This window comes from Lolium rigidum, chromosome 1, assembly GCF_022539505.1.
Source record: "Lolium rigidum isolate FL_2022 chromosome 1, APGP_CSIRO_Lrig_0.1, whole genome shotgun sequence".
Lineage (NCBI taxonomy): Eukaryota > Viridiplantae > Streptophyta > Magnoliopsida > Poales > Poaceae > Lolium > Lolium rigidum.
In genome coordinates, this window is record NC_061508.1 from 28,441,831 (window position 1) to 28,513,919 (window position 72,089).

The window sequence follows — 72,089 nt, forward strand, 5'->3', positions numbered from 1 at the left end:
GCCCCCCCTCTGGCCGCGCCGGCCTACTGTTTGGTGGGCATGTGGCCCCCCTCTGGCCGCTCTCGGGTGTTCTGGAAACTTCATGCAATTCTAAGATGCTGGGCGTTGATTTCGTCCAATTCGGAGAATATTTCCTTACTAGGATTTCTGAAACCAAAAACAACAGAAAACAACAACTGGCCCTTCAGCATCTCGTTAATAGGTTAGTGCCGGAAAATGCATAAATATGACATAAAGTATGCATAAAACATGTAGATATCATCAATAATGTGGCATGGAACATAAGAAATTATCGATACGTCGGAGACGTATCGGTGACCATCCCGTGGTCACCGTGTGATAGCTCAGGGAAGCAGCACGAGTCTCGCCGGCCGCCACGAACTCCCAGTCGCCGTCGGTGCCCTGTCCCTCGCCGCCACGGCCGGCCAAGAGGACACCAGGGAGAAGGAGTTTTAGCTGCCGGAGCCAACACTTATTGACAGAGCTCACCGCGGCCGATGTGCTCATCGCCCACCACGGACGCGAGCGAAAAGCCACCGTGATTCGCTCCCCGATGTTGCGCCACCACATCGAGAAGCTCGAGCTCCAACCCGCCTTATTTGCCGAGATGCCTGGATTGAGGACGTGCAGCCGCCACCGCCACACCACCGGAGTCGCGCCGCCGCACCACCCAACCACAGGGTGCACCAGATCTGACGGGAAAGAACTGGTGGCCTACTCCAAGACGCCACTACGGGACCACTAAACCTACCTACATCTATTTCGGCGCATTTCCCTCGCCATCTCCGGCCGGCAGCACCGCCGGAGAGGGGTCGGGATCAGCCCGGCTTGCTAGGGATGCCTTTGAAGTTACTGTTCACTCAGGAAAGAGAAAGAGGGGAGGGGGAAATGAGGGCCATGTATCAATTTGTTGATCTCCAGGCCCCGTCAACACTCAACAAGGAACAGCTCCTCGGGAACCAACACCGAAACACCAAGAATCATTACGCTTGTGCTCGTCCACCGGTCACTTCATCTCTTTCCCAGAGTTCCTTATTTCCTCATCTCAAGCAAAAAAAAAAAGATAGAATTCCCCTCTTCCTGTTCCGCGTCCTTGAACATCACTGCCACTCGGGACGGACATTGAGCACCGCGCCCGCCGCACGAGCACCGACGCGCGCGATGCCTTGCTCCTCTTCCTCTTCCTCCTCCTCCTCCTCCTCCTCTGACAACAACGATGACCCTGACTACCGCGTCGACTCCTCCGACGACAACCCAGACTGGTGCGCCACCATCCCCGACAACGACAAGGGAAACTACGCCGCTGACGCCGTCCTCCCTATTCCTGCCGACGCCGAGGGCGTCGTCTCACACCTGCGCACGCAGGACAAGGTCGACGCGGTGTGCAAGAAGTACGGCGTCCCCATGGATCAGTACACAGTGCGCCCCGCCGGCGACCTGCGCGCAAGCTCGCCCCCGCCACCGGGTGCCATCTGCGTGTACACACAGGCGTTGGAGGCCGGGATGCGCGTCCCGCTGCACCCATTCTTCTGTGACGCGCTCGACCACTTCGGCATCGCGCCTACCCAGGTCGTACCCAACGCATGGCGCATCATGGCTGGATTCGTCGTGCTCTGCTACTACGCAGGCGTGCCGCCGTCGCTAGGGGTGTTCCGGCACTTCTTCCTTCTGTCCAACCACAAGAGCAGCTGGTACTTTTTCGATCCAAAGACACCTCCGGCCTGCGCTTTGCGGGGATGCCAGATTCCATCAAGGGTTGGAAGCACGGCTTCTTCTTCCTCTCGTCATCGACGCCGTGGCCTTGCCCAGTGGATTGGGGCAGGCCTTCAAAGAGCTCCTTGGTGGAACCGGTGCTCACCGGCGAGGAGAAGAGGTCGGCAGCTATTCTGCTGCGTACTCACGGCGCCGCCCCCGTTGATCTCAGGACGTATCTTCGCGACAGCAGTCTTGCCACCGCCAAGATATCTCTCGCATCACCGGCACCGGCGACACCTCCGCCGGGGCCTTCTTGTATACGTACTTCCGCTGGTTCCGAAGGGATTGATCCCTACGACTACGACATGATGATGAACATTCGGGAGGAAAAGACGGCGGCAGCGCAAACGTCAGCATCGACGAACAAGGTGAAAAGCAAGCCGGGCACGGGGTCGGCGCCGTTGTGCGGGAAGAAGAGGAGTCTGGACGAAAGAGATGACAGTGAAGGTGAGGGTCGGCCAGCTTCTGTGGTACTAATGAACACGCCTCATTCCGCCCATGGCTGCTCGTTGCCTGCGGCGGAGGAGCCTTCCGACGATCTCAAGGTATGCTAGCAAATGCAGCTTTAAATTGTTCAGGAACAGATCAATGCATGTCAGAAGTCCGATCATATTGTTTGTGTGCAGGCCGCGAAGAACACAATATCCGCATTGGCGGAACTGCTGGAGCAGGAAAAAGCCAAGCACGCCGCGGTGAAGGCCGAGCTTGCGGCGTTGAAGCGGGCAGCAGGGAAGCAGCAGAAGGCGAACATCGAGCTCGCCGCGGCCAAACAGAGAGCTGAAGCGGCATTGGAGAAGATGAGAGCCGAGCTCGCGGCGTTGATAAAATGTGGCGAAGGCGGAGCGGGAGAGCGTTGACGCCGAGAGGGCGACGGTGCGCTGATGGCGTTCAAGTGCTGGAACGTGCGGCACGGTGAACTACCCCGGTGGCTTGGTCCTGCGGTTTGACAATTAACTTACTAATTAGTTGATCTTTTGAACTGGAACAGTTCCGCGCGTTTGAGGTTTCTGTTGCCTTGCTCCAACCAGGTACTAGAATGATCCGATCCGGTTATCCATGTACTACTACTACTAGTAACTAGCTAGTTCCTCAGATTCTACTGTCGCAACTTGTCTAATTTCCATCATGGTGTACTTACTTCCGTGATTAGCACGATAGACTATCTAATATCAAGCAAAGATGTGTCACCAGATACGAATTCAAAGTTCCAAACGATGGCTTAGGACATCTCTCAGCGACACAGCGTAAATGGACGCAGGAAAATGAGAAAAGGACTCCGGGCCATCTACCAGGCGGCTAGGGTTCTCATCCCCTCCGCTGGCGCTGTCGCCGGTCTGCCCACTTCCAATGGCCTCTCACGCCTTGGAGGTAGGGCAGATCCCGGCCTCTCGCGGGTGGGAGGTTTCTGTTTCTTGTTCTAGTTTTTTTTTGTGTGTGTTCTTCGGGGTGGTGAAGCGGCGACATCTTGAAGTCAGAATAAGTTTCTCCTCGCCCTATCCTCGCTCCGGTGGTGTGTCTAGCACCGACGGAGTGTGCCCGGCAAATCTCTTGGTATGGTTTCATATCAGCCTTTTCCGATTTACAGATATCATCATTGGCGATGGTTGCCGCTCTGGTGCGCTTGTCCTTTGGGATCTTAGCACGACGACTTTCTATCTGTCTACTACAACAAGCTCAGAAGCTCTATTACAACAAGCTTTGCCCGACTCCAGTGATGGAGGGGCGAGGATAGCGACGTCTTCGGCTCGCACTTGTGTTTTTAGTCGTTGCTAGGTGATCCAATGACCTATTTGTAATTTTTATTAATTTTAGGATACTTTGTACTACTATGGATGATTATTAATATATCGGGACTTTTCGCAAAAAAAGTAAATGGACACAAAGAGACCTTCACGTAGATAAAAAAATGAGTCAACCCTCGGTCACATGAAGCGTCCGCGCGGAAAAAAAATAGGCATGCACCCTAGCCCAGGGGCCCGATGCAAAATGATCGTTCTGTTCACTGGGACGGAAACGTGGCCCAAAGTTGGAGTCGAAATGTGTTTGCACAGACGTTGTAACAATTCTGCGCGCGTCCTCCCCTTCATGCTTCATCCTACATGCCCCGCTCGCTGGTGGCACATAAGCCACTTCCAGTCCCGCAAATCTCAAAAATCGTATTTTGATGGAGGCAAAAACCTACCTAGCCATGGACACCCTCTCCGCCTTGGAAACTGAGGAACCAACCGCAGTCACCACACTTGCCGTTGACGAGGCAGCCTCCATGGTGGGCTCAAAGCGCATCACCTCCACCGGCGAAGGTGCCAACAAAAAGCTGCTGACCCGGGAGGAGAAGTCAGTCCATGCCAACAAACGACGGGACCGAGCACCAATTTGAAGCTGAAGCAAAGGCAGCAGGCGGCCGAGGAAACCGTGAGGGTGGTCGCCACGCTAGCCTTTCAGATGAAGGTGAACGCCAATGCGCATGTGAGGCTGCCGCCTAGCAAGGCTAAGGTCATGCTCTACATCAAGCAAGAGAGTATCATCGCCAATGCTCCTCCAACTCTGTAGGCCTCGTTGGTGAGCTTACTAAGTTCAGAGGCAGGGCCTCCGATTTTGTCACCCGTAACGCCTTCCGACGATATGCAGGTCCAAACGCCGCCCCGTTTCGCCGCCTCTGGCTTGTTTCATCCCGTGGCTTCCCCCGATCTTCACCTAAACCGCACGTCTGGCAAGGATTCCGGTTCAGCTCCCTTACACAAGACTCGAGCGGTACCGGTGTTGAACATGTCAGTGTCCCGCAACCTGAATGAAGAATTGACACTACCCAGCTAGAAGATGGACGAACCGGTACGCTCCTTCTCTATCTTGCCCTCATGTGTTTTATGCACCGATATAATCTAGCATCTGGTGATCCATAGGCCTTCTAGGAGAAGCGACCCGACGCTGAAATTCAGGAGGTGATCTACGGTGGCGGCTTTGTCGGCTTGTCAGAGACAGAGGATCCCTCCATGGGGATGCAACATCCGTTGATAGAGACGCATCTGTTGTGGACGCATGCAGACATCGAGGGAGCCTCGTTGTTCTATAGCAAACCAATCGGCCGTGTTCCCTAACGATGAGTAGGGATTACAGTAGGGCAAGGATACGTTGGGGCCTGATCAAGCCGTGGCGACCGGTGACGGCGTGTGCATTGGCAAGAAAAAGGGGAGAACCATAGGACCTCCGGCTTCACTGACAAAGAGGACGATGTGTGGTATTATCATCACAAATTGTAAAACATTTAGTGACATGGCATGACAATAAATAAATAAAGAGAATAGAGTGGTAACCAAGGTTTCAATATCAAGATACTAGGTGGTATCGTTTTTTCGTCAACAATATCGTATCGTACAAACAAACATATCGTAGTATCTCGATATTATGGCATATTTTTTTAAAATACAATCAATTTATGTACTAAAGAAAATATTTATCTAGCATATTTTTCTAGAAAACGAAGTGACATGTCATATTGTTCTCATAAGGAAGTGGTATAACATATTCTTGACTTGGAGCATGTTGCCCAACATCATAACAGGAATGGGGAGATGACAAATACTATGCTTAGTGCACAACAAGAAACCAGTAAGGAAGTGATATAAGAGCATCTTCAGTCGCGTCCCCTAAACCGCCCCCAAAGGGATTTGGGGTGCGCCGGACAAAAAAATGTTTCCAGTTACGTCCCCCAAAACTACTTTTTGTCCGGCGCCTCGAGCCCGTCACGGCTACACAGGGGATGCTTAGGGGACGCCGGACACACCGAAAAGCGAGGCGGGGAGTGGCGGGACCGACGCATCAGCGGCACATTGAATTTTAACCTAACTGTCGCCTACCTCGCGACGGAAGTTATTGACGCGCAGTGACGGTGCAGTTCCGGCAGAGGCGCAGCGAAGCGTCTCGTCACGCCTAGCTCTGTGTGACGGCGTTAATGAGCGCCACCGCTCCCCCGCCTCCCTTCGGCCTATAAAAAGGGCCGCCTCTCATTGTCCCTCTCACACACAAGCCCTAGAGCCTCTCTCCCCAACCCTAGCCGCCACCATCTCAAGAGTCGACGCCATGGCTGGTAGAGACACAGGCCGAGCTCGCGACCGTGGTCGTGGCCGTGGCAGAGCTGCACGCTCGTCGTCGCCTGCGACGCCGTCGTCTTCGTCATCGGACATGCAGGACGAGGAGGGACCCGTGTTATTCGAGTTCGTCGTCATCCTCAAGGGCGACCCACACACCACCCATAGGCTGCTGGACACCTTCGCCGAGTTCGTCGCCGGCGACGGGCGCCCGGGCTCGCTGCATCTGCGGGAGGCTGCATGCGGCTACTGCCGGTGGATCGTCGACGTGATCTATGATGCGCGCGGCAAGATGTACCTCCACATCGGGTGGGAGAAGTTCGCGCGCTACCACCGCCTCGACGCCGGCTTCGTGCTCGTGTTCTCCTACTTTGGCGAGAGGGACATGAGCGTCAAGGTGTTCGACGAGACGCGTTGCCACCGGCACTACCACGGCGACAACGCCGAACAGGACAACGACTGACGAGTGTTGTTTCTTCGCAGCAAAAATATGTACGGAGGTTTCTGGTTGTTCTTCCTCGGAAGAACCAACAGGGGCACCGTCAAGCTGGATTTTCCAGTTTGGGTGACTGGTTGTGCCCTCGAGTGTTCTTTCTTGGCAGCGATCACACGAAACCTTCGATGCTCGGTCTAGTTAGGTTTAGTTATTTTGCAATATTTTATATTTGTGTCAACCATGGTTCAAACTATGAAATAGTTTGTGGAAAAACATGTTTCAAATTATGTTTTCGTGTAAACCACGTTTCCAATTATGTATTAGTTTATGGAATGTTTCTTCCTTTTATTGAAATAAAAATGCAGAAAAAGTATTTTAATATTTAGGGACGGGGAACGCGGCTGGAAAGCAACGTTTCCAAACGCGGCACGAACCAAACGCGTCTTCAAATGCTCAATTCGGCATCGTTTGGGGGGGACAGACCCGATTCTTGACTTGGAACATGTTACCCAACACCATAAGAGGAATGGAGAGATGACAAATACTACGGGAAAAGGATGCAATGAAACAAAAGCGGTCACACAAAGATCAACAAAAGCGGCTCTGAGTTCCAAGCTAATCGGTGAGCTAGCTAATTAAGCCGAATGATCAGTCGGGCGGCGTCGAGGCGCGACGAGCTAATCCAGCGGCAACGGCAGGAGCAGCTTGGCGGCGTCTAGACGTGGGTTCAGCCGGAGCGCGACGTTCTTCATGACCTCCGCGCCGCGCTCGTACGCCGCCAGCGCTTGCTCGGCGACCCGCCGCGTGTACTCCTTGGACCCCAGAAACTGCTGCACCGCCGCCGTTTTGGCACTCTCCACCGCCGTCTCTGCCGCCTGCTTCGCCGCGGCCAGCTCGACCTTGGCCTTCTCCCTCTCCGCCTCCATCACCCGCTTCATCTCCTTGAGCTGCTCCCGCAGAGCGGCAGCGTCGTGTTCCGTCGCCGTTTGATTCTCGTCCAGCTCCATCGCATAGCCCAGGGTCTCGCAGTTCGCGACCTGCACGCGCCGGCCGTGGCCGCCACCACACGCACAAACGATGTGAGCAGACGGTTAACGCCTTGTGCAGCGCGTCGATGTAGTCACGTTCTATAGCATACCTGGGGCATTGACAACATCGTCGGAGCAGCAGGTGGCGTGTTCCGCTCGGAAGGGCGAAGTTCGTATTTTGTGCTGGCGACCTCCTCCAATTTCCTCTTCTTACGGGACAACTCCGGTGTGCCCCATTCCGGCTCGGCTTTCACCTTCTCGGCTGGAGCCACAGCCTCGTCCAGGATTAGATCGGACCCTAGCACACATCACGGCAGTAAACTACTCCGTATCTGCTAACTGACGAAGGGGAATCAAACGGGAGCGCTGAAAGCGAGCGCGATTTATTTACCTTCTGAACCAGTAGAAGGAGGAGGGAGCTGGAGTGGCGGTGGTGGTGACGCGCCGGCGAGGTTGGAGGAGAAGGCCGCCGCAAGATTGTTCTCCGAGAGGAATGTGCGGAGATCAACCGCGGCGCTGTGTTTGTGGATCAGCTTTGCCACCGATTTCTTATCATTGCTTGATAGCGCCAGACGTGCGGTGGAGATATTGGACGGCGGCTCGCCCCAGCGCACGGGGCATGCCCATGGCTCCGGCGAGGTCAGGAAGAAGAAGCCCCTCTTCCACTCCTTGTCGGATTTGGGACTGGTCAGGCCAGTAAAGAGCGCTCCGGCGCCTTTCCTGCACTTGAAGCCGTACCAGCCGTTCCTGCTGGACAGAGAGAAAAAATGCCTGAACACGGCGAGCGACGGCGGCACGCCGGCGGAGTGGCAGAGCACGAAGAAGCCCACCAGGACGCGCCAACCGTTGGGAGTGAGCTGGCTGGGCGCGAGGCGGAAGTGGGATAGCGCGTCGGAGAAGAAGGCGTGAAGCGGGAAGCGCAGACCGGCCTCGAGCGCGTGGGCGTACACGCAGATGGCCCCCCGACGCGGCGGCGTGCACGCTCGCCGGTCGACGGCGGGTTGCGCGGCGAACTCCGGAGGGACGCCATGCTTCTTGCAGAGGGCTTCGACCTCGGCCTGTGTGCACAGGGACGACGTGAAGCGCTCGGAGGCGGACCTTGAGAGGGTGGCGGCGTCGTCGTCGCTGTCGGTGTCGCTGAGGATCAGGACGGGCGATGTGGGGCAAATCTCCATGTTGCTGCCTGCGCTCTCGGTGCTCTCTTTGCGGTGCGCGGTTGTCTCTTCCGTCTTGACAATAGAAGAAACAGAGCAGTCGAAGTCGAAGAGGCTGGCGATTATACTACTCCGTAATTAAAGCCTACCATGGAATTTTTTAAAACTGTTAGAAATTAGAAGGCCACTTTAATTTATTGTTCTCACTTTTTCAATAGATCTTCCCTGTTTTCTCCCTTCTCTCGTGATGAAAAAGCTCTTGGTGCCTCTGGTTGTGCGAGTTACAGTACTATACAATGGGGCAATGGGCAATGCAATGTTTTGGGATGTGCGCACACATTCGACATTTCCTCTCCTTCCATTGGAGTATGGATATTCAAGAATCCCTCAATTATTTTAGCACTCCCATTGTCGTAGAATTTGCCCTAGAGGGCTACTCCGGTGCTCCCCCCTAAACAAACTTGAAGGGTGATAGTTGATATTTTTTTTCTATGTTGGATCCGCCGAAATTTATATCTAGCCCATGTATACATGTCTATATTGATACGGTATGTATACGTCGCGCAAGGAAAAAGAAGAGATCACATGAGCAAGATCTTTATAGCATTTTTCTATTTCTGCACCCGCACGTGATCGTAGATACGTATAAAACGAGGTACAACACAACACGGACCATACGAGCCTGTACATGGTTATACGGACGGTGGACCTACACTCAAAATTGCGATCGTGAGCCCTCTTACGAATATCTATGGGAAGATCTCCATCGTTATTGTATTTTACGCGCCCATATTTTTTTCAGGGGAGGAGCACCGGAGTAGAAGTGTTTGCCCTATCGTTACTCCCTCCAATATATAATAATTCGATCTAGAATGAGTATCGTGGTTTTAAACACTTATTACAAACCGAAGACTAAAGTATGACTCCTTTAAAAGTTCTCAAAAATAACATATATTTGCGTTGGACGGGAAAACCCCCTCAAAACCCTCCCATGCCCGGGCGGCGGCAGACGCCCCCATCCGCGCGACCCTAGCGCCCCCTCATCCCCCGCCCCTTAGGATGCCGCTGTTACAGTCTCCGGTGGCGATGGCGGCGCCCCTCCCGTCGAAGGACGAAGGGGTGGAGAGGGCTCCGCGGCGGCGCCTCATGGGAGGCGGTGGGGCGCTTGCTGAGGACGTCGGGCGGCACGGCTACGATGGCCGTGGCCTGATGCACTTCGTCGGTCGTCATGAAGGAGTGGGTAGAGTGTGGCGGCCTTCGCCCCGGCAGTGGTTCGGCGGTGGCGGCGATCTAGGCCTGATTTGGGCCGTCTTGGCCCCAATCAACGCAGGATCCGGCAGGAGTGACTGGCGACGTGGGGGTTGCTGGTCTAACTTTTATCGTGGCGGTGCTCGGGTTTCTCTCATGCGAAGATGAAGACCTGCCGGCGGCCTGTCTGTCATCATCTGGCTAGAGTGATGAGTTACGGAAAGCTCTGCCGACGAATGGAACAGTGCATCTTTTGCCTGGAGTTTGCTTAATCGAGTGGTATTCGGTCACGCGCACCTATGCTTTTATTCCGACTGTTTGGTTCTGCGCAGGAGCGGCGTGAAGCTCTGTTATGTGTTGACATCAAGTGACATTTTAGTCCATGGCGAAGTCAAAAGAAGGGAATATCATGAAGGTCGGATTGGACGACTAGCAAAGGGAGGTTCAAGTCTTCGCGATGTTGCGGGACTTGCTTGGTGTTCTGGGCTCCGTAGAAGTGGTATGAAAGTGGGGGCGATAGCAAAGGTGAAGTTCAGAGTCATATCTTTCAGGGTGAAAATCCAAGGTCTGGCTTTAACTGGTTGTGCCTCGCAATGATCTTGTTGGAGGCATTGTTGTGAGAGTGGGGAATATCTTCGGGTGAAAACCTAAGATCTTTAATCAGACAACAACGGCGCTGGTGCACCGTTCCTTCTTGCCTTCTTGGAGGCGTCACTTTTGGAGAGTATGTATTTCATGTGTTGTCTTGGTGGTGGATGTATTGTTGTTGTTAGACCTGAGATGATGTAGCGGGACTTTTGTTTCTTAGTATTATTTTCCATTTTTTGATGTGTGCATCCGTACTGCCAATAGGGTGTTGCGTTGTTGCAGAGGTTGTGTGTAATTGGTATTTTTTATATTAATATATTTCCTTTATCGAAAAAAAGAATGTAGAATTCTAAACACAATAAGCTATTGGTGTGGTATGGCTAGAGTGGGAGAATGGATCCAAAAAGTGGACATTTCGTTTGAGATATGTGACATCGACCTATCAATATCATACGAGCATTTCAGAGATGGTGGAGAAGATTGATGTGTTGTTGATGCTGCCACTTCATCTACAAGGATGAACATATTAAGGTTGGAAGACTACACTACACATGAGGGTGAGGCCTTAATGATGGCTTGTGAGAGCTCACCCTTGATGAAGTCATAGAAGTTGACCAATTCAACTTCAAGTACTATAATCGATTGAGAAGCACTTGCATCACAAATCCAAAGACATGCCCAATAAAAACTCAAATCATAGATACAATATCCGTACCTGGTTTTGGAGTTTTCTAAACGGCGGGCAGTGCCTACGTGTTCAAGGGGTTGAGCACGGTATGCCAATAGAGGATCATGTGAGTAATATTATCATAGCTCATATCTTGCAATACCTAGTCATTTGACCTTTTACAACCATCTTTGTTCATCAATTGTTTGGTGTCACATGTATACACTATGCTCAACGACGGCACAACAAGATGACCAAGGTGAAAGGTAAGCCATTTGCATTCACCCTTCTTGGGCATTGCTCAAGAGCAATCAAGAGTGGCTCAATATATATTACGAGGCTCCACCAAAGAGACAATAGGGGTGTGCATCCCCGTTTCCAGAATTTAGATGATGGAGTAGAGGGCGATGGTGGATATGATAATCATGGGAGAGCCAGGGGCTCTACTCCAAACTCAAGCAAGGAAAGGCCTGAAGGGAGGAAGAAGGAGAAAGAAAAGATCAAGAAAGAAACATGTGTGGGTTCCGTGAGGGAGAATCTTATAGCGATATTCAATAAGAGGGACTCGTTGCCTCAAGTTATTCAAACAAGGTTGAGAATAGAGGAGAAGAATAAGTACAAGAAGTTAGTGAGGTGGCACAAGGTCAAGAAAGGAGGCAAAGTATGAGATAAAGAGTATTATGAGGCACACAAGGTTGGATTTGAGGAGAGCATGCCTAATCTTGAGAAGTGTTAATCGGCATGGACAGAGAAACCAATTAATAAGTGAAACGACGATGACACAAATAGCATGTTCATAGTTCCAAGTAGGATGGACTAGAAGACATGGGCTAGATCACTTGTGCGGACCATGCGCGAACACACTGGGTGGGCCGTGGCCCACCCAAAATTTCAGAACTTTTTGTACGACCTCGAAAAAAAAGAGTGGCCTTTTCTGGTTCCATCAATAGAATCATCAAACCGAGTCTGGTCGTCCTCGTCGGACTGCTGATACGTCTCCAACGTATCCATAATTTCTGATGTTCCATGCTTGTTTTATGACAATATTTACATGTTTTGCTTGCACTTTATGATGATTTTATGCGTTTTACGGAACTAACCTATTAACAAGATGCCACGAGTGCCGGTTCTCGTTTTCTGCTCGTTTTTGGTTCCGAAAGGCTGTTCGGGCAATATTCTCGGAATTCGACGAAACGAAGACCAAACATCATAATTCACCGAGACGGACCAGGACACCGAAGGGGAGTCAGAGGGGAGGCCTGGGGCCCCCACACCATAGGGCCGCGCGGGCTAGCCCCCGGCCGCGCCGGCCTATGGGGAGGGCACCCTGTTGCCCCTCTCGCGCCGCCTCTTCGCCTATATAAGCCCTTTCGACCTAAAAACTCGATACCAATTGACGAAACTCCGGAAAGACTCCGGGGGCGCCGCCACCATCGCGAAACTCCGTTTCGGGGACAGAAGTCTCTGTTCCGGCACCCTGCCGGGACGGGGAAGTGCCCCCGAAAGCCATCTCCATCGACGCCATCGCCTCCATCATGCTCCGTGAGTAGTTCCCCCATGGACTACGGGTTCTAGCTGTAGCTAGTTGGTATCATCTCTCCCATGTACTTCAATACAATGATCTCATGAGCTGCCTTACATGATTGAGATTCATCCGATGTAATCGGTGTTGTGTTTGTCGGGATCCGATGGATTGTTACGTTATGATTGTCTATCTACAAAGTTTATGAAGTTATTGTTGCTGCAATCTTGTTGTGTTTAATGCTTGTCACTAGGGCCCGAGTGGCATGATCTTAGATTTAAGCTCTATACTTATTGCTTAGATTGTATCTACAAGTTGTATGCACATGTCTATGTCCGGAACCAAAGGCCCCAAAGTGACGGAAATTGGGACAACTAGAGGGAAAGGCTTAGATATGAGGATCACATGTTTTCACCGAGTGTTAATGCTTTGCTCCGGTGCTCTATTAAAAGGAGTGCCTTAATTTCCGAGTAGATTCCCTAGAGGCCCGGCTGCCACCGGCTGGTAGGACAAAAGATGTTGTACAAGTTTCTCATTGCGAGCACGTATGACTATATATGGAAAACATGCCTACATGATTAATGATCTTGATGTTTTGTCTTAATGCTATTTCAATCCTATCAATTGCCCGACTGTAATTTGTTCACCCAACACTTGTTATTGGAGAGTTGCCACTAGTGTAGATAGCTGGGAACCCCGGTCCATCTTTCATCATCATATACTCGTTCTACATGTCATTGGAAGTAGTATCAACTATTTTCTGGTGTCATTGCCTCTGTGTTACTATTATTGCTGCTGTGTTACTATTACTACTGCTCTCATATCACTGTTACTTTCACATCACCCATGTTACTAGTGCTTTTCCAGGTGCAGCTGAATTGACAACTCAGTTGTTAAGGCTTATAAGTATTCTTTACCTCCCCTTGTGTCGAATCAATAAATTTGGGTTTTACTTCCCTCGAAGACTGTTGCGATCCCCTATACTTGTGGGTTATCAACCGCCAGTGGACTCGTTCCCTGCCGGCCTCTGCCTCCCGGTCACCTCTCCTAGCGCCCTCGAGGGCTCGGCATCTCGGCCCCTCCTCTGCCCCTCTAGCCCCCACTGGCCCACCGGACCACCCCCACCCATGCTGCCCCGCCGGCCTCACGTTGTGGCTTTGGTGATCTGGCGAACGGCTCCGCTAGTCAATTCTCAGCAGCGCGGCCCCTCGTTGCTCCGGCCCGGCCGCTGGCCACATCCCCAGTCGACCCTCTGTCTGCCCAGTGCCAAAGTCTCGATCGCCGGTCGTTGCCCATCGCCCTATGTTTGCTTACGGAGGAATCCCGAAACACCTGTTTCTCTGTTTGCTCAATTTTTTGTGCTTAGGACTACTGGATCAGAATCAATTGAAACTTGTGTAGTTGTGTGTAGATTGTATTATTAGAATCAATTGATTGTGTACTTGCCTATTTTTTCTTGCACATTTGATATTATTAGACTTATACTATGTCTTAGCTAGAACTATTTATCAGGTGTTAGACTACTCATAGTGGAAGTAACATAGGTAGTAATATCACATACTTCAAGATATTTTAGTGACATGACGTGACAATAAATGATGAAAGAGAGGTTGCACGCGAATTCGATGTAGACGTACCGTCCTACCCGTAACTTCTTACCGGACCGCGAGCCGCTTGCCTTGTGGTCGTTCTTCGTCTTTCGGTACGACCAACCCTTCTCAATAGCGTCAGTTTGGGTGGATATGCCAGGGCTCTGGCAATGGCGTGGTCGAGAAAATAGTTGTCGCCAGCATACCTTAATAAGGCTCAAACGCTAGCTCACCTTTAATGTCTGCTATTGAAGCTGTTGTGATTTTGTCCAAAGCGCACACGTCCGGAAGCCGAGACACGCCATTAACACGGCGCTGCAACGCACCATCCGTAAGTTATACCACACTGAAAATAAAGCATCTGTGTCAGTGTTAGGCGGGCTCGTGCGAAAAGTGTGGGGACGCCCGCATTGTCCTTGTAGCGTCCACTCAAACACATTCGCTGAATATTTTTGAACCACGGTTGCTTCTGCACGAACTAGTCGAACACTATACGTGACTATACGTGAGCAGCTGAGCTGGTACATACGTATTTTTCAACCGCGCCGTGGCAAATAAACACGAACCGTCCGTCTGGGTTCGCCCCGTTGGAGACAAGCAACGAGAAGGCAAGCAAAAAAAAAAAAGTGGACTGCGACGCAATGAGGATGGTACGCCTTCCAGACTGTGTGTAAGGGCATATCCAGCGGCGCGACATAAACGGACGCTGAGCGACCGTTTGTGCCCGCCGTGACCGGAAATGCGTTTGGGGTCTGCTCCAGCGGGCCGACGCAAAGTGATCGGGCCGTCCGCGAAGACGCAAACCTGGCCCAAATATGCGCTAGGTTTGCGTCTCCGCGGTCGCGCCGAGTATCCCCGAAAAAGACGTAGGACCCGCGTGTCAGTGGCAGGGAGGCCGATATTATTCCTGCCACTGGCCATTCCCCGCGCAAAATACCAAACTAGACCGGCGCAAGCAGTCCAGAAGCGATGGACGTCCTCGCCGCCGCAGCCACCGCCATGGATGCCGCGCAAACCATCGCACCCGCCGCCGCCCCACACTCCCCCGTAGCCACGACCATTGCCACAATAGAGGCTGCAGCTCCGGCGGAAGCAAAGCGGGCCGCTACCGGCGGCGACCGGGAGGCAAAGCCGAAGGCGGCAAAGAAGGTGCTCTCCCCGGAGGAGAAAATCATCGAGGCCGTGAAGCGTCGCGGTCGGCGCAAGAACCAGAAGATCAAGACTGCCGCGGCCACCAACCAACAGGCCTGGAAGATGCTGATCAAAGCCGGCGTCGCGCAAGTAGCCATCCATCCGACCTTAGCGGAGGGCTACATGCTCGTCAAGAGAGAGGGGATCTCCGGCGTCGCTCCTCTGGTCTCGTCGGTGAGCTCGGTAAGTCCCAGCTGCGTCATGGAACTCCCGCTCCCTTGCAGGGCCACCCCGCGTCGCGGTTCGCCTCCGGCCTGCCGCCGGTGAAGTTGACCGGGGCGGCGGAGCAGTTCAACGGGGCGGCGGTTCACGACCTCAACCGGACGCCTAGAAGCGGTGACTCCTGCCCGGGCGCGACACAGAAGACGCGCTAGGTGCCGGAGGAGAGCATGCCACAGCCCCTCATCCTGTTTGACGAAATGGCGCCGCCTGCCCCGACGATGGACGACCCGGTACGTGAGCTCTGTCAATGTATGCGACTGTCGTGTATCATGCATCTGATGTCCGGTCATTCGTAGGACTAATGGAAGGACCGCGATGATTCAGACATCCAGACCATTATCTTCGGCGGCGGCTTCGTTCGCGGTGATCGGGCTGGGACAGGCCCGCATGATGATTGGGAGGCAAAGCAAGATGCGGAGGACATCGAAATCGCACGGCTGTTCGCCACCCTGCAGACGCAACCAACACCCGTGTCCGTCGACGACTTCGACGACGCGCCAACATAGCCTGACATTGCTACGAAGAAGAAGGGGGAGAGCCGCAGGACACAAGGCTTCGTCGACGACGAGGATAAGTGTTTGTGCGAAGCGTGGCTGGCAACGAGCCATGATTGTATTAATGGCGCGCAGCAAAAGGGCAAGGTCTATTGGGCCAAGGTCTTGCAGCACCCTGATACGTCTCCAACGTATCCATAATTTCTGTCGTTCCATGCTTGTTTTATTACAATACCTACATGTTTTGCTTGCACTTTATAATGTTTTTATGCGTTTTCCGGAACTAACCTATTAACAAGATGCCACAGTGCCAGTTCCTGTTTTCTGCTGTTTTTGGTTCCAGAAAGGCTGTTTGGGCAATATTCTCGGAATTGGACGAAATCAACGCCAAACATCCTATTTTTCCCGGGAGGCTCCAGAACACCGAAGAAGAGTCGGAGAGGGGCCAGAGGGCCACCACACCATAAGGCGGCGCGGCCTGGCCTGGGCCCGCGCCAGCCTATGGTGAGGAGCCCCCAGGTGCCCTCCTGCGCCGCCTCTTCGCCTATAAAACCCCTTTCGACCTAAAAACGCAGTACCAATTGACGAAACTCCAAAAAGACTCCAGGGCGCCGCCACCATCGCGAAACTCCAATTCGGGGGACGAAGTCTCGTTCCGGCACCCTGCCGGGACGGGGAAGTGCCCCGGAAGCCATCTCCATCGACGCCATCGCCTCCATCATGCTCCGTGAGTAGTTCCCCCATGGACTACGGGTTCTAGCTGTAGCTAGTTGGTATCATCTCTCCCATGTACTTCAATACAATGATCTCATGAGCTGCCTTACATGATTGAGATTCATCTGATGTAATCGGTGTTGTGTTTGTAGGGATCCGATGGATTGTTACGTTATGATTGTCTATCTACAAAGTTTATGAAGTTATTGTTGCTGCAATCTTGTTGTGTTTAATGCTTGTCACTAGGGCCCGAGTGGCATGATCTTAGATTTAAGCTCTATACTTATTGCTTAGATTGTATCTACAAGTTGTATGCACATGTCGCTGTCCGGAACTAAAGGCCCCGAAGTGACAGAAATCGGGACAACCGGAGGGGATGGCGGTGATGTGAGGATCACATGTTTTCACGGTGTGTTAATGCTTTGCTCCGGTGCTCTATTAAAAGGAGTACCTTAATATCCAGTAGATTCCCTTGAGGCCCGGCTGCCACCGGCTGGTAGGACAAAAGATGTTGTGCAAGTTTCTCATTGCGAGCACGTACGACTATAATTGGAAAACATGCCTACATGATTAATGATCTTGATGTTCTATCTTAATGCTATTTCAATCCTATCAATTGCCCGGCTGTAATTTGTTCACCCAACACTTGTTATTGGAGAGTTGCCACTAGTGTAGATAGCTGGGAACCCCGGTCCATCTTTCATCATCATATACTCGTTCTACATGACATTGGAAGTAGTATCAACTATCTTCTGGTGCCATTGCTCCTGTGTTACTATTACTGCTGCTGTGTTATTCTTGTTACTACTGCTCTCATATCACTGCTACTTTCACATCACCCTCTGTTACTAGTGCTTTTCCGGGTGCAGCTGAATTGACAACTCGGTTGTTAAGGCTTATAAGTATTCTTTACCTCCCCTTGTGTCGAATCAATAAATTTGGGTTTTACTTCCCTCGAAGACTAGCTGCGATCCCCTATACTTGTGGGTTATCAAGACTATTTTCTGGCGCCGTTGCCGGGGAGGCATAGCTCTACTCATAAGTTCACCTGGGGAGTACACTCTACCTCTCTCTCTGTTTTTATTTTATTTTGTTTTATTTTGTTTTGCTTAGTTTACTTTTGTTTAGTTTATTTGTGCTTAGTTTATTTCTGTCTAGTATTATTTTGCGTAGTTTACTTTTGCTTAGTTTCTTTTTGTCTTGTTTTACTTTTCCTATATACCCAAAAATCCATAAAATTTTGAAAAACCTAAAAATTAAAAACTGTTGTTATGGGAGAACCAACAACCTACTTGGAGCTTATAGAATGTTATAATAATTATAGAGAATCAAGAACTGGTAAAATAATGAGTGCTATGATAGAAAAATTGAATACAATGGCTAGAATCTTGCTTAGACGCCATGATATAAACTGTTGCTCTCAACGGGATACTAAACATCTTAAATTTCAATGTGGCTTTAGTGAGGAATTTTTAATTAAGAACTATAATCGGAATTTCTATATTCATTATGGGTTCGAAGAGGTAGAACAATTTGTCTTATTTATGGGAGCCTCCGAGATAGAATCCTTCATGGTTGAGAATTATGAAACTTGTGCTATTTGTAAGGACCTTAAAGATTATGTCTCTACTATCCTTAATTCTTGCATAGAATGCTACGGTGGTAATCCTTATATCATTGATTATAAAGAGAGACTCATTAATGCACAAGAATGCACTCACAATTTGCAGGAACTCGTGGAAGAAGAAACTGATGAACACGAAAGCTCATTGGATGAAAAAAAGGAGGAAATTGATGAACCTGAAAGCTCATTGGATGAAAAAGAAGAGGAGAGCGACGAACAAAAGGAGGAAGAATGGATTAGCTACCCATGCCAACCTTCTAATGAGAGTAACTCTTTATCTCTTACATTATTTGATTGTCCTCCATGCTTACCGAAAGAGGTTGAATGTTATGTTCCTGTGGATTCTCTTGAAATATTACCTATGAGTAAAACTTGTGAGAATAATTATGCTACTGTTATCTATGATAATCCATGCTATTTTGATAAATCTTATGATAATGCTTTGTTTGTGCCTGATGTCGAAATGCATGGTACTAAAGAATTTTGCTTAGCGAATGTTTATGATAAAGTTCTAGATGATGGTCCTATGTTACTTGATAATATTAATTGTACTACTAATGAAAATGTGACTTATTCTATGAGTCCCATATCTCTTGAGATTGATCAACTACCTTGTTATATTATTAATAAAAGTAAGTTTGAAAGTTTTAATTCCACTATTCTTGAACTTGATAAAAATTATGTGTTTGGAAATCATGAAAAGTATGCTCCATGTGATAGTTATATTGTTGAGTTTGTTCATGAAGCTACTGAAAATTATTATGAGAGAGGAAAATATGGTTGTAGAAATTTTCATGGTGCTAAAACACCTCTCTATATGCTTAAATTTTTTAAGTTACTCTTGTTTTGTCTTCTTATGCTTGTCACTTTGTTCTTCATGAATTTATTTGTGTACAAGATTCATTTTCATAGGAAGCATGTTAGGCTTAAATGTGTTTTGAATTTGCTTCTTGATGCTCTCTTTTGCTTCAAATACTATTTCTTGCGAGTGCATCATTAAAGCTGCTTGAGCCCATCTTAATGGCTATAAAGAAAGAACTTCTTGGGAGATAACCCATGTGTTATTTTGCTACAATACTTTGTTTTATATTTGTGTCTTGGAAGTTGTTTACTACTGTAGCAACCTCTCCTTATCTTAGTTTTGTGTTTTGTTGTGCCAAGTGAAGCCTCTAATCGAGGGTTGATACTAGATTTGGATTTCTGCGCAGAAACAGATTTCTATCTGTCACGAATCTGGGCTGTTTTCTCTGTAGGTAACTCAAAAAAATATGCCAATTTACGTGCGTGTTCCTCAGATATGTACGCAACTTTCATTAGTTTTGAGTTTTCTGATTTGAGGCAACGGAAGTATTTATTTAAAATTCGTCTTTACTGGCTGTTCTGTTTTGGCTGATTCTGTCTCTGTTTTTTGCATTGTCTCTTGTGGACTTTAAGCGAGGTTTTCTAGACGTAGAGGGCTGTAGCTAATGTTTTATTGAGTTCTTGCAATGTGTCACTACAGGACCAAGGTGGATTCAAAAAAAATTGAGTACTAACCCCTCTAATGAAGTTTATGAGAAGTTTGGTGTGAAGGAAGTTTTCAAGGGTCAAAAGAGGAGGATGATATATGATCAAGAAGAGTGAAAAGTCTAAGCTTGGGGATGCCCCCGTAGTTCATCCCTGCATATTTCAAGAAGACTCAAGCGTCTAAGCTTGGGGATGCCCAAGGCATCCCCTTCTTCATCAACTTATCAGGTTTCTTCTCTTGAAACTATATTTTATTCGGTCACATCATATGTGCTTTACTTGGAGCGTCTGTATGTTTTATTTTTGTTTGTGTTTGAATAAATTCGGATCCTAGCAATCCTTGTTTGGGAGAGATACACGCTCCGCTATGGAATTGAAAGACCTAACTCTTCTGGTGGTTGACAAACAGCGAGGTATTCCTCGGAGGAAGGGGAGCCCGGGCCAGCGTTGATGGCGTTGAGGCAATAACACACCAGTGGGGCAACCTGTTTCATCAATCTGTTCTCTTTTTAGATTTGCTTTTGGGGGTAGGCATTTCCAGTGATTGACCTCGGTCGGGAAATATACGTACCCATATTTTTCCACCACGACGTGCATATCGTGTTATTGCTCTTCGTCCTGCTTCTATCTGTCTCGCTGTGATCCAAGCAGACTCAAGTGCTTGAAGAGCATATCTACCAAAACAAATACGATTGCCTCGGTAGGATTTTCCTTTCATTCTTCCTCGATGTTGTTTGCGAAATCTGGTTCTTTTCGGGTTATAGTCGATGGTTCTTTCTTAGTTCCATCTCTACTGCAAAACTGGACCTCTCAAGTAGATCATGATTAAGTTTTTTCATGTAGTTTAAACCTATTCGTGGAGAACTACTGTAGAGCTTGTTAAAATTGGTTTGCATGATTGGTCTCTCTTAAGGTCTAGATATTTTCTGGTAAAAGTGTTTGAGCAACAAGGAAGACAATGTAGAGTATTATAATGCTTGCAATATGTTCTTATGTAAGTTTTTTTGTACCGGTTCATACTTGTGTTTGCTTCAAATAGCCTTGCTAGCCTAAACCTTGTATCGAGAGGGAATACTTCTCATGCATCCAAAACCTTGAGCCAAAAAAAAAACTATGCCATTTGTGTCCACCATACCTACCTACTATGTGGTATTTCCTGCCATTCCAAAGTAAATTGCTTGAGTGCTACCTTTAAACCTTCAAAATGCTTCTCAATTTGTGTCAATGTTTTATAGCTCATGAGGAAGTATGTGGTGTTTATCTTTCAATCCTGTTGGGCAACTTTCACCAATGGACTAGTGGCTTCATCCGCTTATCCAATAATTTTGCAAAAAGAGCTGGCAATGGGATTCCCGGTCCCAAATTAATTAACCAAAATAGACACTCCTTCATGGTATGAGATTGTTGGCAGGCACCCGAGGATTCGGTTAGCCATGGTTTGTGAAAGAAAGGTTGGAAGGAGTGCCACCCAAAAATAAAATAAAATGGGAGCCGCTCTTTGAAGGTTTGTCTGGCAAGGGGGTTAGAGTGCCCACTACCATTCGTTGACAACAACAAACACCTCTCAAAATTTTACTTTTATGATCTCTTTATGTTTTCAAAACCAAAGCTCTAGCACAAATATAGCAATCAATGCTTCCCTTTTGCGAAGGGCCATTCTTTTACTTTATGTTGATTCAGTTTACCTACTTCCTTCCATCTTAGAAGCAAACACTTGTGTCAACTGTGCATTGATTCTTACATACTTGCTTATTTGCATTCATCATATTACTTTATGTTGACAATTATCCATGACATATGCATGTTGAAAGTTGAAAGCAACCGCTGAAACTTAATCTTCCTTTGTGTTGTTTCGATGCTTTTACTTTGAACTTATTGCTTTATGAGTTAACTCTTGTGCAAGACTTTTGATGCTTGTCTTGAAAGTACTCTTCATGAAAAGTTTTGCTATATGTTATCTATTTGTTAGCAACTATAGATCATTGCCTTGAGTCACTTCATTCATTTCATATGCTTTGTAATAGTATGATCAAGGTTATGTAAGTAGCATGTCACTACAGAAATTATTCTTTTTATCGTTTACCTGCTCGGGACGAGCGAGAACTAAGCTTGGGGATGCGATACGTCTCCAACGTATCCATAATTTCTGTCGTTCCATGCTTGTTTTATTACAATACCTACATGTTTTGCTTGCACTTTATAATGTTTTTATGCGTTTTCGGAACTAACCTATTAACAAGATGCCACGGTGCCGGTTCTGTTTTCTGCTGTTTTTGGTTCCGGAAAGGCTGTTCGTGCAATATTCTCGGAATTGGACGAAATCAACGCCAAACATCCTATTTTTCCCGGGAGGCTCCGAACACCGAAGAAGAGTCGGAGAGGGGCCGGAAGGGCCACCACACCATAAGGCGGCGCGGCCTGGCCTGGGACCGCGCCAGCCTATGGTGAGGAGCCCCCAGGTGCCCTCCTGCGCCGCCTCTTCGCCTATAAAACCCCTTTCGACCTAAAAACGCAGTACCAATTGACGAAACTCCAAAAAGACTCCAGGGGCGCCGCCACCATCGCGAAACTCCAATTCGGGGGACAGAAGTCTCTGTTCCGGCACCCTGCCGGGACGGGGAAGTGCCCCCGGAAGCCATCTCCATCGACGCCATCGCCTCCATCATGCTCCGTGAGTAGTTCCCCCATGGACTACGGGTTCTAGCTGTAGCTAGTTGGTATCATCTCTCCCATGTACTTCAATACAATGATCTCATGAGCGGCCTTACATGATTGAGATTCATCTGATGTAATCGGTGTTGTGTTTGTAGGGATCCGATGGATTGTTACGTTATGATTGTCTATCTACAAAGTTTATGAAGTTATTGTTGCTGCAATCTTGTTGTGTTTAATGCTTGTCACTAGGGCCCGAGTGGCATGATCTTAGATTTAAGCTCTATACTTATTGCTTAGATTGTATCTACAAGTTGTATGCACATGTCGCTGTCCGGAACCAAAGGCCCCGAAGTGACGAAATCGGGACAACCGGGGGGATGGCGGTGATGTGAGGATCACATGTTTTCACGGAGTGTTAATGCTTTGCTCCGGTGCTCTATTAAAAGGAGTACCTTAATATCCAGTAGATTCCCTTGAGGCCCGGCTGCCACTGGCTGGTAGGACAAAAGATGTTGTGCAAGTTTCTCATTGCGAGCACGTACGACTATAATTGGAAAACATGCCTACATGATTAATGATCTTAACGTTCTGTCTTAATGCTATTTCAATCCTATCAATTGCCCGGCTGTAATTTGTTCACCCAACACTTGTTATTGGAGAGTTGCCACTAGTGTAGATAGCTGGGAACCCCGGTCCATCTTTCATCATCATATACTCGTTCTACATGACATTGGAAGTAGTATCAACTATCTTCTGGTGCCATTGCTCCTGTGTTACTATTACTGCTGCTGTGTTACTGTTACTACTGCTCTCATATCACTGCTACTTTCACATCACCCCTGTTACTAGTGCTTTTCCAGGTGCAGCTGAATTGACAACTCAGTTGTTAAGGCTTATAAGTATTCTTTACCTCCCTTGTGTCGAATCAATAAATTTGGGTTTTACTTCCCTCGAAGACTGCTGCGATCCCCTATACTTGTGGGTTATCACACCCGCCCTACCATATCACAAGCCCTCGGACGGAAGAGTCCCTCCGAAAAAGATGGAACTACATCAAACAAAATACAAGCAAGTTCTTCTCGGCGGTCGAACATGCTATTAACAACCCCTTAAGCGGCGCTGGCGTCATGACAGTGGTAAACACGATACAACCATCATCATTTTACACTATTTGCATCATTGTATGTACATCATTGGCGGCTATGATTGCAGGTATCCCGCGCCTTGGAGAAGTTCAGGGCGACGCATAAAAAGGGCTTCCATATGGTCCATTGCTAGGATGTGCTCAAGAACGCCAACAAGTGGATGACAAGCTTTGCGTCATACAACGAAGCTGTGAGGAATGAGACAGCGATCAACCTCGACGGCGAAGACGACGATCAAGGCCGTCCAACCCTTCCACCTCGTCCCGAGGCTATAAGGCTACCAAGGCCGATCTAGTCCGGGAGGCGCAGGCTATTCCGTTCACCCAGAGCATGGAGAAGATAATGGCCGGGAATCTTGCCGCCTTGGTTGCTAGGAACGAGAAGAGGCGTCTGGAAAAAAGAGGTCGCAACTACCATCTACCACAACCTCGCGAAGGAGGCCATTGAGGTCCAAAGGCTGGACGTCGAGGCCAAAAAGGCATATGCCGAGGCCAAATTGTGTGCAGAAGACACAAGGATCATGCTTGCCAACTTGAGCAGCATCGACGACGACACCAGGGCATGGTTCATGAAGAGGCGTGCCGAAATCCGCGCGCGAGACGCCTGATCACCATCGTCATGCGCCAGCACCTTTGCCTCCTTTTGGACTTTTTTTTATTGCTGTTCAGGCCTTGTTGTGCCTTTTGCTCCACTTTGCGCCCTACCTTGTGCAAAGTGTGATGAACATATTGCGGACCTTAATTTGCGGCTGTAATTTCGTGCAAAGTTAATGCTAGTTCATCTTTTTTTGAAATCTGACCTGCGCCGAAAATGCGTCGCCCCGCTAGAGCCAACCCTAGACGCAACGAACGCGCGACCATTTCCGCATCCGTCAGGCGACGAATGAACGCTCGCCGACATTTTATGTGTCCGAAATGCGTCCCGCCGGAGATACCCTAAACAGGAGAGAGCTGATGTGCCAGTGCAGAGGAGCCGCCAGGATGCAAAATACTTCACGAGGGGTAGCGCAGCTCTGCGACCTCAAGTGCGTGTCAGTCTTGAGAGGTGCCTTCGAGACGAAGCTAGCAGAGGCTGATACCCACTGTTTTTATTTCTTCTTTGAACGGCCTGATATCAGTTGTCGACGCCAACGCCAAGTACTACAAAGAGCACTGCCAAGACTGGACGTTGTCACGTCATTCGGTCGATGTGACGTGATGCGCGTCAGGCCAGGAAACCTGCTGGACAGTTTAATGACTTTCCTTTGGACTGCACGTCTCCAGTGCAAAATCAGTACCACTATGTTTGGATATGTATAATTGAAAATGAAATTGAACTAGACTAGAATTCCAAATTTAAGATGGCGAGCAAGGGGTCATGAACCGGCTCGTGAGGGAGCTCGCGGCCGCCGGTGGAGTGCGGGAAGGGATGGTCACCTCCCGCCGCGGCCCACACCGCCACTGTTCCGCCCTCCAGCCAAGTCGCATCTAGGGTTAGGGCAAGCTAACAGGAGGGACGACGACAAGGGTTGGGAGGGGCTTACCAGAGCATGGCAGGAGGGCGGGGATGGAGAGAGGAGGTGAGGGATGGGGTGAGAAAGACAAGGGTGGGAAGGGGCTTACCGGAGCCGCCGCCGTCGGGTACCACCAAGAAGAAGGGAGGAGGACTCGTGAGCGATGTGCTCGCTCTCTCGCGGCGAAGCGGTACGCGGAAACATTTCCACGCGTTTCCGATCCTTCGACCTCGGAACTCGGAGGTGGAACGGAGGGGGCTCAGAATTCGGTTGAGTTTCCAAGCTCTAATTGTTAGGCCATTCCAAATGGTGAAAATGAACTCCAAATTCCATATTCTATGATTCTGAGGTTAATTTTATGGATCCAAACACAATGTAATAGCATCTCCACTAGTCGCATGCGCCTTCGAGGCCTGTGTAGATGTGCCTGCTGCGCTATAGCGCTGTTGGAACCTTCTAAGCCTGGTGCCAATGCCTCACTTCACTATAGCCTGCCACGTTAGCTTTTTTCCTCACTCTCACCCCACTCTCACCCCACTCTCACCCCACGGTGCCAGTGCACAGGCTATAGTGCCAGCTCTCACTTCTCTCTCCTCCACATCACCATTTCTTTTTCAGATTAAGTTATTTCACTCGAATTTTTGTAGACATTCAAAATAATGCAAGAAAATTATTTTATTCAACTAAAATGTTACCGATTACATAATAATTAATAAAATTGCATAATAAATTTTAAAAATTACATAATAAATAAAAATTCTACTCCTTCCTCTTCTTCCTGCTCCTCCCCCTCGTCGTCATCATCTTCCAGACCAAGCTCTTTTTCCACCATCTTGATGGCCTTCGCATGTTTGCGCTTTTCTGCTTCGTTCATGTCGTCGGTTGATCGGTCTTTCATTTTGTTCCATTGCTTGAATAGCTTAGCTTTCACTAAACCCTTCATCATGTTCCTCATCGCGAAGGATTTACTTCCTACCTCACTGCTTGATGAGGATTCCTTCACTAAACCCTTACGTGTCGCGGCATTGGCCCTATCGCGGCCCGGTGGACGCTCCTCCTCCGTCGTCGCCTCGCTAGAGCTGTACCCACCAGAAACTCCTAGACGGCTTCTCTTGGAAGTGGACTCGGTTCCACTACCAGGACCATGTTGTCCTATCCACTTCGCTTCATTGCGAACAGCTTGCCACCAGTGGTGCTGAAAGATCGAGATGTCGCCTAGAGGGGGGGGTGAATAGGCAATTAAAAACTCTTACGGATTTGTCTTGTAATAATGCGGAATTAAACTATCGTTTAGTTCACAAGCACAAACCCTAAATATGCTATGTTCAACTAAGTGTAACAATAGCAACTAGAGCTAAGCAAGATAGGCACAAGATATATGTAGCACAAGTGATAGCAAGATATATGTACTTCAAGCACGATGGCTATCACAAGGAAAGAGAGCTCGGGTATAGAAATAACCGAGGCACGCGGAGACGAGGATGTATTCCCGTGTTCCCTTGCTTTGCAACAAGGTACGTCACGTTTGGAGGGGTGGAGGTCCCACGAAGGATTCCCCACGCCACGAAGGCTCACCCTATTCTCCGAACCATACCCACGAAGGATAATGGCCCTTTCCTTATGGTTAGCTTTTCCTCCGCTCCGGAGATGGCAAGCTCCACAACCACTTCACAAGCTCCACGAAGGAGAAGCCCGGGCCCCTTCACAATCTTCCACGAAGAGATCACCGGGACACCAACCAAGCCAACTAGGAGGCCACCCTCCAAGAGTAACAAGCTCACGGTCTCTCACTCGAACAAATCGTGGTGGAGAGCTCAACACTATGCAATGATGCAAAGCAAGAACACCGGAGGTGTTGAAGTCCTTCACACTCAAATCCCACCAAAGCAACGAATGCTAGGATGAGATTGGAGAGGAAGAACAAGGGGGAAAGTCAACCAAAGACTCCAAGATCTAGATCCCAAGAGATTCCCTCACTTAGAGAAGAAACGGTTTGGTGGAAGAGTAGATCTAGATCTCCTCTCTCAAATCCTCAAATATGAGCAAGAATGGTTGGAGGAATCAAGAGAGAGAGAGCAACTTCTTCAAATGCAACAATGGAGGTGAGAGAAAGGGGAAGAAGTTGTTGCTCAAGGTGGAAGAGGGGCTATTTATAGTCTAAGGAGAAAAATAACCGTTGGGGAGAAAACCGGGTGAAAATCGGATAAAAACGAGCTGAAAAAGAGCCCAGCCGGTTGCCAGGCCGGCCGACCGGCCTGGGCGCTGAGGAGCCCGGTCGGCAGCCTGGTCCGACCGGCCCAGCAACCGGGTGCGGCCGGTGGCGCGCTGGGCGGCGGGAAGTCCTCAGGCCGCGCGGGGGAGCGGCCCAGGCCGCGTGGGCGGCCCAGGCCGCGTGGGCGGCGGCGGCCCAGCAGCGCCGGGCGGCGCGGAGTGCAGGCCGCGCGGGGCGCGACGGGGGCGCAGGCCGCGTGGGCCTCCGGACGGAGTGGCGGCCCGGTCAAAATCCGGTCGGACCGGAGGGGGCGCCGGGTGGGCCGGTCGGCCACCGGGCCTGCGGCCGGTCACGGGCCCAAAGGCCACTGGACACAGCCCGGATGGCACCAGTGCCAAGTCCGGTCGCGGACCGGGTGGGCCGGTGGCCGGTCCGGTCAGACCGGCCGGTCGGCTGGCCCCTTCTTTTTCTTTTTCCTTTTATTCTTTTCTCCTTTTCCTTTTTCTTTAATAACTAATGCTCCCGAAATCCGATTGACTTGAAACCAATTTTGTTGGAAAGGTAACGACGAATAGAATCCCAACAAAAACTGGAAATATGAAGACTCCTCACAGAACATTTTTAGATGATTTTAGAGAGGGAGTCTCCCACCGTCAAGAAACGGTGAAGACGTCCAAACTCGAAAACGCAATAGAAGATGCATGCGGATTCCGTTTTCGATGAACTTGGGCTTGTTGTAAAGCTAGCAACAAGCTCAAGAACCTCACACGGAGAAACACCAAGAACCAATAAGGATATGCAAAGTATGCAAAGGGTTGAGCTCCCTAAGACGATATGATCAAGTTACCCAACCGAAAGCCCCTCTTGATAGTGCGGCTATCTATCCTATAATCCGGTCTCCCATCAACCACCTCGAGACCGGTAAAAGGAAAACCTATCAAGTTCATACCTTTGCCTTGCGCATCCCGCTTGATCTTGATGATAACTCTTCAAGCTTCACTCAAGCCGGAATGCCTCACTTGATCAATGTTGCTTCGTGAATACTCACAAATGCTCCCCCATACACCATGATGGGAAAGCTCTATTGATGCACATCTTCACATGTCCATTATCACCAAATGGACGGCAAGCTTCAAGCATGTGATCCACTTGAGATGCTCATCTTGAACTTGCCCGACTTAACCTTGTACCTTCTCATACTCTCATAAGATAGAGCATGGCTAGTATTGAGTTCCACATAAGAACTCCATCTTCATTTCTTCTTCTTGATCATATCACATATGTATCTTCAAACCGATGATCTTGATGCCAATACACAAGGTATACCTTTATCTTCATGGCATCCATACTTGAATCCAACACATGGAGAACAAGTAGTACCTATGGAATATTCCTTCATATAAACTCAATGAAAACATTAGTCCATAGGGGTTGTCATTAATTACCAAAACCACACATAGGGGCAATGTACCCTTACAGGTGCCGTCTAAACGGCTGAGTCACTCTTTTGTCATTCGCATACCTCTCCATTGCCGCCTTCATGACCATATCATCGTCTGCTCCACTCTGACGTAACGCTGATTCTTGGATGTGGTATGCATTGAACAGGGACACCTCCTTGTTGTAGGCGTTCCAATGATCCTTCAGCTGCTTCGAGGTCCGACGACGGGCAGGATCCGAGGTAGAGTTGAAGGTTGCAGCTATCTGACCCCAAAAACTAGTGCCGGTCTTGCAATTACCGGCAACAGAGTCCTTGGAGTTAAAAAGCCAAGCACTAACCTACCCCGAAATAGATATTGTTAGTGAAAAATCCAAGCAAGAACCAACCCCGAAATAAATATGTGATGGGTAAGTAAAGTACCCGTTTTTCCTCTTCCGCAGTTGTCCAGTCAAGCCTCTTTGCACGCGGTGGTACGATTGTTTCCGCGGCATTGGACTCGGAGCTTGGTGCACTTGCTTCAGAAGGTGGTGGGGGGTACGGACCATATGGCGCGTATGGATATGGAGGTGGAGGGTATGAACCGTACGAAGGTGGTGGGTAAGGAGGTATAGTGCCACTCCCGCTACCTGTAGGTGGAGCATTTGGAGGTGGTTGGGGGTATGGATACGGAGGCGGAGGGTATGAACCATATGGTGCCGGAGGTGGAGCGTATGGGCCATATGGCCCCGGAGGTGGTGTGCCGGAGGAGTATAAAACTCGGGAAGCGGCGAAGAACCGACATTGGTGCGACGATGTGTCGGAGAGACATCATCTAGGTGTATTGGTGACCCATCGGGCTGCAACAGATCCGTGAACGTGGTCAAATCTGGTGGAGTCCAACCGGACATGGTGGAGAAGATTTGAGAGAGTGAAGATGATGAATGAGATGAAATGGGTGTGGAGTGAGTGAAACCATATGGGGGGTATTTATAGGGGGTGGGGATGAAATTTTAGGGTTTTTTGGCTTTTTTTCGGATTTTTTGAACCAGCAACGGCTACCCCAACGGCTAGCTGACGTGGACGAATCAGATCGCGCCACGTCAGCTAGCCGTTACGCCCTCTCGCCCGCCTGTCGCCCGCCTATCGCCCCTCTCTCGCCCCCACTCTCGCCTCCCTCTCGCTGCCTGATACGTCTCCGACGTATCGATAATTTCTTATGTTCTATGCCATATTATTGATGATACCTACATGTTTTATGCACACTTTATGTCATATTCGTGCATTTTCTGAAACTAACCTATTAACAAGATACCGAAGTGCCGCTTGTCGTTTTCTGCTGTTTTTGGTTTCGAAATCCTAGTAACGAAATATTCTCGGAATTGGACGAAACAAAGACCCGGGGGCCTATTTCGCCACGAACCTTCCGGAAGACCGAAGAGCATACGAAGTGGGGCCACGAGGTGGCCGGACCACATGGCGGCGCGGCCAAGGGGGCCCGCGCCGCCCTGTGGTGTGGGCCCCTCGTTAGCCCCCGACTCTGCCCTTCCGCCTACTTAAAGCCTCCGTCGCGAAACCCCGATGCGAAAAACCACGATACGGAAAACCTTGCGAGACGCCGCCGCCGCCGATCCCATCTCGGGGGATTCGGGAGAGCTCCTCCGGCACCCTTCCGGAGAGGGGATTCATCTCCCGGAGGACTCTACACCGCCATGGTCGCCTCCGGAGTGATGAGTGAGTAGTTCACCCTCGGACTATGGGTCCATAGCAGTAGCTAGATGGTTGTCTTCTCCTCATTGTGCTTCATTGTTGGATCTTGTGAGCTGCCTAACATGATCAAGATCATCTATCCGTAATACTCTATGTTGTGTTTGTCGGGATCCGATGGATAGAGAATACCATGTTATGTTAATTATCAAGTTATTACATATGTGTTGTTTATGATCTTGCATGCTCTCCGTTTCTAGTAGAGGCTCTGGCCAAGTTTTTGCTTTTAACTCCAAGAGGGAGTATTTATGCTCGATAGTGGGTTCATGCTCGCATTGACACCTGGGACAAGTGACGAAAGTTCTAAGGTTATGTTGTGCTTGTTGCCACTAGGGATAAAACATTGGCGCTATGTCCGAGGATGTAGTTGTTGATTACATTACGCACCATACTTAATGCAATTGTCTCGTTGCTTTGCAACTTAATACCGGAAGGGGTTAGGATGATAACCTCGAAGGTGGACTTTTTAGGCATAGATGCGAGTTGGATGGCGGTCTATGTACTTTGTCGTAATGCCCAATTAAATCTCACTATACTTATCATGACATGTATGTGCATTGTTATGCTCTCTCTATTTGTCAATTGCCCGACTGTAATTTGTTCACCCAACATGCTTTTATCTTATGGGAGAGACACCTCTAGTGAACTGTGGACCCCGGTCCATTCTTTTAATACCGAAATACAAATTTGCTGCAATACTTGTTTTACTCGTTTTCTCTGCAAACAATCATCTTCCACACAATACGGTTAACCCTTTGTTACGACAAGCCGGTGACATTGACAACCTCACTCGTTTCGTTGGGGCAAAGTACTTTGGTTGTGTTGTGCAGGTTCCACGTTGGCGCCGGAATCTCCGGTGTTGCGCCGCACTACATCCCGCCGCCATCAACCTTCAACGTGCTTCTTGACTCCTACTCGGTTCGATTAAACCTTGGTTTCTTATCGAGGGAAACTTGCCGCTGTGCACATCACACCTTCCTCTTGGGGTTCCCAACGGACGTGTCAACTACACGCATCAAGCAAATTTCTGGCGCCGTTGCCGGGAGATCAAGACACGCTGCAAGGGGAGTCTCCACTTCTCAATCTCTTTACTTTGTTTTTGTCTTGCTTTATTTTATTTACTACTTTGTTTGCTGCACTTATATCAAAACACAAAAAAATTAGTTGCTAGCTTTACTTTATTTACTGTCTTGCACTCTATATCAAAAACACAAAAAAATTAGTTTACTTGCATTTACTTTACTTGATTCATCATGTTTCCTTTTAATTTTACCACAAAAGACATACCGGTGGGACAAGGGTCTATAATTGGAAGAGATAATATAGAAGAATTTTTCACCCATATTAGTATGCATGAAGATCTTAAAGATATACCACTTGCAAAAGCTGTCCCTACTTATGAAGATGCCTCTGTTTGTTTGGTACGCATGATGGAAGCTAGATTTATTAGTCTCAACCCCATGATACAACACGTGTTTCTTACACTTTCTGATATGGAGCGGGGAGAGAAGAGAGATTTTGTTCTAAAAGTCTTGGTGCGAGAATTTGAAGATATAGCTATAGAAGCTAGAAAAGTTTTTATTAAGCATAAGAGGCTTGGCTTTTATACCGACTTTAAAAGAACACTTGAAAAAATGGATATGTATAGACTAAAATACACTAATAATGCTAATGATGATGGGGAGATTAAAGCACCAATACCATGTAAGCTCCTAGCAATACATGAAGCTCTAGAAAATAATTATGCTTGGCTTGTTCCTGAAAATTTGTTTGATGAGAATAGCAAGCCTAAGACTAATGAAAAGGGAGCCTCTGAAACTTACATAGATAATATACAATGCATGGTTGAGAAAACTCCCAACACCCCTGGTTATGATATCAATGCACCACTCTTTGATAACACTTGAGATACACTTTCTGCGCCTAGCTGAAAGGCGTTAAAGAAAAGCGCTTATGGGAGACAACCCATGTTTTTTACTACAGTATTTTTATTTTATATTTGAGTCTTGGAAGTTGTTTACTACTGTAGCAACCTATCCTTATCTTAGTTTTATGTTTTGTTGTGCCAAGTGAAGTCTTTGATAGTAAAGTAAGTACTAGATTTGGATTACTGCGCAGTTCCAGATTTCTTTGCTGTCACGAATCTGGGTCTACCTCCCTGTAGGAAGCTCAGAAAATTAAGCCAATTTACGTGCATGATCCTCAGATATGTACGCAACTTTCATTCAATTTTAGCATTTTCATTTGAGCAAGTCTGGTGGCCTAATAAAATTCATCTTTACGGACTGTTCTGTTTTGACAGATTCTGTCTTTTATTTCGCATTGCCTCTTTTGCTATGTTGGATGAATTTCTTTGATCCATTAATGTACAGTAGCTTTATGCAATGTCCAGAAGTGTTAAGAATGATTGTGTCACCTCTGAACATGTGAATTTTTATTATGCACTAACCCTCTAATGAGTTGTTTCGAGTTTGGTGTGGAGGAAGTTTTCAAGGATCAAGAGAGTAGTATGATGCAATATGATCAAGGAGAGTGAAAGCTCTAAGCTTGGGGATGCCCCGGTGGTTCACCCCTGCATATTATAAGAAGACTCAAGCGTCTAAGCTTGGGGATGCCCAAGGCATCCCCTTCTTCATCGACAACATTATCAGGTTCCTCCCCTGAAACTATATTTTTATTCCGTCACATCTTATGCACTTTGCTTGGAGCGTCGGTTTGTTTTTGCTTTTTGTTTTGTTTGAATAAAATGGATCCTAGCATTCACTTTATGGGAGAGAGACACGCTCCGCTGTAGCATATGGACAAATATGTCCTTAGGCTCTACTCATAGTATTCATGGCGAAGTTTCTTCTTCGTTAAATTGTTATATGGTTGGAATTGGAAAATGCTACATGTAGTAACTCTAAAAAGTCTTGGATAATTTGATACTTGGCAATTGTTGTGCTCATGTTTAAGCTCTTGCATCATATACTTTGCACCCATTAATGAAGAAATACTTAGAGCTTGCTAATTTGGTTTGCATATTTGGTTTCTCTAGAGTCTAGATAACATCTAGTATTGAGTTTTGAACAACAAGGAAGACGGTATGGAGTCTTATAATGTTTACAATATGTCTTTTATGTGAGTTTTGCTGTACCGTTCATCCTTGTGTTTGTTTCAAATAACCTTGCTAGCCTAAACCTTGTATCGAGAGGGAATACTTCTCATGCATCCAAAATACTTGAGCCAACCACTATGCCATTTGTGTCCACCATACCTACTACTACATGGTATTTATCCGCCATTCCAAAGTAAATTGCTTGAGTGCTACCTTTAAAATTCCATCATTCACCTTTGCAATATATAGCTCATGGGACAAATAGCTTAAAAACTATTGTGGTATTGAATATGTACTTATGCACTTTATCTCTTATTAAGTTGCTTGTTGTGCGATAACCATGTTTCGGGGACGCCATCAACTATTCTTTGTTGAATATCATGTGAGTTGCTATGCATGTCCGTCTTGTCTGAAGTAAGAGAGATCTACCACCTTCATGGTTGGAGCATGCATATTGTTAGAGAAGAACTTTGGGCCGCTAACTAAAGCAATGAATCATGGTGGAAGTTTCAGTTTTGGACATATATCCTCAATCTCATATGAGAATAATAATTGTTGCCACATGCTTATGCATTAAAGAGGAGTCCATCATCTGTTGTCCATGTTGTCCCGGTATGGATGTCTAAGTTGAGAATAATCAAAAGCGAGAAATCCAAAATGCGAGCTTTCTCCTTAGACCTTTGTACGAAGCGGCATGGAGGTACCCCATTGTGACACTTGGTTAAAACATGTGCATTGCAAAGATCCGGTAGTCCAAGCTAATTAGGACAAGGTGCGGGCACTATTAGTATACTATGCATGAGGCTTGCAACTTGTAAGATATAATTTTCATAACTCATATGCTTTATTACTACCGTTGACAAAATTGTTTCATGTTTTCAAAATAAAAGCTCTAGCACAAATATAGCAATCGATGCTTTCCTCTTTGAAGGACCATTCTTTTACTTTTATGTTGAGTCAGTTCACCTATCTCTCTCCACCTCAAGAAGCAAACACTTGTGTGAACTTTGCATTGATTCCTACATACTTGCATATTGTACTTGTTATATTACTCTATGTTGACAATTATCCATGAGATATACATGTTACAAGTTGAAAGCAACCGCTGAAACTTTATCTTCCTTTGTGTTGCTTCAATGCCTTTACTTTGATTTATTGCTTTATGAGTTAACTCTTATGCAAGACTTATTAATACTTGTCTTGAAGTACTATTCATGAAAAGTCTTTGCTTTATGATTCAGCTTGTTTACTCATGTCATTACCATTGTTTTGATCGCTGCATCCACTACATATGTTTACAAATAGTATGATCAAGGTTATGATGGCATATCACTTCCGAAATTATCTTTGTTATCGTTTTACCTGCTCGGGACGAGCAGAACTAAGCTTGGGGATGCTTGATACGTCTCCGACGTATCGATAATTTCTTATGTTCTATGCCATATTATTGATGATACCTACATGTTTTATGCACACTTTATGTCATATTCGTGCATTTTCCGGAACTAACCTATTAACAAGATGCCGAAGTGCCAGCTTCGTTGTTCTCGCTGTTTTTGGTTTCGAAATCCTAGTAACGAAATATTCTCGGAATTGGACGAAACAAAGACCCAGGGGCCTATTTCGCCACGAACCTTCCGGAAGACCGAAGAGCATACGAAGTGGGGCCACGAGGTGGCCGGACCACATGGCGGCGCGACCAAAGGGGGCCCGCGCCGCCCGTGGTGTGGGCCCCTCGTTAGCCCCCCGACTCGCCCTTCCGCCTACTTAAAGCCTCCGTCGCGAAACCCCCGATGCGAAAAACCACGATACGGAAAACCTTACCGAGACGCCGCCGCCGCCGATCCCATCTCGGGGGATTCTGGAGATCTCCTCCGGCACCCCGCCGGAGAGGGGATTCATCTCCCGGAGGACTCTACACCGCCATGGTCGCCTCCGGAGTGATGAGTGAGTAGTTCACCCCTGGACTATGGGTCCATAGCAGTAGCTAGATGGTTGTCTTCTCCTCATTGTGCTTCATTGTTGGATCTTGTGAGCTGCCTAACATGATCAAGATCATCTATCTGTAATACTCTATGTTGTGTTTGTCGGGATCCGATGGATAGAGAATACCATGTTATGTTAATTATCAAGTTATTACATATGTGTTGTTTATGATCTTGCATGCTCTCCGTTTCTAGTAGAGGCTCTGGCCAAGTTTTTGCTTTTAACTCCAAGAGGGAGTATTTATGCTCGATAGTGGGTTCATGCCTGCATTGACACCGGGACGATGGACATAAAGTTCTAAGGTTGTGTTGTGCTGTTGCCACTAGGGATAAAACATTGGCGCTATGTCCGAGGATGTAGTTGTTGATTACATTACGCACCATACTTAATGCAATTGTCTGTTGCTTTGCAACTTAATACTGGAAGGGGTTCGGATGATAACCCGAAGGTGGACTTTTTAGGCATAGATGCAGTTGGATGGCGGTCTATGTACTTTGTCGTAATGCCCAATTAAATCTCACTATACTTATCATGACATGTATGTGCATTGTTATGCTCTCTCTATTTGTCAATTGCCCGACTGTAATTTGTTCACCCAACATGCTTTTATCTTATGGGAGAGACACCTCTAGTGAACTGTGGACCCCGGTCCATTCTTTTAATACCGAAATACAAATCTCGCTGCAATACTTGTTTTATCGTTTTCTCTCGCAAACAATCATCTTCCACACAATAACCCTTTGTTACGAGCAAGCCGGTGAGATTGACAACCTCACTCGTTTCGTTGGGGCAAAGTACTTTGGTTGTGTTGTGCAGGTTCCACGTTGGCGCCGAATCTCCGGTGTTGCGCCGCACTACATCCCGCCGCCATCAACCTTCAACGTGCTTCTTGACTCCTACTGGTTCGATTAAACCTTGGTTTCTTACTGAGGGAAACTTGCCGCTGTGCGCATCACACCTTCCTCTTGGGGTTCCCAACGGACGTGTCAACTACACGCATCACTGCCAACGCTACCGCCCCACTCTCGACCGCCTCTCGCCTCCCTCTCGCCCCCAACGCAGGCGCTAGCCGGGCGGGAGCGGGCGATACCGCCGGGCGCCCGCGCCATCGCCTCCCGCTCTCGTCTCGCCCCTCTCTCGCCTCTCTCTCGCCCCGCCTCGGGCGCTACCGCCCCCGCTCTCGCCCGCAATGGCACCAGCCTAAGTTTGGGGATATTTGCATACAATAGTGATCTTGATAAGATTTTTTTTAAAATGTAATAAATAAAATAAATTTATTTGATATAGAAATATTACATAGATGTTATTACACTAAGATATAAATATTACATAGTTCTAAAATGTAGTAAATTAGAGATTTTTGTTGGCCCTCGTTTTTTCGCTGCAAAGAAACAACATCCACAGTCACCTAAACTCGAAGGTTATGGTTACCGCTTTCCTCACCATAAAGATAGAATATCCGCAACCCTACACTAGAGGCTTCTGCTAACCCTCGCCATCTTCGCTGCAAAGCCGACGAACCTGTGCAAAATGCCCTTCCACCTTGTACTCGGGGCCACAAGGCTACCAAGGCCGATCTTGCCGAGAGGCATCAACCCCTGAGTTGAGACAAACCTTGGAGAAGATCATGGCCGAATCACAAGTCACCCTAGCCAAAAGGGACGAGAAGAGGCTCCTGGAAAAGGAGGCCTCTACTGCCATCTACCTTAACCTAACCAAAGAGGTTATTGAGGTCCAAAGAATGGACGTCGATGCCAAAAGAGCAGAGTTTTAGGCCAAAAGGCTTGACGTCGAGGCCAGAAGAATGTACGTTGAGGCCAAAAGGGTAGACTTTCAGGCCAAAAGGCTTGACGTCAAGGCTAGAAGGATGGACGTCGAGGCTAGAAGGATGGACGTCGAGGCCAAGATTTGGGCAGAGGACACAAGGCTTGTCCGGTCGCGATGAGTGACCGGCGTTCCTCATGTATGGCCGGCACGCCAGTGGCTCAGACGCCGCTCACATTCCCACCAGAGGCAAGTCACCGCCCCAAAAAATAAAAATTGAGCAGAGCCAACACACCAGCCCCTGCGATTGACGTCCTCCTCGCCGGAGCCGCCATGGAATCCGAGCAAACTATAGCAGGCACCACCCTAGACACCGATGTAGCCACCACCACATCCACGATGAAGACCGCATATCCGGCGGGCTCAAAGCGTGCCACCACCGGAGGTGGCAAAACAAAGGCAAAGACGCCCAAGAAGGTGCTGACGAAGGAGGAGAAATGTATTGAGGCCGCGAAGCAATGGGGCAGGCACAGAAATCTGGCGGTGGTCGCATAGCGGGTGATACGTGCATTTTACATCATCATTATTGTTACATATATGATTAGTTTTCATTGTTATTTACCATCATCCATCATCATCTATGCTTTTTTAGTCGATTTCCGGGACTTTCCTAAATAGTCCCCTTCATTGGTATTTAATTCCTCGGAGGCACAAAACCTCCTTTTTCGCATTTTATTTGTTTTAGGACTTTCTCGATCGCTAAAAATCAAGGAAAAAATACCTGATCAGTTTTTCACCCGGAGAAGGACAGTGGGCGAAACAATAACGTGAGGGGAGCCACGAGTTCCAAACGGCACCAGGTGGCGCACCCAAACATGTAGAGCGTGCCACCCTGGTCCGTTTGCGCCGTAGGCATCGTCTCGCCCCCCTTTACACCAGAAGCTTCGTTTCTCCTAAAAACCTAAGCCATATTTTTCCGAGATTTATTGAGGCAGCGGTGGAGGCGAAAGTCCTCTCCTACTCCGGGAGAGGGCATATCCCGCTACATTGGTGCCTCCGGTGATGGGAAAATCGACGCCATCGACATCCCTACTCCTCCTTGGCTTGGGAGGAGGCATCTCCATCAACACCATCATCACCACCATATCCATCTACGAGATCTACATTATCCCCTCATAGTTTGTTTTGAATTGAACCTTAGATATTGTTTTTAGTGCTATAGCATGACCGTGATTGATACTTTGTCATTATTTGGTGGGGAGATCATATATTCAGATTGTGTTGTAACATTATGCCTCTGGTCCATATCATGTTTAACATTTGTGAGTAGTTCTCAACATTTCTAAGGGCATAAGATGATCTGGCTATGATCATATATAATGTGCAATGAGTATTTGGTCAAGTTTTCTATCTTTTATGTTGTTCTATGATGGTTTTATGCGAACATCGACTGCATATTATTTCACCTATATGAGCTCATAGGGCTGCACTTTAATGTAATGCATAAGTGTTGGAAGGGACGGATTGACAGAAACAGTTTCCAGTACTATGTGTTGCATTCGAGGGGTTCATGTTGGGGACCAATGATCCTATTGCTATGGTGGGATATTTATGTCTTAATAATTTCTATACTTTCACATGAAAATGGCTCTAGGACCCATCATAAGGGGTGTGTTTGCACATATCTATGTTTGCACCTAACTTAGTCTCTGCCACTAATTGAATAAAGCTTGAAAAAAATATTTATCATGTTGTTTAGAACTCATATGGTAGTGAATCCATGCTACCCTCGGGAACATTTGTCTCATATAAACACACACACACTTGAGCTTGTCCTCTTGCTGCATAGAGGAATGGGCTTTTCTCTCATTGAGAGCATTTACTTATTTGCTATTTACTTTCCGCACTTTATTTTTATTGCAAATTATACACCCCAAAACACCAAAACTGTTACTTTATTATTACTGTTTTGTTGTCCATTCTACTAACCAATACCTTCATCTTCTCGTGGGTTCGACAACCTTTTTTATTGAAAAAATACTACAATTGATCTCCTGCAACTGGGATCCATCAAGACACTTTTCTAGCCAGGTGGAAGCGCCCTCGTTGACCCTCCCCAGCCTCTGCTACTTCGTCTCTCATACCAAATCCCCCTCCCACAACGTCAAATCCAAGTCAACCAAGCCAGGTGGGAGTAGCTGCGTCCAAGGGGATATAGAGGGAGGTACCTGCTGCGGTGCCGCCGATGTCCTGATTAATCCCACCGCCGAGCCCGATTGCTTGCAACCGCCGGCTTGATTGCTTGCCACCGCCACTGGTTCGCGAGAGGAGTGCAGAGAGGTAGGGAAAATAGATAGGGTTAGAGCCTTTTCTTTTCTTTTGTTGGACGATGAGCGAGAGAAACGACGTGAATACTTCTTTTCGGGTGAGTCTAGTGCGGGAGACAGAAGTGGTTGGCGCCGTCCACCACATATTGCCGGTCGAGGATATCCACCATTTTGGACGAATATACCTCGAATCTGGTTATCCTCAGTCTCTCCCACTCTCTAAACCAAACAGCTCATAACCAGTTTGTTAGTACTACCTCTAACCACTTGGGGATATCCCTTCAACCAAACAACCCCTAAGATATGGATCAAGTGGATCCTATGCCGCATAGGGCCCACCTATCTGTCAATCCATGCCTCTTTATACTAGGGTCAAGTACTTAAAGTACATGTGATAACACTCTACCTGCAATGACCATACTAACCATTGACCAAGGAAGGGCACATAGAGTGAACTGGGAACGAGATCGTCTAACGTAGAGGAGGGAAGTCAGGTAAGCACGGTATTTAGCTATTGTACAATGTAGAAGAAAAGGCAGGATAATATAGGAAGCATTCTATGTACTTTACTGTAGCAATTTTTTGCGAAACATAGTACAATTAAAGACGGTTACACGTACGCGCACACACTCACTTCTATGAACGCACACATGCACATCCTACCCCTATGAGTACTTCCAAGAGACTACGACGAAGAACTGATCCAACGGGTCTTAAGATTGACGAAGTCGCCACAGACGTCTCGTTATCGACGGAAACATCACCTCGCAGTAAAGAATATTTCGCCTTTTATTAGACACCAAAGTGTCAAATCTAGGATTTGAACTCTATTGAGCTGAGTGTGCTACAACCCTCCTAACCATTCAACCACATGGTGGTTCTCACTGTAGCAAATTAGTGTACATATAAATTGTATAAACTAAAAATAAGTCAGCCATAATTTTGATTGTAAATAATTATTGTAAATGAATACCGCATATACATATTGTGCAAGTTAATTTGGATCAAATTAGCTTTAGCCATCTAGATATGAAAAAGAGAAGTTAGAGAACAATAGCTTGACTTACTTATGTACTTCACGTTTGATGATCTGTTTCCAGTTAAGCATGAGGTACTTCCCCGTCTCAGTTTATAGCCCGCCCGCAACTCTAATCTAACTAACATAATGTAAATTATATGGTAAAAATATCATTAGAATGTAGAACATATAAACTTTTTAATAATATATATTTTATAATATACATCTTGTATTGCGTTAGTCAAATTTATTGCATAGAGATATATTGGACCTATAAATCAGGAAAAAAGGTTATAAATTAATTATGTATCTAAAGGAGCTGAGATAAATGAAAGAAGTAGAATATAATCCATGATACATTTCTGCTGTGGAAAAGATTAACTAAAAAATCTGTGGTTAAGAAGAAAATAAAGAAACCATAGCTTTATATTTATCAAATTGATCCCTCCGTCTCAACTTATGTTGCGCATCATTCAGGTGAAAGCTAAATTTTATAAAATTTAACCAATTATATAATAAATATATAATTTCTACAATATAAAATTAATTTATTAGAACTACGGTAAAATATATTTTTATATTATGTAACTTTCATATCATAGATAATAATATATTTCCTAGAATCGATTAAAATTTACAAAATTTAACTTTAACTAAAAAATATGCGCAACATATTTTAGAACACAACAGAGGGAGTAAGAATTTAAGAGTCTCCGTTAAAAAAACAATCCAAGAGGGTCATCCCCCACTCTTGACTGCATGGTAAATCTTCCTTTGCACTTCATCTGCATACAGGGGGCGGAAGACCCACGGCAGGCCAGCCGGCAGGAGCTCGGACGCGCGCGATGCCTTCCTCCTCCTCTTCATCCGTCCGGGTCCGGCAGAGGAAGCTCCCGGGGGCCGAGAGCTTGGTCTCTTTGCTGCTCAGTCAGAACGAGGTCGACGCGCTCTGTGAGAAGCACGGCGTCCCCAAGGAGTTCAAGGCGCGCCCTGCCGGCGACCTGCGCCTGAACTCGGTGCCGCCGCCGGGAGCCGTCTGCGTGTACGTGCACGCGCTGAAGGCCGGGATGCGCTTCCCGCTGCACGGCTTCTTCTGCCAGGCGCTCGCCCACTTCGGCATCGCGCCGGCCCAGCTCACGCCCAACGGGTGGCGCATCATGGCGGGCTTCCTCGCGCTCTGCCAGTCCGCCGGCGTGCCGCCGTCGCTCGCGGTGTTCCGGCACTTCTTCACGGTGTCCATCGTCAACCACAAAGAAAAAGGCTGGTACTTTTTCCGATCCAAGGACAACTCCGGCTTGCGCTTCGCGGGTCTGCCGACTCCCAGATCGGACTGGAGAAAACTCTTCTTCTTCCTCTCGTCGACGGAGCCGTGGCCTTGCCCGGTGGAGTGGGGCGAGCCGTCCAAGACATCTTTCGTGGAGCCATTGCTCACGGAGGAGGAGCGTCTGTGGGCGAGCAAGCTGTTGAGTGCTCACGGCGGCGCCGCCATTGATCTCAACACAGATCTTCGCGGAAGCAACCTTGCCGCCGCCGCCATGAGCACCACCACACCGCCAGCGCCGCCTTCTACTACTCATACTACCACTTCCAGTCCCAGAGGTAGCTGAACATCGAAATGCCTCTCATTCCCCTGTTTTGTCGACCCTGCCTGATGTGGTTCTTGTGTGCCAGGCATTGATCCCCAAATCTACGACATGGTGAAAACTATGTATGCCGAGAAGGCAGCCGCGCAGTCGGCAAAGAAGGTGAAAGTCGAGCCAGGCAGTGAAGCGCCGGTGTTGCCCCCTTTGTGCGGGGAGAAGAAGGGTCCGGAGGAAGCTAACGACGGCGAGGAAAATGCGCCTCCCACTGTGGTGACCGCCGTGTTTTCCCCACCGCGGGGATTCTCCGGGAAGCCACAGCATTTCCCGGACAGCACGGACTGGGAGGCTGCACGGGATCTTCTGCACGGTGCCATCACGCCGTCGCAGAAGCGCGTGTTCGCGGCGACGGAGCCTTCCGGCATGGTCGCGTCGAGCTATGTTGAGTTTCTGCGGGTACCACTATGTACCTAGTACCAAACGCATTTGCAGATGTAAAATGTTGGTGATTGTTAGGAGTGTGATGGATCACATTGTTCGTGTGCAGGCCACGAACTACGTGTCCTTCTGCTTGGGCAACGCGCTGGCGCTGGAGAAGAAGCTGGTGGAGCGGGACGCGGAGATCGCCGCGCTACGGGGGCAGCTGGAGGAGACGAACCGGGAGCTCGCCGCGGCGAAACGGGCGGAGGAGACGGAGCGGGAGAATGCAGAGGCGACGGAGGCGATCCAGCAGCTCCTGGGGTCAGAGGAGCGCGTGCGGCGGCTCGCTGAGCACGCGCTGGAGGGGTACCAGCGCTGGAAGGATGGCCGAGCGGCACACACAACATGATCCTTGTCGCCGGCGCTCTCGCTGGGTCGTTCGTGCCGTTTGATTAGGGGAGCTCGTTGATCGATTTAGTTGTAAAAAAAACTCGTTCATCAATTTCTTTTTTTTTTTAACCTGAAAAGTTTTCGACGATTTCAAGTTCTCTTCATGGCTAGATGACTCGCATGCGACTTCTGATTTAGAACCCATTTCGCCTCCCTCAAAGAGTTCAGAGTTTCGAGGCACGTCGAACATTTTTTCATTCCTAGCGCATGCTCCAAAGTCTCATTTTTGTCCGGTGCGATCCAATAGGGTGTCTAGCGTTCTGAGTCCATCCCCACTTCGGGCGCGCTGGATAGTGCGAGAAGCGAGGCAGCGAATGGTGGGTCCAACGCGTTATTGACATAGAAGTCTAAAACCAGTCGACTAACTCTGGTCAACCAACGTTAATGACTCCCAGACTTTCCCAAACTAGGATGGATATCGAGAGAATGAAGATTAGAAAACATTTGCATATTGATGAAACACAAGAGAAACATGAATTGCCAGATTCCTTGTACTAGATGGACTCATCAAAAAAGAAGTTGTTTTGTGGACTAGTTAAAAATGCTAGATTTCGAGACAACCATGCTTCCTCTATGTTTAATAAGGTGAGGTTAGAGGAAAAACAAGTTTGTTGGGTGAAAACACATGACTCCCATATTTTGTTTGAAGAATTCTTACCTTTGGCTGTAATGAAGATATTACGTGAACATGTTGCAATGCCTTTGGTTAAGCTAGTGTGACGCCCCGGAACCGGTACCATGAGGATTCCAGCGAACCCGCCGAAATCCGCACGATATCGATTCTGAGACGCCCTCCGACACGACGTGCGCGACGAATCACACACGTGATGCCAGAGGAATTAACACGAGCGGTAACATTACAACAGGATTACAATAGAGCCCACAAGAAACATATATTACAACAACGACTCCAACGAGTCAAGATACAAATATACAATACAAAGATCCAATTCATACAGAAGATCGAATACGTCCGGGTACGGACAAGATACAAATTGGACTAAGAGTCCTGAAGATAACCAGTGGCGTCCATAACCCTGCCCAGGCCAAGCCGGAAGGGTAACCTTGCTAACGTCGTCATCTCGTACCTGTTGAAGTCGGGCCATCGGTTGCCGACAAAAGGAAGGAAGCAAAAGAGAAAAGGGAAAAGGCGAGAGTAAGTACCAAGGAACGAACTCCGACACGTACTTAGCGAGACTTAGAAATGGCTATGCTCGCCGAGCGAGTATATATATATATCGCCTGGGGCTATATGGTAGGTTTAGCGACAACAAAACTATAACCAATAGAGACACACTACAACATCCGTCTACTCAGATAAGATAAAAGAGCGCATAAGGTAACAGATAAAATACTACACAAACATAACCCAGCCAAATACACATATCCCCTCCAACAATTGCGAAGAGGCAATGTAAAAGGCACTCAACGGTGGACAAATTTTATTAGGTATCGGTTGTAGTAATGCTATATTACTATGCAAGTTATTAGCAGATTATTAGCAACAAGATAATGGTGTAAGTTGTTCTATGATCAAGCTATACAATTCCAAGTCGTCCATAACCGCGGACACGGCTTATCGATAAGATGTACACCCTGCAGGGGTTGCCTAAATGTAACCATACGCATGCTCGACCCACTTACGACAGGTGGATGTCTCACAACAAGACCGTTCCCAGTTCAACAAGAAAGTCTAGGGGGGCCACCCGACTAAGCTACCCGTAACGAAGTCCGGCCGTACTCCGAAGCGGACTCAGGGTTTGCGTTAACGGCTAGGCGTGCAAACCACACGCTTCGCTAAACGTTCCGCGGGGTACAGTACAAAATATAAACACCCGAAGGCAACAGGAAGTAAACACCCGAAGGCAACGGTATATAAACATGCATGCGCCAAATAAAACCAAGGTTGTGGCCCCCTTTTCAACTGACTTGAGAAAAGGTAAAGGGTGAGGGGGGGTCCCAATAATCGTCCCCACGCATGGGTAGAGCGCTCAATCTCGGAACAGATAACAAGAACTCGGGTCCTAGGGGACATTAGCGAGTCAAAGTTCCGATGCTTTCGCAAAGGGGCTCACAGATGCCTCTGCTTACAATTTTAGTTGTTAACAATTAAATAAAGCATGTGTATCTCCAACAACTGATATAGCATGTGATAACCTCCCAACAACCCAACATATCCCGATAACGGATCGAGATAAATAACAGAGCCTAAACACGCCTACGACTCGCAAGGCTCAAACATCAAGCAACGGCTATGGGTAAGGAATGATACATATAGGATTATTATGGTAAACAAGTGGAATAGGACACGTGACTCGATAAAGAATCGCAACATAAGGATAGCAATGCGAGGGAGAGAGTAAAATAGGTGAAGAGAGAGGGCTCGCCTGTGAAAAGTTGGAGAAGAACTTGTCGGAGAACTCGTCGTATATCACATCAACACTTCGTGATCCTATCCGGGAAGAAGCAAATGTTGGACACACAATGCATGCAAGTCTTACTACTACACATAAAGAACCGGCATGAGCAAGATGCAGGCATGCATGACATGGCAACGATGATGCGATGCAACTTATCCATATTAATCGGAGTCGGAACCCCGGACAAACAAATTAGGTTAGAGTTGCATTTCCTACCGCCAATATTAAGGGTGGATTAGCATAGCAAACATGGCAGGGGTGAGCTACATCAAAGTTAAATGGAACCGGGACAACATATATGTAATATCCCACATATTCCATATGTTCCATATTAGGTGATAATGCAAACTATCATGAATTTATATGATGCATGATGCAACAGCAAGCATGGATGACATATTCATGTTCCTCATGTTTTTCTGATCAATTTTCATATAGAGCACTTTTCTATTTGATTTACCAATTAAAAGTTATTAACAGATTGGTTTTATTATTATTTAAAATAGAAAATAGATTTATTTTATTGGGGAAAGGACCCGGAAACAAAATCCGGCCAGGGGAGAGACCCCGGGTTGTTTAACAAAAGATCCAGGGGGTTTTGCAGCAAAGCTTCAAAGCCAGGGACGGCGAGTTAGTTTGTAAAAAGCTGTAGGGAGTTTCCTGCAAGATGTGTGGATCCAGATCTGGGAAAACGGTTCTCACCAGAGGGGCAGCTAGCCCAGGTCGCTGACGGGTGGGGCCCGGTGCCACGTGGACGCCACCGTGGCGAACCATCCCTGCACGCCCGCCAGGTGCTCGGTGTGGTGCGTGCCGCGCGCGTTCCAGGGAAGGCGGTGACCGCGGCGAGGCGAGGCTGCGCACGGGCGAGGTAGAGGGTTCCAGGAGGCGGGAGATGGCGCAGGCGACGCGCCTGGTCCGCGCGGACGAGAGGGTGGCGGCGCCGCCGGTTGGAGGTCGTCGGAGACGTGGCGGCGGCAAGGTTCTGCGGGAAACGTCGGTCAACACGGCACGGAGGCAAAACAAGACGGAAAGGAGAGGATAAGGTGTCCAGGGGATGCGCAAAAACGCCATGAAGCTCAACCTGTGCTCAGAACGGACAGATGGTGACAGTGGTCGCCGGTATTGACGGTTTTTCCCATCGGAGTTGGGGAAGAAACGGCGAGCTCTCGCTCGATTTAGCGAACCCCGCGTCGATTCCTTGGAGGTAGATGGCGAGGGAGACGAGGCGCGTCGAACGGCGGTGGAGGCACGGCTCGGGGTGGCCGGAATCGAGCGGGCGACGGCGAGCAGTGGCGGTGCTGATGGGGTTTCTCCTCTGGTTCTTGCCGTGGAGGAGGGGAAAAGAAAGAAAAAGGGGAGCAGTTGGGAGAGGATGAGGACGAGAGGTTGGCGTGGTCCAGAAAGATAAAGCAAAGGAGGAAGGATCATGCGGGGGAAGGTGGAGCCTGGCGTGTTGGTGGAGTACAGCGAAGGAAAGGGGAACACGCTCTCCTCGTGAGGAGGAAGGCGACAGAGAGAAAGAAAATGGACGAAGGGGTACGGCCTGGTGGACTTGGGCCAAGGAGGAGAGAAGAGAGGATGGGCCTCCGGGGTGGGCTAGAGCTGGGCTGGCGGAAGGAAAGATGCCAGGGAGAGAGAGAGAGAGAGAGAGAGAGGTGTTGGGCTGAGAGGAAGAGAGGGCCCAGGGAGGGTTAGATAGGATAGGGTTTAGGGTTTTCCTTTTCTTTTAAAATCTGTTTGTCAAAAATATATGAAACCAGCTCAGGTAAAATCTGAATTTTGAATACAGGGTGGAGAGAGAAGCAATTACAAACGTTGCCAAAAGCTTTGATACCAAAATAAAATAGTTTTGTTTGTTCGGGTTTTGTTAAAAGAATAGAAAAGGGGAGGTTTATTATAAAACCATATGAGAGGGAAAAACAAAGTAGCTAGGGTTTTCAAAATAATATTTTTATTTTGTTGAAAACATGAATGATACGATGCATGATGCCATGATGATGCATAAAACAAAAGAACAAGCAAAATATATTAGGGGTATACCCGGGGCCGTTACAGCTAGCCATGTGTTTCAAGGCCATTACTTCCAAGATTGTCAGCAATAAAGAGATAGAAATGGTTGAAGAAGAGATGCAAGAGATATTATGCCAACTTAAGAAGATTTTTCCTCCAACATTCTTCGATATCATGGAGCATCTAGTTATACATTCCCAGCTGAAGTGAGACTTGTTGGAACTGTTCAATTTAGGAACATATGGTCGACCGAAATGTTCATTGGCAACATGAAAATCTGGGTACACAATAGAAGCCACCCTGCAGGATCTATTGCGCAGAAGTATATTTGTTTGATGAGTGTTTAACATTTTGTTCTTGATATGTGGATGATTGTAATACTAAGTTCAACAGAGCACCAAGACACGATGACAACTTGACTAGTAGTGCAAAAACAAATGGCAGCAAGTACTTGCCGATTTTTGGAAGACTATTATCAGCTTGCACTACTGCTTGAACTAGATTTCCTGTCTTGGACACAAGCACAGAAGTATGTACTCTTCAATTACAAACACATTCATTTTTACACAGAGAAGAATGTCAAAGCTTTAGCTGGGCAAAAGAGGAAAAGTAAAAGACAATTAGTAGCAGAACATCATGGAACATTCCATAGTTGGTTTATTGACCATGTGCAGTCTTTGCTTCTTAAAGGCACTAAATTGCCTGAAGAAATTGTGCTGCTAGCAAACAAACCTTACATGAGGTTGAAGAAGCACAACAACTACAACAATAATAGTTGTGAATTCCACGCAAAGGAGTATGCAACAGGCAAAAGTACTCAATGTGATGGAGTATCAAACTCAACTATATATGACTTCTAGTTATAGTTCAAAAGATAAAAACCCATTGAAAGGACAAGTAGAATATTATGGTAGAATAATTGAGATTGTTGAGTTAAATTATTCCAATGAAGGAAGTGTTGTCCTGTTCAAATATGAATGGGCAAAACCTACTGGAATTAAAAACATTGCCAACTTTGGGATAACACAAGTAAACCTGAAGCAGTTAGAATTGGGATCAGAACCATTTATATTTTCAACTCAAGCTAAGCAGATATAATATGTGAAAGATGTTGTAGATGATGAATGGTACCCTAGAATAGATAGTTAGTTTAGGTATGACAATGATGTTTGACATGTTCTTTCTTTTGTTTTGTTTGCATGAATTGTACTCAACAAATGACTAACTATATGTGCAGGAACAAATAATTCAGATACTCAAGTTTTCAATAAAAACATGATTGAAGTAGGGCAGGTTGCCACAATTGAAAGTAGTGGCGGGGATATCTTTGAAATGTTCATGCATATAGCAAAAGCATCTGAATTTTACATAGGGCTTTCAGGGAATGAGCAAGTAAGTACTCAATTCTACACCTTTGAACACAATAACTTTTCATGTATTCCAAGATATTTATCTACCTATTAGTTCTAAATATCTTTTGCTCGGATTGTTGAGAATGAAACAATATATGAACAACTAAAGGAAGATGAAGATGATGATGATTCTGAAGATGATAGTGATGAGGAGGATGATGATGAAGAAGAGGGGGTTGAGGATGAGAAGAGAGTAAATGGTGGGTAAAACTATGAGAGTGATGCAACTAATGATGGTGATGAATATGAAGATGGATCAATTGAAATTAACAAAAGTCAAGGCAAGATTCTTCAAATTTCAATTTTCTGTTCTGTCATGTCAAGAAAGATAGTCTACCTAAACTGTCATATTTTTTTTGGTTTTAGGCATAGAAGAAGAGTAATTTCGTAGAGGGCCAACAAAACTGAAGGGGTTCTGGAAGCATGTTAATCCCAACTGTAAAAATATATGTAGAATTCAACGACAATGGACAACCTTGTGGTCCAAACACAAGTAATTTCACTAATTTCATTGGAAGTTTAGTTTATGGAAAGGAATTTTCAATGGCAGCAACAAGCTAGAGCAGGTTCCTAGATGTGACAAAATGAAGTTGTGGAAAACTGTGAAGGTATTTATACTACCTTAGATTTATTTCTGAACTGCAATAACACTGGGAAGCTTTTGCTGTCTAACTATTACTACTTATATGGTAGGCTTTCTTTAATGTTGAAGAAATACATAGAAACTGGGTTTTAAAATCTGCAGGTAAAAATGGAAAGATTTCAAGTGCTACTTGAATAAGAAACATTACATGTCTAAATTATCAGCAGGAGAGAATATTGCAAAAGGGTGTGGCCAAAAATTCCTTTAGATCAATGGGATTGTTTGTTAAAGCATTGGAAGCAACAAAAAAATAAAGGTACATCATTAAATCATGAACCTTTCAATTTGAAATTGCCTGATTTCTGAACTTACCATTGTATTTGCTATCCTGAACTGAGTTGTTAAACTTGAATTTGGAATTGCAGAAATTGTGTAAGATGAATAAAAATGCAAGGAAGGGCCAACCAAATGGTACGCATACCACTGGGTCAAGGAGCTTTGCAGTTGTCCAAGAACAAATAGTAATAATCCAAACTGATCAATTCAGACTTAAATTTTGTGCATTTTAATTTGTGTACAATCTTACCATTTGAAATATTACTAAAAGTGCCTGAGGTTCAGACTAATAACCATAAATGAAATAGAATTAGAATCCATGTGTTTTGCAGGAGATCCAAGAAGGTAAAAAATTGGGAGGGCTCGGTTGTATAGAATAAACAACAATAATAGCAAAGGACCGCGAGCTGATGATTTTGCTGCCGAAAAATTGTAAGTTTCACCTCTCATGTAATTATGACAAAACTTGTTGTGGAGAAGGTCAGTTTCACTTCTAGTGCATATGATCACTACTGCCATGCCACATACTTGTTCTGAAACATACCTGTCACGATCACTACTTCCATCTAGCTTCACTTGTTGTGACACATACTTTCCTAGGAGAATAATAAAAATTACATAACTAAAATGAACTAATGCATAGTTGCTACTGTCTTCTTTGCAGGATGAAATTAATAAAAACATGAATGCCAATCATGCACTTCTTAGGGAGGAACCTAATCCCAATGACATGTATTCAACATTGTTTCCCAAAGCAAAGAAATCAACAAGGCATGGTAGTTGGTGGAAAAGGATCAGAAAATCTCGCTCAAGCACTAGCAACTCCTGAAGAGATTAGGAAAGAGGAAAGGTATCTCAAGCTTATGGTTGAGAAAACAGCGCGCAAGACTGGTTTCATAGAAGGGAAATTGAGTCAACTCATGCAAGTGTACCAAGCTAGCCAGAAAGTACAAGACAACCAACAACATCAAACAAGTGAACTGGGAATGGAAAGTCTTTCTACAATCCAGGTACACTACAACTTGTTCTTTCATGAGTAGAGGGTCAACAATATCTTTTCACAAGTCTGGTGACATCTAAATGTGTGATATGATTGGTATAATGTAGGTTACCAAACCAAGTGTAGAGAAAGACACTGGCAGTAAGGTTCTAGGTTCCAAAGCAAATGTACATTATACTTTCTTCTTTAATGTTCTTTATTATAATCCTACTATCCAGATGGTGCTACTAAGTATTTGATAAGTTCGATAAAATGTAGGAAACTAGATCAAGTGAAGAGACACATGTGAATAGAAGCCAAAAACATAATCATAACTCAGAAGTTGCAGGTTCTCAAGCCAAGGTATAATATCAACAGATTCATGTTCCCTTGGCTCCTAGATAGTGCAGTTAACTGTGTGCTATGATTGTCTAAATGTAGGCCACCACAACCCATGAAGATAGAAGAGCCAGTAAAAGCAAGCAGAGAAAGAGTGGGAAGGAACCTCATGGTTCTGTACCAAAGGTATATGCTGCTAACATTGGTATATTTGAAATAGTGATAGTAATGTTGTGATATGATTGGTAATTGAAGGTACCACCTAAAAGCATGAGAACACAACCTAGTCAATAAGCAATCTATACCCAAGAAGCAGTGTATAGCCAGGAAGTTGTCTATAGCCAGGAAACAACGAGAACCAGGAAGGAATGTTTAGCCATCAAGTATAAGGAAATCAATCAAAGACAACTTACAAGCATCTAGAGACAAATGTTAGAAATTACTCCTGCAATTGTACTAACTAAACGGTTGATGCAACAATTGAGGCTTATATAATAAGATAATAAAATCTGTTATCTGCAGACAACAAGTGTGAACAAGATCAACACATCTGTTAAACTGGAGAAGGCACAAGAGAGCTGTGGTGACCCGGCATACCACTGCATGGTGTAGTATGCAAGTCTGATATAACACCAATGAAACACCGTTCCACTAGTATTATATCGCTCAGAGTGGTACAACAGAAACATATGCGGGTCCAAGGCATGTCTATAGAATTACATACGGACTCGTTACATAAGATCATCACAGACCTCCTACTTTACAATGAGGTAAATCTGCAAATAAACTCCAGAAGAACGACTCGTAGTCTAATCCTATCACGAACTCTATTTGTAGAGTATTTGACTAGCTATAGGGCTATGAATCGATTCTAGCTAAATGGGAGCTAGGTTTAGGAAGCTAGTTCCCTTCTATGTCTAAACTAGGTTTTCTCCTTGTTGGATGTGGCATCTGACTCCTCTGACATGGTCCTGTTTCTTGAAGTAGTTGTTGACTCCTCGGCCTTAGAGTTGCAATGTATCTCCTCCATCGTTGCCTTCATATCTAAGCAGGGGATTTAAGAGTGGGATGAGTACGAGCGTACTCAACAAGTTCATTATAGGAAAGAGGTGTTTGATGCGCTAGCTACGGCACTAGACCAGAAAGTCTAATACCAATGCAGGTTTTCATAACCATTTCTTCAAAAGGTTGCTTTTATTCAGAAGAACTATGTCCGCCAGTCTTCACCGGTTTACTAGAACTTCATGGAGCTCCTTTCCGGCAGCGTTCGCAGTTCCATATCCCGGAACAAGGAGTGACAGGTCACGGTTCTTTACACTCTGCAGAGGTGTGTTGCTTTACCCATAAGAGATCTTAACCTTGGTGCCAACCGGGTGATCTTCCCGTCCACACTTCCTATGGTGTGAGGCCCGGTATAAGGTCTAGCCAATCATGTTCCTCCGCTACCTCGAACACCCACCCTTTGTTGCATGCCCCGACCCTGGGTCCTCGCCGGTCCCATTATTCCCATAGATTTCAGTGGTGGACCCCGACCACGACGACAGTCCGGGATCGAACCAAACTCCTTCGCCGGTAGCCGCAACCCATCATAGACCGCAATACCGTGGGGACTTAAGGCTTCCCCAGCCTACCGCTTGTTCTTCGAGCGACAAGTGTCTACGGACTATGCCGTGGGGACTTAAGGGTTCCCCGACCAACCGCTTGCCCTGACAGATACAAGTGTCTACGGTAAAGCGCATCCGTTGATGAACGAGAGGTGGAAACACTTTTGAATACTCCGTCCCACTCCGGATCTTATGGTTAACACGGGTATTACGGCACAAGAATCACTGGCGACATTTGTTGTTTAATCCTAGATGGATATAAACCCTTGCAATGGAACCTCCACCATATCAACACAATCCATGGTTCCATTGCCCACCACATAGTCATATTCATAATTATGAAAGTAGTGGTTTTGGTTTTCATGCAATAGTGATAATCATAGTACTTTGCAAGTAATTTGATAGAAATAATCAAATGACATGAGCAAGTGATGAACTTGCCTTTCTTGACTGCAAGATTATGCAGGCAAGGTCTTCGTTACGCAATAACTCCAAATTCTGAAATAGCATCATCGTCCGGTAAGGACGATGTTTAAAAGATTGGCAAGGGTGCAATAATGCATAAGTATGAGATGCAATCATTCTAAGCGTGTCCTAACCCCGATGATTTAGGATTAGTGAGTGGTAATGATTGGTTTAGGGTGTGTTGCACTTTTAGAGTAATTCACATACAAGGTTCTTATTTAGGTGTGATTACTTGGTATTATAAACAGGTGGATAATAAGGCATAGTAATCAATTGAGCACACAAAGAATGATAATTAGCATAATGTTAACAAGTAAAGAATAGTGGTTAGTTTTAACACTATATGGCATGGTTAATGATTAATTATCTTATACTTCAAAAGAATAACTTTTGAAGAACATGTTCTTTAATAAAGAACAAGTATGATAATTAGGGTTGTAGGGTTCTATGGTTTACTATGGTTTCCACTGCTTCTGGAGTAAGTATTAGATGGATCACAACATAGTTGGATTCATCAACAACTAGGCTTGATTGGTTTTACTTAAGCATAAGCAACTTAAGCAATTAATTATACATGGTTGCTATCATGGTGGGTTCATCTTGTTGGTGATAGCTGGCTGGGGTTTATGGTTCCTATTAAGCAGGGTTGATGATGATTCTTTATTTACTTCAAAAGAATAACTTTTGAAGAACATACTTCTTAAATAATAAGAAGTATATCAATTAGGATTGAGGTGGTTTAGGTTTTGCTATTGGATTCACAAAGTAAGAAATGATTGGCTCCTAAATAGGATGGTTCATAATTATGAAGTACTTGTAGGGTTTAGTGGACTATGGTTATGTAATGATAAATGTTGGGCATGGATACTATTGGAGTTCATCACAATGATGTGATGCTAATTAAAGATGAGTAAGGATGATGGCTTTGGTAATAGGATCTAGGGTTTACACTTGGTTAACCCTACTTGATTATTTAGGTCTGATGAAGATGAATACATGGGATACTAATTTAGTAATGATGGTTACTACATTTTATGTGATCATGGTGAACATTTAGAAGCTACTATAGTTCTATGAATGAAATCAAAATATCATGATCACATGTTCTAACCTAGGTTTAGGTTTAGGAGCAATTTAGGGTTCACATGTAATAATGGAACTATGGTTCCTATATGGATTAGGGTTTTTAGGATTACATGAAATAATAAGGTTATAGTATCATTCCATGTGGAATTTAGGGTTTGCTATTTACTATATAATTCTATGATTAATAACTCCATGTTAATGTTGAAGTTATTAATAACTTTGAAATAAAATTAATATTGTATTTGACATTTTATTATTTTTGAACAATTAATAATTAAGATAATTATTAATCAGGGTTTAAATCTCTCTAATTATGATTTAACAAAATAACAAACAAAGAAAATTAGTTTTAATGGTTTCTTTATTTATTTACTCGGTTTTTATCTAATTTGGACATTTTTCTAATTACTGAATTTTAATTGCATTTTGAATAAAAGAAAAGACTTAATTATTAAGTTTAAAACAATTAAATTTTTATTAAAAGTAAAATTTTCATATTATATTTTTATTGGATAGAGTTTACTTTTATAAGAATTTTGATGTCTTACTTATATTTTTCTGAGCTATATTGAATTTTAGGCATTAATTTGAAATTTATGGAATTGTTGGATTTGAATTAAAATGAAACCAAACACTAGAGCTACCCGGACAGGGCTACCCACAGCCACAGACAGGTGGGCCAGTGGTCCACGTCGGTTTTGACCAAGTCAAAATCGAGGACGTGGCCAGGAGCATGGTGACCGGCGGGCAGATGTCGCCGGCGTCGTCGATTCCGACCACGCGCGGATGGGCGACAGGTTCCATTCGAACCAGCGCACCACGAGGAGCCTAAAGGTGGCGGCGCCGCCCCGGTTAGGTCGCCGGAGATTGATCGACGGCGGGGTATGATACGTCTCCAACGTATCGATAATTTCTTGTGTTCCATGCCACATTATTGATGTTATCTACATGTTTTATGCACACTTTATGTCATATTCGTGCATTTTCTGGAACTAACCTATTAACAAGATGCCGAAGTGCCGGTTCTCGTTTTACGCTGTTTTTGGTTTCAGAAATCCTAGTAACGAAATATTCTCGGAATCGGACGAAATCAACGCCAAAGATCTTAGAATCCCCGGAAGCATCCGGAACACACAAGAGGGACCGGGGGGGGCACAGGCCCACCACACCATACCCTGGCGCGGCCTAGGGGGGGCCCGCGCCCCCCTAGGGTTTGGCCAGCCCTTCGACCCCCTGGCGCCGCCTCTTCGCCTATATAAAGCCCCTGGATCAGAAAACCCGATACCAATTGACGAAACCCACAGAAACCTGCCAGAGCCGCCGCCATCGCGAAGCCAAGATCTGGGGGACAGGATCTCTGTTCCGGCACCTTGCCGGAGCGGGGAAGTGCCCCCGGAAGGTTTCTCCATCGACACCGCTGCCATCTCCACCGCCATCTTCATCACCGCTGCTGCTCCCATGAGGAGGGAGTAGTTCTCCATCGAGGCTCGGGGCTGTACCGGTAGCTATGTGGTTCATCTCTCTCCTATGTAGTTCAATACAATAATCTCATGAGTTGCCCTACATGATTGAGATTCATATGATGATGCTTGTAATCTAGATGTCATTATGCTAGTCAAGTGAGTTTTACTTATGTGATCTCCGGAGACTCCTCGTCCCACGTGTGTAAAGGTGACAGTGTGTGTGCACCGTGTGGGTCTCTTAGGCCATATTTCACAGAATACTTACTCATTGAATGGCATAGTGAGGTGCTTATTTATATCTCTTTATGATTGCAGCATGTTGTATCACAATTTATCTATGCGCTACTCTAGTGATTTGTTATTAAAGTAGTTTATTCCTCCTGCATGTGTGCAAATGTGACAGTGCGTGCACCGTGTTAGTACTTGGTTTATGCTATGATCATGATCTCTTGTAGATTATGGAGTTAACTATTGCTATGATAATATTGATGTGATCTATTCCTCCTACATATGCATGAAGGTGACAGTGTGCATGCTATGCTAGTACTTGGTTTAGTCCGTTGATCTATCTTACACTAAAGGTTACTTAAACATGAGCATTATTGTGGAGCTTGTTAACTCCGGCATTGAGGGTTCGTGTAATCCTACGCAATGTGTTCATCATCCAACAAAAGTGTAGAGCATGCATTTATCCGTTCCGTTATGTGATCAATGTTGAGAGTGTCCACTAGTGAAAGTGTAATCCCTAGGCCTTGTTCCTAAATACTGCTGAGTTACTACTGCTTGTTTACTGTTTTACTGCGTTACTACTGCTGCAATACCACCACCATCAACTACACGCCAAGCACTTTTCTGGCACCGTTGCTACTGATCATACTTATTCATACCACCTGTATTTCACTATCTCTTCGCCGAACTAGTGCACCTATTAGGTGTGTTGGGGACACAAGAGACTTCTTGCTTTGTGGTTGCAGGGTTGCATGAGAGGGATATCTTTGACCTCTTCCTCCCCGAGTTCGATAAACCTTGGGTATCCACTTAAGGGAAACTTGCTGCTGTTCTACAAACCTCTGCTCTTGGAGGCCCAACACTGTCTACAAGAATAGAAGCTCCCGTAGACATCAAGCACTTTTCTGGCGCCGTTGCCGGGGAGGAAAGGTAAAAGGCTCTCATACTACGGTCCCAGGTAAAGTATTTTTCTGGCGCCGTTGTGTGTGTACTCAAAGCTATTTCCTTTAGATCCTGCAATTGCATCTTGTTGTTTCTTGTTTACACTAGTTTGGCATAATGTACAAGAGTGAGCTTCTTATTCTATTTCCTGATTTAAAACATGGATTGTTTGATGCGAAAATTAAAAAACCTATGAAATCTTCTTTGCATGCTGGTAGTAATATTAGTATGAACGCTTTGAACACCATTGTTGACAATAATATAGAAAGTTCTAAGCTTGGGGAAGCTGGTTTGCATGATATTTTTAGTCCCCCAAACATTGAGGAGAAAATTTTCTTTGATGATACTTTGCCTCCTATTTATGATGATTATAATGATAGTGGTCTTTTGGTGCCACCTACTATGGAGAGTGAATTTGATTATGATTACAATATGCCTCCTACACTTGATGAGAATAATAATGATAGCTACTTTGTTGAATTTGCTCCCACTGTTACTGATAAAATTGACTATGCTTATGTGGAGAGTAATAATTTTGTGCATGAGACTCATGATAAGAATGTTTCATTTGATAGTTATATTGTTGAGTTTGCTCATGTTGCTACTGAAAGTTATTATGAGAGAGGAAAATATGGTTGTAGAAGTTTTCATGTTACTAAAACACCTCTCTATGTGCTGAAATTTTTGAAGCTATACTTGTTTTATCTTCCTATGCTTGTTACTTTGCTCCTCATGAACTTGTTTATTTACAAGATTCCTATGCATAGGAAGCATGTTAGACTTAAATGTGTTTTGAATTTGCCTCTTGGTGCTCTCTTTTGCTTCAAGTACTATTTCTTGCGAGTGCATCATTAAAACTGCTGAGCCCATCTTAATGGCTAAAAAGAAAGAACTTCTTGGGAGATAACCCATGTGTTATTTTGCTACAGTACTTTGTTTTATATTTGTGTCTTGGAAGTTGTTTACTACTGTAGCAACCTCTCCTTATCTTAGTTTTGAGTTTTGTTGTGTCAAGTTAAGCCGTTGATAGAAAAGTAAGTACTAGATTTGGATTACTGCGCAGTTCCAGATTTTTTTGCTGTCACGAATTTGAGCCCACTGCCCTGCAGGAAGCTCAGAAAATTATGCCAATTTACGTGCATGATCCTCAGATATGTACGCAACTTTCATTCAATTTGAGCATTTTCATTTGAGCAAGTCTGGTGGCCTAATAAAATCCATCTTTACGGACTGTTCTGTTTTGACAGATTCTGCCTTTTATTTCGCATTGCCTCTTTTGCTATGTTGGATGAATTTCTTTGATCCATTAATGTCCAGTAGCTTTATGCAATATCCAGAAGTGTTAAGAATGATTGTGTCACCTCTGAACATGTTAATTTTTATTGTCCACTAACCCTCTAATGAGTTGTTTCGAGTTTGGTGTGGAGGAAGTTTTCAAGGGTCAAGAGAGGAGGATGATATACTATGATCAAGAAGAGTGAAAGCTCTAAGCTTGGGGATGCACCCGGTGGTTCACCCCTGCATATATCAAGAAGACTCAAGCGTCTAAGCTTGGGGATGCCCAAGGCATCCCCTTCTTCATCGACAACATTATCGGGTTCCTCCCTGAAACTATATTTTTATTCCATCACATCTTATGTGCTTTTTCTTGGAGCGTCTGTTTGTTTGCTTTTGTTTTTGTTTGTGTTTGAATAAATTGGATTACATCATGCTTGTGTGGGAGAGAGACACGCTCCGCTGGTTCGTATGAACACATGTGTTATTAGCTCATAATATTCATGGCGAAGTTTCCTCTTCGTTAAATTGTTATACGGTTGGAATTGGAAAATGATACATGTAGTAATTGCTATAAATGTCTTGGTTAATGTGATACTTGGCAATTGTTGTGCTCATGTTTAAGCTCTTGCATCATATACTTTGCACCTATTAGTGAAGAATACATAGAGCATGCTAAAATTTGGTTTGCATAATTGGTTTCTCTAAGGTCTAGATAATTTCTAGTAAGGTGTTTGAACAACAAGGAAGACGATGTATAGTCTTATAATACTTGTAATATGTCTTTTATGTGAGTTTTGCTGTACTAGTTCATCCTTGTGTTTGCCTCAAACAACCTTGCTAGCCTAAACCTTGTATCGAGAGGGAATACTTCTCATGCATCCAAATACTTGAGCCAACACTATGCCATTTGTGTCCACCATACCTACCTACTACATGGTATTTCCCGCCATTCCAAAGTAAATTGCTTGAGTGCTACCTTTAAACAATTCAAAATTTATTACCTCTTATTTGTGTCAATGTTTTATAGCTCATGAGGAAGTATGTGGTGTTTATCTTTCAATCTTGTTGGGCAACTTTCACCAATGGACTAGTGGCTTCATCCGCTTATCCAATAATTTTGCAAAAAGAGCTGGCAATGGGATTCCCGAGTCCCAAATTAACAAACTAAAAATAGACACTCCTCCATGGTATGTGATTGTTGGACGGCACCCGAAGGATTCGGTTAGCCATGGCTTGTGTAAGCAAAGGTTGGGAGGAGTGTCATCATAATAAAACTAAAATAAAAAGGTACTCCTTCATGGTATGAGATTGTTGGCGGGCACCCGAGGATTCGGTTAGCCATGGTTTGTGAAAGAAAGGTTGGAAGGAGTGCCATCCAAAAATAAAATAAAATGGGAGCCGCTCTTTGAAGGTTTGTCCGGCAAGGGGGTTAGAGTACCCGCTACCATTCGTTGACAACAACATACACCTCTCAAAACTTTATTTTTATGCTCTCTTTATGTTTTCAAAATAAAAGCTCTAGCACAAATATAGCAATCGATGCTTTCCTCTTTGAAGGACCATTCTCTTTACTTTAATGTTGAGTCAGTTCACCTATCTCTCTCCACCTCAAGAAGCAAACATTTGTGTGAACTATGCATTGATTCCTACATACTTGCATATTGCATTTGTTATATTGCTTTGCATTGACAACTATCCATGAGATATACATGTTACAAGTTGAAAGCAACCGCTGAAACTTCATCTTCCATTGTGTTGCTTCAATACCTTTACTTTGAATTATTGCTTTATGAGTTAACTCTTATGCAAGACTTATTGATGCTTGTCTTGAAGTGCTATTCATGAAAAGTCTTTGCTATATGATTCACTTGTTTACTCATGTCATATACATTGTTTTGATCGCTGCATTCACTACATATGCTTTACAAATAGTATGATCAAGGTTATGATGGCATGTCACTCCAGAAATTATCTTTGTTATCGTTTTACCTCGCTCGGGACGAGCAGTAACTAAGCTTGGGGATGCCGATACGTCTCCAACGTATCGATAATTTCTTGTGTTCCATGCCACATTATTGATGTTATCTACATGTTTTATGCACACTTTATGTCATATTCGTGCATTTTCCGGAACTAACCTATTAACAAGATGCCGAAGTGCCGGTTCCTCGTTTTCTCGCTGTTTTTGGTTTCAGAAATCCTAGTAACGAAATATTCTCGGAATCGGACGAAATCAACGCCAAAGATCTTAGAATCCCCGGAAGCATCCGGAACACACAAGAGGGACCGAGAGGGGGCACAGGCCCACCACACCATACCCCGGCGCGGCCTAGGGGTGGCCCGCGCCCCCTAGGGTTTGGCCAGCCCTTTGACCCCCGGCGCCGCCTCTTCGCCTATATAAAGCCCCCGGATCAGAAAACCCGATACCAATTGACGAAACCCACGTAAACCCGCCGGAGCCGCCGCCATCGCGAAGCCAAGATCTGGGGGACAGGATCTCTGTTCCGGCACCCTGCCGGAGCGGGGAAGTGCCCCCGGAAGGTTTCTCCATCGACACCGCTGCCATCTCCACCGCCATCTTCATCACCGCTGCTGCTCCCATGAGGAGGGAGTAGTTCTCCATCGAGGCTCGGGGCTGTACCGGTAGCTATGTGGTTCATCTCTCTCCTATGTAGTTCAATACAATAATCTCATGAGTTGCCCTACATGATTGAGATTCATATGATGATGCTTGTAATCTAGATGTCATTATGCTAGTCAAGTGAGTTTTACTTATGTGATCTCCGGAGACTCCTCGTCCCACGTGTGTAAAGGTGACAAGTGTGTGCACCGTGTGGGTCTCTTAGGCCATATTTCACGGAATACTTACTCATTGAATGGCATAGTGAGGTGCTTATTTATATCTCTTTATGATTGCAGCATGTTGTATCACAATTTATCTATGCGCTACTCTAGTGATTTGTTATTAAAGTAGTTTATTCCTCCCGCATGTGTGCAAATGTGACAGATGCGTGCACCGTGTTAGTACTTGGTTTATGCTATGATCATGATCTCTTGTAGATTATGGAGTTAACTATTGCTATGATAATATTGATGTGATCTATTCCTCCTACATATGCATGAAGGTGACGAGTGTGCATGCTATGCTAGTACTTGGTTTAGTCCGTTGATCTATCTTACACTAAAGGTTACTTAAACATGAGCATTATTGTGGAGCTTGTTAACTCCGGCATTGAGGGTTCGTGTAATCCTACGCAATGTGTTCATCATCCAACAAAAGTGTAGAGTATGCATTTATCCGTTCTGTTATGTGATCAATGTTGAGAGTGTCCACTAGTGAAAGTGTAATCCCTAGGCCTTGTTCCTAAATACTGCTGAGTTACTACTGCTTGTTTACTTGTTTTATCTTGCGTTACTACTGCTGCAATACCACCACCATCAACTACACGCCAAGCACTTTTCTGGCACCGTTGCTACTGATCATACTTATTCATACCACCTGTATTTCACTATCTCTTCGCCGAACTAGTGCACCTATTAGGTGTGTTGGGGACACAAGAGACTTCTTGCTTTGTGGTTGCGGGGTTGCATGAGAGGGATATCTTTGACCTCTTCCTCCCTGAGTTCGATAAACCTTGGGTATCCACTTAAGGGAAACTTGCTGCTGTTCTACAAACCTCTGCTCTTGGAGGCCCAACACTGTCTACAAGAATAGAAGCTCCCGTAGACATCAGGGTACTGCGGCGGTGCTCGCCGGTGATCAAACGCGGCGACTATCCAGAGGCCTAACGAGCATGCCGAGCACACGAGGAGGAAGAGGAGCTCACCCTGAGAACGTAGGGCTTGATGGCGACTTCAATGGTGGTCTGCATCGCCGGAATTGCTCGCTCCCGGCGTCGGGGAAGACGAGCTCGTCGGAGACGATTCCAAGGACGGCAGCTCGATTCCTCTTTCAGGTAGAGCAAGTCGAGGACGGCGGTCACGATGGCGTGCTCAGCTTGGCTCGGGGGTGCTCCAATCAATGGCGATAGGGTTTGGCCGGCTCAGCTAGGTTTTTGATTTGGGCGGAATTTAACAGAGAGGGGGAAGAACTCGGGCTTGTGTTCATCGCGGAGCTTTTATAAGCGCAGAAGCGAGCCTCGTCACACCGTCGAGGAAGGAGGAGGCGCCAGCGCTGAGGGGAAGGGGATCAGGTCGTCGTGCTGGCTCCCAGGCGCGTTGGAGAGGATGAGGATGAACTTGTCCTCGATATTTTGGACGAAGAGGTACGGGCCGGTGCTGGGCTGTGGTTTTGAGCTGGGCATTGGGCTGCTTGGTGGGCTGCAGCGTGGGCTGTCCGCCCAGTTGAGGCAGGTAAGGCCTTTCTCTCATTTTCTTTTCTGTTTTTATTTCTTCTTTTGTAAATTTTCTATTTTAATTCATATTTGAATTCAATTCTATTTGCAGGTATTTGTAATTATGCTAATTCATTCAAGATTTAGTATACTGACTATTGTTTCACTATTCTATTTGAACTCATATCTTATATTAGATTATTTGCATATTTGGGAACTTATTCAAAATAACCTTTAAATATAAACTTATATTTTTATTTTAATTCACTTTCTATTATGCAATTAATTCTGTCTAGAATTATGAGAGTGGGTACTTTCATCTCAAAGTATTTCCGAGATTGTTATTATGTCTTGGTTTCCATTTGAGGAATTAATCACTTGCATATTATTTTATGTGAACAACATTTTAAGGTTTTGTAGGTTTTACTATAACCATATTTCAAAGGTAGCACTAGGATTATATTTAAATAGCACCTTGAAATACCTAAGGTAGATACTACTCTTATTATGGTTTAGTCTTTATTAAGTGGTTGATCACCACCATGGTTCTAATCAAATGGTGTAGCACTAGATTATTCTTAAGTTCCATAATGAAGCATGAGCTTTAATTAGTGAACAATTTATAGGGTTCTCATCATATTCACCTAATGGAAATTGGTTTGAATATCAATTATGGCCTAGGTTCATATTATGATCACTATAGTGATGCATAAACTAGGGTTGAGATACAATTCTAGTTTATAGAATTGGGATGACATCATATTGCATGTGCTAGGGTTAATCTCCCCTAACCATGATAAGATGGTTACTTGCTTAATATTTTATGTGCTTCTCTTATTACTAAGGATTTGGGAATTGGTTTTATCTTCTACCAATTAACTTCTATTAGTATTCTCAATTTTACCATTCAAGTAACTACATTAGTTATAGTTCTTTTTTATAGTTAACTTTGGTCACATGGATGGATGGTTTCTCCCCATTTAGAGTAGAGAGTTTGACTCTTAATGTTTTCTTGTGGTTCTTAAGTGAAAAATAAGTGGAATGTAGATGTGGTAGAATTCTACTTGTGATCACCAAGTGATTCACAAGTAAAGGTTGGGATATAAGCATATGGTTGCTTACTAGTGATCTCCCTATAATTTCATGTGGGGATGAGATCTACTTATCCTAGTAGGGTTTAACTTATCCTCACATACATCAAGAGCATGATCATGGATTAGGCATGATCAACTTGTTCTTAATATCTCTACCTTAAGTTCTTAGGGTTTATGATCATCACTTGACATGGGCATACCCTTCGGGTACCCATTATTGGTATACCTGGATCGGCTCGGCCCAATATGGAGAAGGCCCAACAAGGCAACCCGAAGAAGTAGTCTACTAGGACTCTTGTAAAACCCTAAGCTGGTTGCATATATAAAGCTAGCGAGGGCACCCGAAAGAAGGAGGCCAAGAGATAAACATAGAGATAGACAACATAGCTACGCCTATGGCGGCACCCTGTAAAGATACTTGTGTTCATATAGTGGATTGCTAGCAGCACGTAGGGATCCTCCACCGAGGGGACCCGAAGCTGGGTACGTCGTGTGCCTAATCTCGTCCCCGGAATCTCCATCGTCGCTCTTCCAGAAAACCCTAGTCTACAATACGTAGGCATTGGCGAGGTGATCCCTCGTCAATTGGCGTCGTCTGTGGGAATCGCGATGATTGGATTTCGTTATCCGGGCAGGATCTCTCATCATCATCACCGGTCAACTCAATTTTTTTTGGCGAGACCAAGTTGCGTGGCGGGCAGCAGATTCAGTATACATCGAAGTTGAGTTCTGCGGTGTCGCTATCCAATATCGCGGCTGCGAAACCATTGTCTGCAAGATCGGATCTTCAAGGCGAAAGTATTGGACACGTAATCAAAGTGCAACTTGCGGTCGAACAGGACCGGACCCGAGAAAAAAAGAGACTGGTCAAACGAAGCATACTTCATCGACTTCACATGGTTTTCCGGCCAACTCCACTAGCGCACGTTCCGTTAGCCAAGTGCTAATTCGCTGCATGGAATTAGCGGCCAGTGCTAATTACATGCATATGATCAGAAAAGTACTACTCCGTTACGTACAAGGCAGGTATCTAGGCACCGTATAAGATCAGTCAAGGAGAAAACAACCAGATCGCAAGTGCAAAGGATGTTCATGAGAAGCTAAACTAGCAAAAGAAAAGGCGGAGATCGATCAGCTGTACCTCGCGTACATACGCGTCATCTATGATGAAGACGACGAGTCGGCAGTCGCAAAAAGTCACCGGGCTACTATTTTTGGCTAGGCGCCGCGTAACTACAGATTGTGTCCAAGGCACGACTTGCGTCCACTATCGACTCCGCCACACCCGATAAAAAGCTAAGTTTTTCTTCTCCAAGATTCAATTATTTATTTACTTCCGCCGTTACAATTTGGGGGCTCCGCCATTGCAATATTACACCCGATATTAGGGGCTACGCCATTATATCGTTTCTGCAAATACACTAATGGATTTATTTTCTTCGGTTCTGAATATATCTCCTTCGGCTTGGTGGATTTATTTTGTTCGGCTTAGTAAAATTATTTTCTTCGGCTCAGTGGAATTATTTTATTCGACTTAGTGGCTTTATCTTCTACGGCTCAGTAGATTTATTTTCTTCGGATTATTGGATTGGTTTTCTTTGGGTTATTATTGGTTCACTTATACAATATTACCCGATGCGTTTCCGGGTCAATGGATTCATCTTCTATGGTTATTACTAGAACTATTTTCTTCGGGTCAATGGATTCATCCTCTATGATATCAATGGATTCATCTTCTATGGTTATTACTAGAACTATTTTCTTCGGGTCAATGGATTCATCCTCTATGATATCAATGGATTCATCTTCTATGGTTATTACTGGAACTATTTTCTTCGGGTCAATGGATTCATCCTCTATGATATCAGCGGATTCATATTCTATGGTTACTACTGGATTCTTCGGGTCAAATGATTCATCCTCTATGATATCAGCGGATTCATCTTCTATGGTTACTACTGGATTCTTCGGGTCAATGGAGTCATCCTCTATGATATCGGTGGATTCATCTATCGTATATGATTCATATTTGATGGTGTAATCTTTAATATGAAGTCATTTCAAGTACTTCATCTCGGATTCATCTTCAGTATTTCATCCTTAATGGCCTTCTTTCGACATCATGGCTAAACACTCGGGGGCTCGACAACGACTTTGCCCCGAGTAACAACTGTGACACGGCGTCTAAGCAACAATCATGACATCACCCCAGCAGTGCTCGGGGGCTCGGCTATTTCTTCATCAACAAAATGGCGGCATTTACTTTCTTTATTTGGTGGTTTTTACTTCAGCTCGACTTCTTCTCGGCACTCGAAGACTTCATCGCATCGACTCTATCATGCCCAATAAGCTAAGTGTTCCTTTATTTCACATAAAGTTGATTATCATTTACTTTCGCTGCACCCGACGCTCGGGGGCTGTACGGCATATATTCATTTTACATATCATCGAATCCGAGCATCTGACACCGCATGCGAAAAAGAGAGTCAAGGAAAAGATAGAAAAAGTTTGTTTATTTGTGCAGGAGATAGCAAATTTCAAAGTATATAAGAGAGAACCTGACGAAATCAAAAGAGAACCCGACGAAATCTTATTCAGGGAGGACTCGAAGAATTTTCCTCAGGGAGGACCCAAAAAATTATCTTCAAGGAGGTGCCGAAGAATTTTCCTCAGGGAGGACCCGAAAAATTATCTTCAAGGAGGTGCCGAAGAATTATCTTCAAGGTGCCGAAGAATTATCTTCAAAGAGGTGCCGAAGAATTTTCCTCAGGGAGGACCCGAAAAATTATCTTCAAGAAGGTGCCGAAGAATTATCTTCAAGGAGGTCCCGAAGAATTGTCCTCAGGGAGGACCCGAAGAATTATCCTCAAAGAGGACCCGAAGAAATTTTCCTGAAGAAGGAACTCGACGAAATTTTCATCAAGGAGGAACCCAAAAAAAAAAAAAAAAAAAAAAAAGAGGGTGGACAAATCTTCGGGTTCATTGACTCGTCATATTGTTCCGAGCAAGAGCATCGGTGATGTACCCGACAATATAGAAGAACCAATATATTCGGCTGTCTTATCAAGCCCGAGAGAAAAATAGAAGAACCCGCAAAATGGGTCATTGCATCAGCCGAACAAGGCACTTGACAAAATATTCTCAGAGCGCCAAAGTCGCGAATAATCTCTCGAATGCCGCAAAACTCGCGAAGGTAAGACCCCGGGATCCGTCCCGTGTGGCGTGGCATCGCCAAAGACTGCGCTCGCTACTTTTTTCCACATCAACGAGATGTGAAGAAATATCCCAGCGGACGCGCTGTGGACCCGATAAAACATGACTCGGGGATCGACGGAATGGTAAGACCTTAAGCGGCACTCGTCGAGTTAACACCGAGTATCCCGGGATCATGTCCAGGGACGTGATCTTGAAGTAGGTTTTTGCGGATTGCCACTAGAGCAGTTAACTAGTACCCGATCCGTCGGATGAACTAGCCCCAATTACCATTATCCCTGTACAATATAGATATGGATGTCAAATAAAAATAGCAATGGCCCGGAGTCGATAAAAGAGGGGCTGCGCCAAGTTGTTTATCGAGTAGTACAACTTGAGCCTATGCCTAGGTGCAAGCACCTGCTCATAGGCTCGGGGCTACTCTTATCGAGAGTATTGTTCACCCTCCCGATAAGATACAAGAAAGAGGAAAAAATGTGGAGTCAATTACAAGCAAGTTGAGCCTACACCCAAGTGCAAACACTTGGCTGTAGCCTCGGGGGCTACTCCCATCGGGAGCGCTGGTCGCGCGCCCGATAGAAAAATAACTTCGACAGCATCTATTACAATCAAGGTTTGTAGACTCAACTCGATTCTACGACTCGAGTGGAGCCTACTCCCATCGGGAGTGCTGGATTTCATTAAGTCCTCTAACATGAGTCGATAAAAAAAAGGGCTGCGCCTAGAAGTACAGTCAAATTCTTCATCGAGTAGTACAACTTGAGTCTATGCCCAAGTGCAAGCACTTGCCCATAGACTCGGGGGCTACTCCCATCGGGAGCGCTGCCGCGCACCCGATAATTTCAAGAATCGTCGACATCATCTACGCTACACATGATCTACGACATGGACCTAGCCTTGTACTTCTTCAACTTCGGAGATGGTTATGCTTGGAGTTTCTACGCAAGTCTTCGACTTCCCTATAAACTCGGGGCTACTCGACATGGGCATACCCTTCGGGTACCCATTATTGGTATACCCGGATCGGCTCGGCCCAATATGGAGAAGGCCCAACAAGGCAACCCGAAGAAGTAGTCTACTAGGACTCTTGTAAAACCCTAAGCTGGTTGCATATATAAAGCTAGCGAGGGCACCCGAAAGAAGGAGGCCAAGAGATAAACATAGAGATAGACAACATAGCTACGCCTATGGCGGCACCCTGTAAAGATACTTGTGTTCATATAGTGGATTGCTAGCAGCACGTAGGGATCCTCCACCGAGGGGACCCGAAGCTGGGTACGTCGTGTGCCTAATCTCGTCCCCGGAATCTCCATCGTCGCTCTTCCAGAAAACCCTAGTCTACAATACGTAGGCATTGGCGAGGTGATCCCTCGTCATCACTCAATTTATAATGATCAAGGTTTGGCTTCCTAAGGTATCTCTCATTAATTAGGTTTCTCACTTCCATGATCAAGTATTGTCTTGATCAACTAGGGTATAATATCTCTCTTATAGTTTCTTGGGTGGACATGGCTATGGTTGTCTCAGTAGATTTTATCCCGGGAGAATGCCCGAGATATTCCGTTAGGGTTCTACTTAAATAATGTTGATATTATCATCCGGGTATATGGATAGTTCTCTCCCTCACATTCAAGTGTTGGCTTTAACTTTCTTGAGTGTAACACCTTAGCTTGGGCTCTCTTATAAAGGAATGGTTTATTCTAGGGTTTATGGTGTGTTCACCATATCTCAATATATAACAAGTCTAAAACTCCACTTGGCTATCTTGATTGAGTTAATCTTCTCCTTACTTAATCAATTCATGGATATGGTATTATTCCATGTGATATTAGGTTATCTCACCATTCCAAGGGAAATGGTTTACAACCTAATACATTAGTTCAAAGGTTGTCCTTTGTTCATTATTAGGTGAAGCTAGGTTTAGAATAAATGGTCTCTCTCATATGGGAAGGCTTGAATAATACTCTAGGGTTCCTCTTGAAGATAATGTTGTGATCATATGGATATTTATATTCAAGATTTGCCTCAAGGTTTGTCATTGCTTCCTTAAATAGAATAGAACTCTCACCTCTCTAGGTTTGATGTGTAATAACTTGGAATAGAGAAGGATATATATTTCTTGAGTGGATCTCCTTGTTATAACTCCAATGTGAAAGTGGAATGAACACCATGGGGTTTCATGGTAGGATCATAGATTAGTCTTAGGACATGGAAAATATAAGTGAAGAATAGTTTCTTCATTTATTGTTACTTGATTTCTAAATAAATGGATATTCATATGTTATGGCAAGGAATACCATGTTGTAATCTTTTATAAGATCAAGCAATTGATCATTGAGTAAAGTGTTGTTGTGTTGATTATTAGTTCCATTTGATCTAACCCCTTAGATCAAATCATCTCTACCCAAAACAAGGTTTTAGCAAAGTCACATTGAGGTTTATAGCACTTGACTTGATGATCTACTTCAATTCCACCAAGGTCAAGTGAAACTTCAGTTACTGTGACTGTTTTACTTTAAAGCGCGAAAATTCCCCAAATTTTCTTTGCATGAATGCAATGCACACATCTATTTCCTCTATTTTTGTAACCCCATGACCTGGGATATTACAGTCTCTACCCCTTAAACTAAACTTCGTCCTCGAAGTTTGAACTCTCTCACGTTTCGGAGTGTGGCTCTGACTTGTGCAGACTGCGACTTTTCTCGAACTCCGTATTGATCTCACTGGATAACATTGAATATATCCCTTGTCCAGATTCTTCCTGGAATCCACTAGTGTCTGTCTCTGAATGGTGACTTCTTTCTTCAATTCCATGATTTCTTTCAATACTATAATCTTGTTTCCTTTCTCCTTGAAGATTCAATGATTAGGACTTCTTCTTGTCCTGGAAGTCTTTATTGAGGACTAATTGGATAACATTCTCCTATTTGATAAAATAGGTCTTTGTTTTCCCTTACTACCAAAATTGCAGTAATGGTACTAAGTAAGGTACTTAACATGGAATGGTCGTGATGGTTTATTTTCCTAAAAATGGATTAGACTCATTTAATCCATCCAATCATGGTTTATAGTTGATACCTATAACTATTTTGGGTTATTTAGGTTCCATGAAAGGAATCTTTCAAATAGACTTTAGTTTTGGTATAGTCAATCTACTTCAGTCTATGGCCTTCTTTAGCTATATTTGGTCTCCGGTATTTTCTTCATCCAACTTCATTAACCTTAGTTTACTTTAGCTTCCGTACTTCTGAGTAAATATTACTCACTTTCTCAAGTTATAGTCCACTTCTTACTTCCTCGAGGTATAAACCTCGGCTTCTGGTCTGACATCCTTCTGAAAGTAGTGTTCGAAAATCTTATGAAAATAAGATCGAACTTCCTCTCAGTTCAGACCTTCTTCTTCTATCTTGCTTAAAATATTGAGTTATTGTACATCCAACTCAGTCTTTACTCTACCCCTTAGAGTTTTCTTATGGTCTTCAATTCTTTTTCTTCCAACTATTGGACTTATGATTAGAATATTGATCTAGGTCTTATTTATAATTTATATTCCTCTAAGGTTTTGCGAAGAAACTTTGTGGTGTATCCACTCAATTGTGGACATCCACTGTGAATCCTTTGACTAAATGTTTATAGATCTAGCTATTTTGGCTGACAAGATTTTTTTTTTTATTTGTTCAAAAACTTTTGTTACAACTATTTAAATCGTGGACTATTTGTAATACCAACTGATACCAGCTGTGGTTATTATACCAACTGTGGCTATTTGGTATCAAAAAAATGGATTCTATTATAGGTTCTGATCAACTGGACGAGACATTTTCTACTTTATCTCGCAGTATTGATATTATACCAACTGTGGTCTTCTGATATCGACTATGGTCTTCTTATGTCTGCTATGATTTCATATATCACCTTCCTTCATTCAGGGTTTATTTTGCAAGAAAACCACTAGCTGACACTATGAATATAGTATCATAAGTGATTTCCCATGCATTCCCTCTTCTATGTTGACTATGGATCTGCTTCAGCTTCACCATAATCATTATATTTCTCACCTTCATGTTTTTTTTCGTACAAAAGTACTCCTCGGTTGAGGTTAAGCATGATTTTAGATGAGTACTTGCGTCAGAATATTGTGGTTACTACCCACAACTTTGCTTCATTCTTTTGATGAACCTTCATCTTGTCTTTAGGATCTTCAGAGTTCGTCACTTCCTCACACGTTTACCATTACCCTCTAGATCTATAGCATTAAGTAAGAACTTGATATAGCAACATGCATTTGCATATCAACGTTAAACTTCATGTATGGATCTAGTCAAACAATGAAAATCCAATAAAATCCAAGAAGATTCAGCTTTGTGCTTATAATACACATCATCATAAGCCTGAATATACTAGTTGAGTAAGACATCTCGAAACATCAGGCTGAGATGTGTAGTATATAACACCACATAAGATAGGTTGATATCGTGATACTTAGCACGAGTATTTGGGATTCTACTATTTGTCTCAATATTTACCTTAACTGCACAATTGTAATGAGATAAATTTGAAACAAAGTGGTCTAGAATAGTTGTGGTTGACCTAAAGTTCTTTGGAAGAATTAACTTAGCTTCCATTTTGTTGAGGACTACTTCACATGATATATCTAAGTTCTAACTTTGCTACTCTAAACACATAACTATGGAAATATAGCTCCTATACTTCCAAGTGTTTCTATCATAAGACTATGGTCATGATGTGCTTGGCACACTTCCCATATCTTTGGAACACGGTTCTTGCACTAATGTCTGGCTTCTTGTTGTACTTCTTCTAAGTATTTATGATGTTCTAGTCCATCACATAACGATTCTCAGGTGAATCATATATGATTAACAACTCTTCCTTGTAAATAAGCATATGTTTATTCATATCTCTCTTCCTTACCTCCCATGATTGATTCATCATGGTCTATACTACTTCATATAACTCATATTTATCACTTGCTATCGCTTGTTTTACAAGTTTGGATAATTTACTTACTAATTACTTAACTTAGTCTACATTTTCTATTAGGATATCTTCATTATCCTTATCACTTGATATTACTCCTATTACAGGTCTGGATAATTTTATATAATCATAACATGTGTTGGTACACATCT

General features: G+C 45.2%; 2 protein-coding genes across 2 annotated transcripts; one reads left to right on the forward strand and one right to left on the reverse strand.

Moving 5' to 3' along the window:
• Positions 1–6,827: 6,827 nt before the first annotated feature.
• LOC124670241 lies at positions 6,828–10,318 on the reverse strand. The gene is made up of 4 exons (XM_047206744.1): positions 10,302–10,318; positions 7,696–8,462; positions 7,415–7,602; positions 6,828–7,313 (listed from the first exon to the last, which is right to left on the reverse strand). Exons 1-4 carry the CDS (start codon positions 10,316–10,318, stop codon positions 6,954–6,956), a joined length of 1,332 nt encoding a protein of 443 aa, XP_047062700.1. The 3' UTR covers positions 6,828–6,953.
• Positions 10,319–41,548: 31,230 nt separating this feature from the next.
• On the forward strand, positions 41,549–43,112 carry LOC124706109. The gene is made up of 3 exons (XM_047237773.1): positions 41,549–42,278; positions 42,375–42,739; positions 42,831–43,112. The coding sequence occupies exons 1-3, from the start codon at positions 41,549–41,551 to the stop codon at positions 43,110–43,112; spliced, it is 1,377 nt and encodes a 458-aa protein (XP_047093729.1).
• Positions 43,113–72,089: the final 28,977 nt, after the last annotated feature.

Coding starts and splice junctions, on each gene's coding strand:
- LOC124670241 (XM_047206744.1), bottom strand. Junction 7,603..7,695: donor TCCTTCTACTGGTTCAGAAG/GTAAATAAATCG, acceptor GATGTGTGCTAG/GGTCCGATCTAATCCTGGAC. Junction 7,314..7,414: donor CGATGTTGTCAATGCCCCAG/GTATGCTATAGA, acceptor CGGCGCGTGCAG/GTCGCGAACTGCGAGACCCT.
- LOC124706109 (XM_047237773.1), top strand. CDS start 41,549: ATGCCTTCCTCCTCCTCTTCATCCGTCCGGGTCCGGCAGAGGAAGCTC. Junction 42,279..42,374: donor AGCGCCGCCTTCTACTACTC/ATACTACCACTT, acceptor CTTGTGTGCCAG/GCATTGATCCCCAAATCTAC. Junction 42,740..42,830: donor GCTATGTTGAGTTTCTGCGG/GTACCACTATGT, acceptor GTTCGTGTGCAG/GCCACGAACTACGTGTCCTT.